The sequence below is a fragment of the Eubalaena glacialis genome, chromosome 2, assembly GCF_028564815.1.
Source record: "Eubalaena glacialis isolate mEubGla1 chromosome 2, mEubGla1.1.hap2.+ XY, whole genome shotgun sequence".
In the NCBI taxonomy this organism is placed as follows: domain Eukaryota; kingdom Metazoa; phylum Chordata; class Mammalia; order Artiodactyla; family Balaenidae; genus Eubalaena; species Eubalaena glacialis.
This window is the reverse complement of record NC_083717.1, coordinates 148,484,188-148,556,276: the sequence shown is the minus strand read 5'-3', so window position 1 is coordinate 148,556,276 and position 72,089 is coordinate 148,484,188. Positions and strand designations below refer to the sequence as shown.

Below are 72,089 nucleotides of genomic sequence, written 5' to 3'. Positions count from 1 at the left end.
CCCATATCTCCTCCCTCTTGCATCTCCCTCACACCATCCCTATCCCACCCCTCTAGGTGGACACAAAGCCCCGAGCTGATCTCCCTGTGCTATGCCGCTGTTTCTGTGGGCTTAAAGTTTTTAACCAAATTTTTAAATGGCCATTATTTCTTCAAACTTTTTTTCTGTCCCCTACTCCCTCATCTTTATTCTCCTTCTAGAAGTCCAGTTACATATGTTAGACCATTTATACAGGTCACAGGATAGGACATTAATTTTTCTCTCTTCATTTTGAATAATTTCTATTCCTTTGTCTTTAGGTTCACTGATCTTTAATTCTTTGGTGTATATTGTGATACAAATCCCACTGAATATATTTTTTTCATTGTAGATAATGTAAATTATTTTCTCTAGAGGCTGCATTTACATCTTTAAAAATTATTCTTTATATTTCTCCTTATCATTTCATGTTTTCCTTTATATCCTCAAAAACATTTATAAAATTTTTTATAGTTGGTTTATGGTCTTTCATTAATAATTCCATAGTCTCTGTTATTTGGGGGTTTGTTTATACTGATGGACTTTTCTTCTGATTATGAATCATATTTCCCTATTTTTTCCCACACCTTTGATTGGATGCTGATCATTTTGAATTTCATGTTATTGAGTGCTGAATTTTATTTTATTTCTTTAAAGAGTGTTGGATTTGTTCTGGTGTACAGTTAAGTTACTCATGAGTCAGTTTGATTCCTTTAAGGCTTGTTTTCATGCTTTTCTATGACAGGTCTAGGCTAGCCTTCATTCTAGAAATAATTTTGCCCCACAATTAATGCATGACACTTGTGACAACTGTATCCATGTCTGCATTTTATGAGGAGGTCCCTCCACTCTACCTGGTAGAATCATATACTATGTTCACTCCTTGATGAGCTCTGAGAATTGTTTGGCCTATTACTTTATACTGACTCCCAAGCCTTAGGTAGTTTCACCCATGGATGTGGAGGTAAGTACTCAGCCATATAGACTCAACTGGACTACTCTGCAGCTCCCCTCAATTTGATGACACTCCTAGGCTCTATGTCAGTTTATTCTCCTTGCTCTTTAGCCTGGGAACTGCCCCAAGAAATAAGCAAGGTTATCATATAACTTACCTCATTTATTCCTCTTCTCTCAGGGATCATCATCCTGTGCCACCTGCTGTCCAATGTCTGAAATCTTTTATTTCATGTACTGTGTCTGATTTCTAATTATTTATACTGTGAGGGCAATTCCTATGGCAGTTAATCCTATAAGGGAAGAAGCTGATGTCCTAGCTTGTTTTTGTTGTTATTTTTGCATGACAATTTATTTATCATAGGTTAGTGTAGTTTTTTCAACTATCTTTGATTCTCATATTGTGTTCTTCCTCTTTTTTGTTGTTAAAATATATTATCTTTTATGAAACAACTTTGACAGTTGTATACAGATACTTTTTAATTCCTTTACCTGGTAAAATGTTAAAAACTGGAAACACCATATCAGTTCCTCAATATTTTACCTATTTATTTTGCTGGGCCATGAAATTGAAAAATGTTTTGCTTCACTATCTTAGATCACAATTATACCTATACAGGGACTGATGAAAAGGATAAAACAAAGGAGATTGGTGATATCTACAAGTCTGGTCAGATGGGCATCACAGGGTCTTAGTTCTACCCCTCTAGCGATATGAAAGTGACATTAGAGTAGTTAATATAAACAGGCCTCTGCCAACTAATGATGTTATAGACAGGCTGTTTGTGTCAGTTCAGGTTCTTCAGGGAGGAGACACCGAGATAGAGCTAAGAGTGCAAGAGATTGGGAGGGGGGTGGTAAAACCATGAATTATAAGGGGAGTGACAGCAGGATTAAGCAAGGAGAGCCTTCAGACTCTTCTCACCCCTAGGAATGAATGTGGTAGGGAAGGAGTACGGTGTAGGAAGAGGCTCAGGTTGTGCTGGAGCTCTGAGAGAGTCTCAGTGGGGAGCTCCAATGCAAAGACTGTTCAGAGAAGAACCCTGCACTGGGCAGAAATGGCCAGGTCTTATTAATTCTGCCATACTCTGTTATTGGCCAGGGTTTCCCAAGTGGAGGGTGGCCTCAGTTCAAATGCTGCAGCAGATCTTGAAGGCACTGCTGCTGGTAGATATCACCTAACTGCACTCACAGAGACAGGTTTGTTCTTGAAGGAAGACTAAAGCAGAGCTTTTCCATGGCTGTCACCCTATTCTAATGCACTAAGGCTGCAAGCACGGTGGTCCTGAGAAGCAACAGGCCCAGATCATAGAAATGCATCTGTCTTAGTCTGTTTGGGCTGCTATAATAAAATACCACAGACTGGGAAGCTTATAAACAGCAGAAATCTGTTGCTCACAGTTCTGGAGGCTGGAAGTCCAAGATCAGGGTGCCAACATGGTTGAGTGGGGACCCTATCTCTTTTATAAAGGCACTAATCCCATTCACGAGGACTCTACCCTTATGACATAATGACCTCCCAAAGGCCCCACCTCCTAGTACCATCACTGCTGGGAATTAGGGTTTCAACATATACATTTTGGGGGGACACAAAAGATTAATGATGTCATCCTCCTATTTCTCAGCATATATCCTAGTCTTCTAGAATAAGCACAGGTCTGGCACTGGAACAATAATTGCTACTTCTGTTTCCCCAGCTGATGTCTTGAATTTGAGCTCATTTTATACCACTGGGTCCTAATTTCCTTACCCATAAAATGGAAATTACAACAATATGCCCTTCTAGGCCAAACATAAATTCAAATAACATATTGGGGGGAAAGGGAGCATGTGGAGAGAAAAGGAAGATATAATCAGCATCTTTTTTTTTTTTTTTTTTTTTTTTTTTTACTTTTTTTTTTTGGGTTTATTTATTTTATTTTTATTTATGGCTGTGTTGGGTCTTCGTTTCTGTGCGAGGGCTTTCTCTAGTTGGGGCAAGCGGGGGCCACTCTTCATCGCGGTGCGCGGGCCTCTCATTATCGCGGCCTCTCTTGTTGCGGAGCACAGGCTCCAGACGCGCAGGCTCAGCAATTGTGGCTCACGGGCCTAGTTGCTCCGCGGCATATGGGATCTTCCCAGACCAGGGCTCGAACCCGTGTCCCCTGCATTGGCAGGCAGATTCTCAACCACTGCTCCACCAGGGAAGCCCAATCAGCATCTCTTTTAAGCCAAGATATTTTATAGAAAATCTGTGTCTTCGTCAGTTAGCATGGTCTCCCCTTCCCCACCACATTCCGGTTTCTAAATGGATATTGAGATTTCAGTTTTTTTCCAAAGTAAAAAAGTATAGAACTACCTCTCTTTAAGTTATTAGAAACATCCATGAAGAGTCTTTTACTTTTAAAAAAAAATTTATTTGGAAGCACAAGTTAATTCTTACATTACATTATGATAGAATTACTTGGGTTGCTTGTGCCACACTATTGCAGCATCACTGAACTTCTTATTTATTATTAGTTCTCAATTAAAAATTTGTATTATAAATCATTAGCTTCTTTAGCATTTATAGCTTGCTTCCCTTCAAGTAAAAAATAGTTTCATCATATTTTCTGAAAGGTCATGATTCATTGTTTGTTCAGACCCAGTGTTCTAAATTTTAAAAGTCAGAGCATACAGTTCTGTAGGAGGGGGAAAGACGAATACACTAAAATGCTGACTCATAATATAGCACAACTCTGATTAAATCTACAACCAATCCAAATTATGATCTTGTTCAAAATGAACTTTCACCATAGAGAGTGAAGTTATTGAGAAAGCAAAAATATAAGCTGCATGCCACTGCCATCGACAGTGGTTTGAACTGGTTGCAGGGTGCCTTGGACTAAAATTCAGCTTCAACCTAAAACCCAATCAAAACCATTTTAGATTCCTCTACAGTGGTTTGAGGAATGCCTCCTCAATTCCCTGACTTACAATCTTCCAGTCTCACTAGGATTTGTGGTTTAAGAGAATGGTAAAAATGTCATGATGTGTCAGGAGGAATGACTAAAACAGTGGAAGCACATCTAGGAAAGGGAGCACATCAAGAGATGTGAACGTGAGGACAAACATTTCCAGGGAAATAATACAATACTCTTTGCTGACCCGTGGGGGCAGAACCACTAGGAAGGAAGGTTGATGCTCAGACTTTACCTACTTTCATTGCATCACTGCTTGCTCTTGCTTATCCAAAGGCTTCTATTTCTCAAGGAAATAAACTGAGGGTAAGGCTGGGAAGGTGGCTGCACCCTGACCTGCTCCTTTCATCAGTATTGTCCCTGGGAATACAGGCAAGAGATGATTTCTTTTTGTGGAAGTCAGAAGCAATAGAAAGCTGGCAAAAGCTCCAGTGTGTATCTAACACTGTTTAAGAACTGGGGCAATTCAAAGAAGGCTTAGCCTTTGCCCTCAAATAGCTTATCTTCCAACAAGAAGATAAGGAAACCCATTTGAAACAAGAGTGAACAAAATAAAGTTACACATAATTTACTGCTAAATCACTGCTCCATTAATCACATTTCATTTCATTTAATTCTCACATCTTCCCTTACTTAAATACTTCTCTAGGGTTCGAAATTCTCTTCATTCCTCTTACTGATTGAATGGTTGCTACTTGAAGAGAGAGGTCCGTGTCCTTCACTTGCTTTTACCTTTATGCACTGGACTAGGTATAGATATAGATATATAGTAAAGTGGTTAAGACTAATAAAAGAAAGATGTTAATAGAGATGAGGTAGTAAAAAGTTCCATTGAAAAATCTTAATCTTAGAACTCTAGGATTTAGCACATAGGAGGCCCTCAATATATATGTTATGAATGAATGAGTAGTTTGAAGAGATAAATAAAGTATTCCAGGAGAAGAAAACAACATCCGCAAAGAGACATGAGAATGACATATTAATGGAAGTGAGAGAGATTAGCCAAACTAGAGCTGAAGTTAGGTAGCAGGAAGTAAGGATCACCAGGATACAAAATTATGGGTCTTTTCTGGAAAACCCAGAAAAGAAGCTTAGGTTTGATGTCCTAGGAAATGGGAAGTCTTTGAAAGTTTGGGACCAATGAACTGTGGAACAAGAGTGTCTGAAGAAGATGAATAGCCTTGGCATATAGGATGAGTTAGGAAGAAGAGGAGGCCTCACCTAGTCCAGCTCTGAGCCCATGCCAGCTATCCAGGTGTGAAGTGATGGCTGGGGGCGGGGGAGGTGATGGAAGGGAAAGGGTATGGATAAGAGGCATTTCAAAGGAAGACTCAGCAGGATTTAATAAACACTTTTCAGTAGATCAAAATCACGGGGCTTACTGAGTCTGCAACAGAAGAGATAAGAACAGACTACAGACTAACAGTGTAGAAGGAGCAAAAGATAGAAGGCCTAAGAAATAGAAACCAGGCCTGGGAGTCAGAACCCATGACCTTGCCCAATGTACTTGTTAATTCATTCCTGAAAATCAGGAGGCAGCCTTACCATTACAGGCACTTGTTAGCCTCTTGCATGCTGCCTTAATGTTTAAGATGCAAAGAGAAAAGATACCCCACTTCTTGTCATCAGCAGCCTTTTTGTAACTTTCTGGAACTGCCACTTCACAAAGCAGGATTCTTCTGATCTTGCCAAGCTCTCCTTACCTGGGTATGTCTCCTCTGAGGCTAAGAACACCCTGAGACAACACCCAGGAATGCCTTCACTTGCTGGAAGATTTGGGTCTATGAACAACATTAGCAGGTGACAACAGATCTCAGTTTCTTATTTCAGCATTTAAAATAGTCAGTGTGATGTGTAGGAAGAGTTAACTCACCCAGTTGTAGAAATACACCCCAGCACACATACAAAAGAAAGTGCGATAGAGTTAAAGCAGAAAGTGGAACTACGAAAGCATCATTCGTTACGCGTTTTCTTTACGTTTTCTCTTTGTGAGAATTTCTGTTAGGTGGGGATGTTTCATTTGCTGTGGATTCTGCCATCTGAGGGTCTCATTAATGATCCCAGTATTCCTATATCTGTTCAGGAGGAAAGAAGGACTTCCATGAAGGGATAAATTGTGGTATAGCCATGATGTAGAGTGGAAATGATGAAGTAGAACAATGCGCATGATAAAACTTTATCCATTACAAAAAAATAAATGATAATTATGCGATGTGATAGAGGTGTCAGCTAATACTACAGTGGTAATTATATATTTTGATACATATAAATGTATCAAACCAACCAACATGTTGTACACCTTAAATGTATACAATGTTATATCTCAACTATATCTCAATAAAAATAAATTTTAAAAATATATGAAAACTTTATCCACATGCATAAAACTCAAAAATAAAATAGGCAGGTTGCAAAAGAATATATATATACACATATATATTTATCAAGATTTTATTTATGTAGTCTAAAATGTGAAAAGAACACTGTGTTTAGTTTAGGAACACATCAATGTATGAGAAAATCTAAAGACTTGTACCTGGAAAGGAGAGGAAGGCTGAGGTATAGGAAAATACAATGGGGTGTACAAAGGGGCTTCAACTATGTCTATAATGAGTCATTTCTTTAGCTGGGTAGTGTGTACGTGTGTGTTCATTACATAATTCCTTACACCTTTCTGTAGCTATGAAATATTTAACAATACATTTTCATTAAGTCTTCAGCTCTTTCCTGGGAAGAAGGGTGGAAGCTCACACTTCACAACATAGAGGTAGACTTACTTTCCTCCTGCCCTCAGTGTAGAGGAGTCCCATTTCCAGGTAGGGAGACAAAAAAAGATGAGAGGGGACCCCTGCACGAGGGGTTATTAAAGGGACAAATAATCTTTCATTCAACCTTCGCTAGTAAGCTTTAAAAAGTCTGTATATTTTTATTTTTGCTGCACAGAAGTTCCCTTCCAAGAGGAGGAGGAGCGTCATGTCTTGGCATTCCTCAGCAGGGGAAAGGGCTTCCTCCTATGACAGTGCTTAAAAAGGCAAATATATGAGAGTCACCCAAAATACTCCCAAAATGCCGGCGCCTCGCTGGCCCACAGAAAGGGGATTAGTAAAGCACCATTAACCCCACAATGAAAACACATCAGTTTAGGGTTTTCTTTCATCCTAAACCCAGTTTATAAACACAGCCTTATCACAGGGAGAATGTTTATCTTCATGCGTTATAAGTAGATTTCCAAAAAGCAACAGTAGCTAATGAAATTAAATATGATGTTGGAAAATCTATTTTCTCCTTCCAGCAAAAATGTCACAGAAGACAGTTAAGCCAGAATGTGGTTCAGTTTAAGCATCTTCTACTCTGATTAATTTAGAGGTTTTATTAATAAGTTTAAGAAAGCCAGAGATTTGAACCTAAGCATCTCCTACTTTTCCAATTACTTACACCAAATTTCTAAAACAAGTCAAGAGATAGAGCTTTTTGTGGCTTTGCAGTGCTGAGAGTTAAGACACATTCTAGTAATTTATGATCGTTTATCTGAGAAATGGTTGATGACAAAGGAAACTTAATTACAGCTTTCCTCTCCTCCCCCTTCCAACCACCCAAGAGGTCCTTGAGCTTCCGTCTTTGTTTTTATTTATATGGAAACTTCCAGAAGCTAATTTGTCTGAAGACTGTAACTAACCTTGACTTTTCTAAAAGCTTCCCTCAAGGGTTAATAATATGTTTCTACCCCTATCATCATTTTTTCACTTGAGGATCACATTTGTTATGCATAATTACTAATGAAATGATGAAACAAATGGAGGAACAGTGCAAGCTGTCACTCCCAAAGGGCCCATGTGCAAATTTAAATGTGTCTCAGCTCTCCAACATTGAAGTATATAAATCGGTACAACATGTTCCATACAAAATTTCTGACAATGAAACTAGAGTCTTTAAAGCAAAATGTAACTTACCACCTACTCTTTTCCCTGGTGTCTGGATGGGGCAGTGGGGGGCAAGTCAATAATGGAACTCAGGATGTAGTACTTTCTAAACCAAAACATGGAGCTGATGGCACTGCAGAGCTGATGCAATCATAAAAAACAAGACTATTTGAAGTTAGGGCTTTCCTAGAATGTTTGGGGTATGTGATTTCCATGGACAGCTGACGGTAGAAGCAGGGACACCCAATTCTACACATTAGGGCTCATATGTGGAGAAAGATAACTTTTCTTTTCTATGACCGACAACTTTTCGTCTCCTCTGTCTTCCTAGGACAGACAGCTTATCCTATTCCTTTCAGGTACATGTAGTCTGATCTAATAATTTGCAGCCAAATCTGAGTATTATTATCGCAGCCACTAACTAATTGCCAAATCTGGTTTATAGGTCAGTCACCCAGGGCTTCTGCCCCTTTCTTTTCTTCTGTCTCTTTCCTTGCAGGTAATCTAATTTTCCGACTGACTTTCACATTGTCCTGGCACTGAGAAGGAATGTCTAGCCCTGAGTGGTCCCTGGTCTGGGTTTCTCATCTCACCTGGCATCCAATCATCGGCCTCTCTCCTTGCCTTGCCCATTGTAGTGTGGCTTCTACCTGGCCTTTGGAGTGTCTGGCTGGAATCCATAGATTTCTCTATTACCTCTGGCCTGTCATGGTGCTCTTGCCTCCTATCATGATCCAGACCCTTTCTAAGCCACTAGTTTCCTTGTCGTTCTATATCCCTGCCTTCCTTATGGGCCTGAGAATTCTCAGCGGCTTTCTCTGTACCACTGTATAGTGTGTGGGGTCTGGGAGGCTACCCAGACCTACCTCCAGGGCATCTCCCTGAGAACTTTCTATTTTACTTTTCCAATCCCATGGATTGGATTTCTCTGAGTGATTTATGGGCTTACAAAAAAAAACCTAGCATGTGTCCTGATGTTTTCAGGTTCCTTCCAAACCTATCTGGGAATTATCTTTCTGCCCCTAGCCCAGGGTGTTGATCTATGAAAGGATGGAGAAAATTAGGTAATAGATTAAGGATAATAGTTGAGTTTGGAGAAAGATTATCCAGAATAGAGGATAATGAAAAAGGTTTTATTCATTCATTTATCTATTTATCCATTCATTTATAAATATTGACTATACTAAATACTGTGCTGATTATATAAGTATAAGCAAGACATGGTCCATGACTTTAAGGAATTCCCAGTCTGGTAGAGAGGAAGCATATTAGTAAGTATTTCCAGGGCACTCTAGGGACATGCAGAATGTAAATGGATATCTCTACAGAATGGCATGATTGCATGGGGATTCAGAAAAGTTTTCTTAGAAAAGCTGATGCTTCCATTAAGTATTGGAGGATGATTAGGCTGTCATCAACAGCAGAACAGAGTTTTTTTGGCAATAGGAACAATGGGAGGAAAAAGATGGGGGCATGAAACAGCATTAGAGAGCTACAAATACGGTATGATTTAGTATAGTTGGAGCAAAGAAAGTGAGGTGGGGAATAGGAAGAAGTAAGAAGAGGGTCAGGAGAGAGATCATGGAATCAAGAACTGGAAAACTATTGAGTCTTTGAATAAAGCGAGAGATATGACCATATTTACTCTGTAGAGAGACCGTTCTTGCCATAGTGTAGGGGGTGGACTTAAGTAGGTCAAGACTGGAAGTAGGGAGGCTAGACAGGAAATGATGTGAATGTGAATTAAGGGAGAAACAGTGAAAAAAAGGAGAGAATAGCTGTGAGAAATACTTAGTATGTAACACTGAGAAGACTTGATTACTTACTAGTGTTGGTGATAGGAGAGAGGAAGAATTTGGTGATGACTGAGAGTCTGATGGGTGCACAATGGTATAATTTGCTGAGATGAGGAGTATAATGCAGGGAATAACTTTTATCAGGCAGGTTATTTAGTTCACTTTTGAACATACTAAGTTTAGGGAGTTTTTGAGATATCCAGATGGAACAATTTAATAGGTAATTGAACAAGTCAGGAACTAAGTATCAAAGTCTGGGCTAATTACATAGATTTGGAAGCCATAAGCATACAGATTACATTAATGCCTGTGGCTGTCTTTGCATGCTTGAATACAACCTTATTTTGCACCAGTAATTTGGTTGGGCATAGGATTCTAAATAGAAATTATTTTCTTTTATGAGTTTTAAGTATTGATTCACACTCTAGTATACAGGCTTGTTGATGAGGCACCCAATTCCCACTTGAAACTTGGTAACACCAGCATTTTAGGAGTTTAGAAAAAGAATCTTATAAAACAGTCTGAGGAAAAGAAGTCAAAGGATCAAGAAAGTGTTAAGTATTTGAAGGGAAAGGTTGAGAGGTTTCCAAGAAGGAAAATGATCAACAATGTTAAATTCCAGAAAGATCGAGTAAAATAAGCCAAGAATCAGCCAGTTAGATTTGGCAATCCGTAGGGCGAAGGTACATTTTACCAGAATATTTCTAGTGGAGTATTGGGTTGGGAACTGAATGAGGGACTCCCAATTCAAAATGGCAGACTGAGGACACAGTCTACCTCCCTTGTCAATCTACTGAGATAACTAGAAGAATTACAAGAGTCTAACTCCATAACAGTACTGAAAATAGGGAGGAGAAGTCATCAAAAATTTTGACAAACTTTGGAAAACAAAGTAAACAGGCTTTTTACTTTGTGACTAATCAGAGCCAAGTAAGCTAAAACCCAACACATACACAGAAGGGAGAAGGGAGCTGCTCTTCCTCTGGGACCTGGTAGGGTTCTGAGACTGGAGGCAGAAGGGCAATTACAACTCAAATCCAGAGAGAGATCTGAAAGATATTGCTCATGCATGTAGACAAAAATGTAGAAATGTATGAGGGAATCACTTTTGAGGTGTTGGACCAAGGATGGTAAAATGTAAGTTTCAAATGGGCTGAATGTATAGATATGGAGATTCTGATCAGAGATGCAATGGGCTGGTTAGAACAACTTGGTGTGGTGTAATTGTCTGCATGGTTGGAGGACTGAAACCTGGACTCAGCTATGACCCATGATACAAGAGGCTAAAATGCCACTAATACCTCACAATAATGTAGAGAAAGGAGTCTAAAGACTTAGGGACAGGGCTTCCCTGGTGGCACAGTGGTTAAGAATCCGCCTGCCAATGCAGGGGACACGGGTTCGAGCCCTGGTCCAGGAAGATCCCACATGCCGCGGAGCAACTAAGCCTGTGTGCCACAACTACTGAGCCTGCGCTCTAGAGCCCATGAGCCACAACTGCTGAGCCTGCGTGCCACAACTACTGAAGCCCGTGCGCCTAGACCCCGTGCTCCGCAACAAGAGAAGCCACCGCAATTAGAAGCCCGCACACCGCAACGTAGAGTAGCCCCCGCTCTCTGCAACTAGAGAAAGACCGTGAGCAGTAACGAATACCCAATGCAGCCAAAAATAAATTAATTAATTAAATAAAAAAAAAAAGACTTAGGGACGGGACTTACTATGAACTTCTTACTCACCCTCTTTTAAATATGTCCTCTGAGATAGCTTAGGAGATAACTCTTTCACCAAGACATTGAGAAATATATTGGTAGAGAAAGTGCCAGCATCTTTGAAAAGTGTCATTGTGGCTTATAGGCCGAAAAGGCTGGTGGGAGATATTGCAATAAAAATGGGTTCCTGATTTCAATAGGTGTCAAGAACTCTGCATGGTCTGAGATTTTATCCTACTTACAAGTTAGCTTGCTAAAATTTCATGGATGATGGCAGAAGACATGAGACTTCTGAGTTAAAGACAAGGGACTTTTTTAATTCACAGTACAGCAAGCAGCATGAGCATATTTGCAGCAGTTCCCCCTGCCCCCAGGTTCCTCAGGGGTGATGCAGATGGGCCCAGATGGATATGTGCACATGCAGTGGGTTGCATTATAAGAGAAGAATGCTGAGATGAGAGAACCCAAATCTTTAATGATGAGCAGTAAGCATGCCTGCCCTTTGATCGGGAGACACTATCGCTAGCTTCCAAGGCTGTTTGCTGCACAAACAGATGAGACAATATGGAGCAAAGGCAGTCAGTGCCTCGCTCACAAGACACGCAGAAATGCAAGCGACCCATGGAGTATTATCACCCAACGACACCCACCTGCAGTTTCTACACTGTCTTAGCTTCTGGTAAATTTTCCCATTAATATGCCACTCTATTGGCCACTCTGATTAATCTGAATGACAGGGGCTGGAACCAAATCCATTCAATTTGCCTCATACAGCATTTAATTTGAGGCTACTATCAACAGGACTCCAAGCAGCAGGATGAGGCCAACCCACCGTATTGATGTCAACCCTGCTCTCCAGGATCCCAGACCCAACCTGCTGAACAAATCCCATCAAGCATCAGAGTTCACCTTAGAAAGCCAGGTGGCTTTCTCCTTATGTTTCTGTATTGACCTTTCTGCTAGGCTTGAGGAATTGATCCAGGTACAGCAGGATGTATTAGCAACGGTATAGACTTTGTCTCGGTAGCCCACAAACAGGAAATCTAGGACAATTCTATCATCCAAAACAACCCTGGCCAGGGAGTTGGTGCTGCCCTGAATGCCTTCCATAGCCAACTGTGTCACTGATCGTTTCAGCTAAAGCCAGGAACCAATTTTGTGTCACCTTTTATAATTGGATGATTCTTTTCATAGGGATACCTGCCCACAACATGTGCACAAATAAGTTATCCTTCTGGGAAGCTCCCCTTGATGAACAAGGGTAGCCTCATCTTGCAGAGATTTTTACACTTATCTAAGGTCTGCATGGTGGTATTTCCTTAAATGCTTGAAGGTCTCTCAAAATACCTCAAAGACAGAGTCGTTTTGTTTTGGAGAAGGAGGCAAAGCAACGCCTGACTTTTACACAAGTATACTACCAGGACACATGTGGTGCTTCCAGAAAGAAAGTTTTGTGTTCAGTGTGGAGTCCCTTGCAAATGGGACCTATATCAATTTAGGGTACAGGTTGACTTCCTTTGTGATGAGGACTCCCAGTGATTCTGACAGAATCATTAACATCCATCCTTCTCCTATACCTAGCAGGTGCTTCTTTCCCAGGTGCCATGATTGTTGCTCTCCCTTCACTGCCACAAAATTGTGTCTCTTTTCAGTAGCTATGATAACAACATTTTTCCATTATCACCTATTTGCGCCCAGGCTCTCCCACTAGAAGCGTGAGATTCAGATAAACAAGAACATGTTTATTAAGCTTATAGACCCCTACATAGACCACCTTAGGGTTATTCAGCTAACACTGTACTCAACCAAGTGGTCATTATGATATAAGACCAAATTAGTCCAATAAGGGAATGCAGGTGGCCAAATCAGAAGTAAGCTTAAATTCTCCAGACTACCTTTTAATTGGCCACCACCGGGAGAATATACCAACTAGCCAGGCTTAGAGTTGTCCCTGAGAGACAGAAAGAGGTAACATTCCAGCAAAGGTCAGTGTGAAAACTCCAAAATTCCTTCCAGAGAGGTTGATATAATCTCCCCCACCCTTTGTCACAATCACTACTTAGGAAGCAACTGGGAGAAAATGATTTCTTTCTGTTAAAGGCTGCATTCAATGATTAAATTGTCTTACTAAAGTATGTGGACAAGGAGAAGGTGAGAGAGACAGAATCAGAAATCTTTTCAAAGTAGATTTTTAAAGAGGCTGTTTTAACGTTGTCAGTATCAGATACCTGCAGATGGTAGGATGCATGGGAAGGCCCATTAAATATCTTGACCAGAAACACATTGATGAGTGGCTTCTTCAACAAAAGGTGCACCATTGTCAGGCCGCAAACGTGACACAGACTGGTTTCGAGAGCCACAATGGTATGTTGGGAATTGGCTGATCACATCAGACAGCAATACTGTACCCTGAAAACTTGTCAGGAGGGGTAAGGCACCACCAATAACACCAAAGAATAGGTCAAAGGTTCAAGGTAGTCAATCTGCCAGGAGTAGGCATGGGACAACTGGATAGATGTGTGTCATAATTCTGACAATCTAGAGTCCTTTAGTTTTTCTTAGCCTAGGGCAATAGATGAGTTGCTACATCCAGTGTGATGGTGGATTTCCAATGGTGGGAATATGGGTAGTACAGGCTCAATCAGCTGTCTCCTCAGAGAACAGGTCCTTACCATGGGCATCTACATAAGTGACACAGACAGTCTGATCAGAAGTTGTGATTTTTTCCCCCACAGTTTGCAATACCAAAGAAGGGAGTCTTTAATATGCCATTCTGTAGTTTTTCAAATGGTAGACCAAACAGCTAGATCATTGACAACAACCCAAGAGTCAGTAAAAACATAAAAAAGTTCATCAAGGAGGATATTGGCCAAAGGTATGAATATGGCCTTGAATTTTCCCCTCTGAGCAGAGTGGCCACATCTATTTTCAGTTCTGTAAAGCTGAAACAGGTTGAACAGCTACAGCAACCCAGAGAACACCATCAGGTTACGACTTAACCAAACTGTCAGTTGATCAGGCCAAGGCATTTAGGGATAACTCTGTGAATCTAGGCTCCAACAGATCCAGCCTCCCATTAGCTGAATTTGGGTGCCCCTGACCCTATAGAACAAGGTAGAATAGAGATTTGGAGTGTCTGCATCCAAGTTTGAGGATCTCCCCTTCCCTAAGTTTTCCAGCATACTCAGATAGATATGTATAGCTTTTGATGTCCCTTGGGGACAGGGGAACTTCGGCCCTATCCCTAACCATCTATTTCCTTAAAGCAGCTGAGGTTAGGGTAGAGGATGCTGGAGGAATCAGGGGACATGAAGATTAAAAGTGGCTCTGTACCAGTAAGCAAGGATTAGTATTCACTTTGTGTTTGAAATGAACTGTTGTTAAGTGTTTTATTTCCACATGGAAATGGCCCCAAAAGACAATGGAGAAAAAAAATCATCCCAAAGAAGCAAGTTTTTTAGCTATGTACCTTGTTCTCTTTGCTTGGGAAGAGACATAGCCTAATGTTGGGCTCTAAGCTTATTTATGGAGCCTAGTCAGATGGCAGGCATTAGAAGGAATTAATTTGGGGATTAATGACAAGAAAGTTGAGGGATGAATCTTTTAGAATGGTCCCAGAGTCTGTCAATATTTGTGTTCCATATGAATAATCAGTAAAAGTTCCCACTGTAAAAGAATCTTTTTAATAACCAGTTGGACAAAATGACCCATCCAGTGGATTTATTTTAGCCCTTCTTTTTAGTCACCCTAATATTTGCTCAGTGGGATCATATATAAAACACCCATGGTGATAGGAATAAAAGCAACACTTAGGTTCAACAGTACAGACTTCTCGCCATGGGTAACTGCACTCCAGCTGGATGCCCAGCTTACTAGCAGCAGCAGCAAAAAAAAAAATCAAACCTGAGACTTTTACAGAATTCCATAATCTGGGATGGTCCAAATATCTTCTCAGGGCAAGTTAATTACATCGAATCTTTTCCATTTGGGGGAAATACAAATCTGTCCTCACTTGAGTAATTACTAAATTTTTATTTGATTTTTCTGGTCCCCTCTGAGAGGACCACCATTCCAAGATTCACTGAATGCTCTATCCTCAGTCACTTTAACCTGCACAACACTGCTTCTGACCAAGGACCTCATCTTACAGTGAACGTTTTAAAGCAGAGTGTCTTAACAGCAGCATCGTTGACATTTTGGGCAAGATAATTCTTTGTTGCAGAAAGCTGTCCCATGCATAGTAGAATGCTTGGCATCATCTCTGTCCTCTACTCACTAGATACCAGTCAGTAATACTCCCCCACCCCACAAGTCCTGACAATAAAAAATGTCTCCAGACATTACCAAATGTTCCCTACAGGGCAAATCACCCCACTTGAGAACAAATGATTTAAGATGATGTCCTATAAACCTCACACAAAGAAGAGCTGACTTTACAGAACAGTTGAATGGTCTATTTTAGAGTCAGTTACAGCATCAGCTGGGACACAATACACAACCTTGTTGGGCTGGAGTGGTGTTTTTTATGATGTGGTTTATTCTCTGAATCTATAGCCAGTAAGGATGATGATTCTCCCATAGCCAGAATACATTGGTCTGGGAACCAAAGTATGAAAGATGGGTATCATCTATCATTATTATATGTAATAATTTATGTACAAATTTTTGCTCTACCATCCCCACAACAATGGACTCTGCTGTGTTAGAGATTTGGTACCAAAGGAAGGAATTATTCCACAAGGACACAAAACAGTTGTTTCATTGGGTTAGAAACCAAGGTCACCACCTGGTTATTTGTGCTCCATTTTTTAAAGGGAAAAACATTCTAAAGAAAAGGTAGAGTTTGAGTCTTAGCGGAGGTAATTGAGCCTGCCTAGTGAAGACTGTCGCCACATAACAGTGGCAAGGGAGTGTAGAAGGAAAGCATCTGGATTATCTCTTAGTATTGTCATGCCCAGGAAAGTTAATGAGAGAATTCCATGTCTAGTTACGGAGCCTATCTTATAGAAGATTAATCCCCCCACTGGCCATTAGAAAAGCTTGAACATTTTTAAAGTGGTTTTAAGGCATCAGAGAGCTACCAAAGCAGCTAAGATGTGGGGGAAGGGAAACCTATTGAGGTGAGTCAAGGAATTCTGTGTTCTTTTTCTCTTAATGCATTTGCTGAAGGATAAGCAATGGGCTGGAGAGGTTAAGAAACTGAGTAAAAAGTAGCTGTGAAGAGTCAGAGAACTGAGTAGACCTTCAGTTGTCTCACAGGGATGGGAAGTCAGATACTGGAGATCAAGACTACTACGGCACATTACAGGAAAGGAAAACACATTAAAGGGAGTGAGGCATTCTTCTGCTTTTTTCCTGGAGGCATTCATAAGTAGCACAAGCCTAGAGATGGAGATTACAAGCAGTAAGTGGAGGCTAAGAGGCTGAGACATTAACCAGAACTATCAGTAGTTTCATAAAACTGAGGAGATTGAAGTTGGAGTTCAGGACCCACAAGATAGAGCTCTCTGATAAACACCAAAAGCTTTGGGATCTCCCAAAGAACTACACCCTAGAAATAAGGAAACACTAGAAATAAATCAAACCTTACAATGACTGAAAGGCAGCCTTGAATAAGATCAGTCCCTGATTGGATTAAGTGATTTGCTCCTATTGTAACTGCCTGCCAAAAAGCTAAAGAAAAGCCTCTTTAAAGAATGATAACATCATACAGATCTTCTATAATATATTTTACACACTATCCCAACATTCGACAAAAATTATCAAGAAACAGAATCAAGCAGGAAAAAAATAGAAGTAGATGCACAGCAGATCCAGGTATTAAAGTTAGGAGACATAGACACTAAATAAACCATGATTAATATAGTCTATAAGATTAAAGGCAAAATACAAACTTTTACCGGAAAACTGTATCTATTTAAAAAGAAGAATCAAATGGAATTAACAGATATAACAAGTGAAATTAAGAATACAATAGATGGGTATAAAAGCAGATTAAATACAGGAAAAGGAAAAGCAGTTATTTGGTAGATAGATCAGTAAAAATTATCCATATTAAAACAGAGTAGGAGAAAGAATGGGCAATATGGGATAGGGTAAAATGATCTAACACTTGTGCAATTGGAGTCATGGGAGAAGAAAGAGAAAATGTAGCAGAAGAAATATTTAATTAGATAGAGGTAGAGAATTTTCTAAAATGGACAAAAGCTACAGATTCAAGAATGCCTCAAAATTGAAGTAGGATAAATACAAAGAAAACCACACCCAGGTAAATCATAGCAAAATTGCTAAAAACAGCTAAACACAAATACAAGAAAATCTTCAAAGCAGTCAAGGGGGGCTGTAGTACTTTCAAAGAACCAAAAGTAACAAAAAGGAGAGAAACCAGAAGACCAAAGAACGACTTTTTTTTAAGTGTTGAAGTAATAACCACCATCCAAGAATCCTACACATAATGAAAATGTCCCTCGAAATTGAAAGTAAATGAGCCAAATACCTTAACAGACACCTCTCCAAAGGAGAAATACAGATGGCAAATAAACATATGAAAAGATGCTCCACATTATCTGTCATTGGGTAAATGCAAATTAAAATAACAATGAGATACTACTACAAACCTATTAGAAGGGCCAAAATCCAGAACATTGACAACACCAAATGCTGACAATGTTGTGGAGTGACAGCAACTCTCATTCATTGCTGGTGGGAATATGAAATGGTACAGCCATTTTGGAAGACAGTTTGGCAGTTTCTTATAAAACCAAACATAGTCTTACCATACAATCCAGCAATCATGCTCCTTGGTATTTGCCCAAAGAAGCAGAAAACTTATGTCCATACACACAAAAACTGCACACTGCTGCTTATAGAAACTTTATTCATAATTGCCAAAACTTGGAAGCAACAAAGATGACCTTCATTGGGTGAATGGACAAATAAATTGTGGTGAATTCACACATGGATTATTTAGCACTAAAAAGAAATGAGCTATCAAGCCATGAAAAGATATGGAGGAACCTTAAATGCAGATTGCTAAGTGAAAGAAGCCAATCTGAAAAGGCAATATGTGGTGTAATCCAACTAGATGACATTCTGGAAAAGGCAAATTTATGGAGATCTTTTGACTGAAAGATCAATGGTTGCCAGAGGTTGGGAGGGAGGAGAAGGAATGAACAAGCAGAGCACAGAGGATCTTTAGGACAGTGAAAATACTCTGGATGATAACATAGGATGGATACATGTCATTATACATTGTCCAAACCTATAGAATGTACACCGAGAATGAATCATAATGTAAGCTGTAGACTTCGGGTGATTTTGATGTGTCAGTGTAGGTTTATCAATTGTAACAAATGGTGGGAATGTTGATAACGGGGGAGGCTATGCATGTGTGGGGACAGGGGTATATGAGAAATCTCTGTACCCTTTCCTCAATTATGCTGAGAACCTAAAACTACTCTAAAAAAAATAAAGTCTTAAAAAATAAAATTAATTAAATTTAAATTTTTTAAAATATTGAAGGTGAAATAAAGGCAATTCCAGAAAACAGAAGCTGTGAGAATTCATCACCAGCAGACTTGCAGTCAAAAAAATAATAAAATGAATTTTTAAGCAAAAGAAAGTTAATATCAGAAAAAAAGCATGGAAATGTAAGAAAAAACAAAGGTCAAGGAATGGAGTAATTATGTTGTCAAATCTAATTGAATATTGACTCTTTCAAACCATAAACAATAAACTAATAGACAGAAAAATAAAATAGTAAAAAATGCTTCATTAATCAAAAAAACTGCAAGAAGGCAGGAAAAAGATTATAGAATAGATAGAACAAATAGAAAAAAAATAGTAAAATAGTTATAAACCCAAATATGTGAGTAATTATATTAAATTTAAAATAACTCAATAATCCAATTAAAATACAAAGATTTTAAAACTGAATTAAAACAACAAAACCCAAGTACACATTACTTAAAAAAGACATCTTAAACATAAGGAAAGTTAAACATCGAAAGTGAAAGAATGAGAAAATACAGATACAATGTTGACATTATCCAAAAGAAAGCTGCTGTTGCTATAATATTTACAAAGTAGAATTGGCCAAGAAACATGACTAAAGATAAAAGGGACAAAGAGGGAAAACTCATATATAGAAAAGGATTCATCCACAAGGCAGTTACGACAATTCTAAATTTGTTTGTAACTAAGAGCATAGCTTCAAGACATATAAAGCAAAATTTCATAAGATTAAAAAGAGAAATAGACACAGAATCCAGAATCACAGTGTGATACCTCCCTCAGTAACTGAAAGAATAGAGAGGAAAAATTAGTAAAGATATAGAAGGTCTGAAAGAAATTTGACCTTGTTGATATATATATAGAACACTACATCCAACAGATGCAGAATACAAATTCTTTTCAAAAGCACACAGAACATTTACTAAAATGTTCATTTTGGTCCATTCTGGACCATGAAACAAGTCTTAATACATTTTGAAAGATTGAAATCAACAGAACATATTCTCTGGCCATATTGGAATTAAGTTAGAAATCGGTAACAACTGAATAACTAGAAATATGTAAATGTTTGGAAATTAAGCAATACACTTACAAATAATCTATGGATGAGAGAATTCTTAGTGGAAATTAGAAAATATTTTGAACTAAATGATAATAAAAATACAACATATCAAAACTTGTGGTATCATAACAACTAAATGCAATTTGTGATCCTCATATTGGCCCATCCTCTACATCCTACAACGTTAAAAAATACAACAATGTTAGTATTCTGAATAAGCACACAATTTCCAAGAAAAAAGTTACCAAAATAAACTCAAGAATAATAACAACAACAAAAAAATCTGAATGGCTCTATATGTATTCAATAAACGAATCTGTAATGTAAAACTTTCCAGAAAGAAAACTCCAGGCCCAGATGTCATCCCTAGTGAATTCTTCTAACATTTAGAGAAGAAATAGCATCAGTTTCCAAAGATTAGAAAACTTAATGGAAGATTATAGTAACTCTGAATAAGCAAGACCATCAAGGTCTCAGAACTTTCAGGTATGAAGATATAATTTCATCCACTTAAGAGAAAACTGCCTGAAAGCAAAGAGAATATGAAATAGGCAAATCATAAACACTAACTATAGTTTTTAACCAACTGCAGATATGTGGACCTGTATTTTTTCCATATATATATAATTTCTATTTTAAAAATAATTTTTCTCTTCCTCTCTTTCCCCCCTTTTAGTTTATATAGAGTGTACTGGTGGTAGTTAACCTAGCAGTTTACAGGTTATGGGATATATAACCAGGATCATAATAGAACAGGAGGAAAGACATGATCAAGAAATTTTAGACTTGTTGCTGAATATAGGAGCTGAGGACCCATGGTGAAGGATAGGTGGGTAGCAAGTGGATACTGGCCCAAGCACTGGCTTTCTTACTGTCAGGCTTAGGTGAAGGACCTATAGGGCTTATAAATTAACCTCTCCCAAGGACTCATGGGGCAGCTGGAGGCTTGGAAGCCCAACATGGTGGTCATCATGAGTGTAATGAAGGGCTTTCAAAAAATAAGAGTTGCAGGTGGTCTATGTAGTCATGAAAGAATGAAGCACAGAGAGAGCTCCCTGAGGCCACTGAGGATCACACCCAGAGGCAACATATCTGAGTAATTCCTTCTGAACAACATAGCTCAGTGCTATTCTTGGATCTAGGCCTACTAAATATGTTGGGGTTTGCTAGTGATCAAGATTACACAGCAACAGATAGTTGAATGAACAAACGGATTAACATCATACTTTAAGTATGAGCCCAAGAATGTGTTTGAAAGCAGCTGCTATGGGAAGTACTGGAACAGAGTCATGATAACAGACCAGCAAAATCTGGCGCCCAGGACTGAGAGTCGGCCGTTTGATGAACTTAATAAAAGGGTTATGTTTTCTAATACCACTGCTCCAGCGAGCTCAAATCCCCCAAGAGCAGACAGAGAAGCTAAAGAATGAGATTCTAGTCGAGCCCTCATTAAATCAAATGAGAAGTCCAAGCCTAGGAAAGACAGGCCAAGTATCGACTCAGAGACATGGGTGGTTCTCCCATGCTGCTTAGAGTTCCATTATATTTTGGCTCAGTTTTAAAAGTAGTACTCTGGTCACCTGTCATAAGCAGGAGATTTTTATCTTAACAAGAGATAATTTTCATGTACTTGGAAAATTCCCATCTCGTGACAAAATATTATGAAATAACAATAGATAGCACATTTTCTTTCTTCCTAGGAAGCTAAAGTACTTTGACATACATCTTTTTTAATCTTAAAACAACCCTTTGGAACTATGGGAAAGAGGGGATTAAATATATTTTGCATATGGAATACCCAAAGCTTGCACAAAGAGTTAGTGTCAGAAATGGTCAAGAAGAGAATGCAGTGTTTCTAGCTCCCAGCCCAGTGGTCTTTCTCAGCCTTAGCTCTTCTTTGGTGACTTTCTGGACCCACTTCTGTTCACAGGAAATTCACTTCACAATGAATTCTATTCCATCAACAAAGACTTGTTGACATTGCTATGTGCAATTTACTGTCTAGGTGTCAGGAGGGTATGGTGGACACTGGGTTTGATAGGCAACATCCATCCCATCCCTCCCCTCATGGATGGTATCAAAGCAGTTTGTGGAATTTCCAGTAGCTCAAAGTGTATATCTAACTGGTCTAGAGAGTTATCCTATCCCCCATGACAGTGACTGGTTTAGGAATGGGCATGTGACCAAAGAGAGATTTTCTGGAGGCCACCGAGGAAGTGCTTTCTCACTCTTAAGAGAGAGCAACGGGAAAGCAGACGCTCCCCTGATGATTGCTACTGGCAGCCATCCCACAGCCCCAAGAGGAACTGCCTTAGGATTAAACTGACACTGTGGACAGCAATGTGGAAGATGAAAAGACGCTGAGTCCTTGATGACATCATTGAACTTCTTGATCTACTAAAGCTGAAGCCCACCCCTACTTCTGATTTTCCTTACATATTTGAGCTGAAGAATAGCCTCATTGTATAAGCTAGTTTCAGTTGGCGTTCCTATTGCTTACAGCTGAAAACATTCTAATGCAAAAGGACTCAGAAAGAACTAAGTTCACATGCAAAAGGAACCTACTTCTGCATTCCAGAACCTCCTTTCCAGTCTTCATTCCACCCAACCAGGACCTGCTATTCACTACCCCAGCAGCCCAGGATGCAGACTCTTCATTGCCAACCCCACGCTCTCCTCAGCAGCCTTCTCCTTGTACCATCCAACAGTCATGGTTCAAGCCACTAAATATACAAATTTCTGAAGGGATCCATGCTCATTTATACAATCTTCTATGTGAGGTTGGCCCAGGCACTTCCAGGGTCAGGGTTATGTTGGGGGTAGTTGACCTGTTACGTGCTTTCTAAATTTTAGCCCTGGCTATATCCCTCTTGTTGCATGTTAAGGCTTCCTCCAGGTATTTTGTCTTTAGGGGGAAGGGAGAGGAAGGCACTGTCTTTCCTGTGGTCACTTTCCAATCCTGCATAGTGATTTTCACTGACCTTGAGCTTTCCAGTCTCCAGAGTACACACACCTACTCCCTAAGCTTCCCTGTGTCCACGTGTCCCTGATTTGATGGTTTCCCAAGACCAACCCAAAAGAGGCAACAGGTGTCCAGAGCTGAGCTCCCAAAGGGAGACTCCTCACAATACAAGGGATCCGGTGTGACCGAAACTACGTGCTAAGCAGCGGCGTGAGTGTTATACTGAGCCCCACAGAGCTGAGGGTCTGGAACTGGGAGTCAGCAGAAGGACAGGAAAGAGCAAACTTTTGGTGATTTCAAGAAGCCCATGCAGGGCTTCCCTGGTGGCGCAGTGGTTGAGAATCCGCCTGCCAATGCAGGGGACACGGGTTCAAGCCCTGGTCTGGGAAGATCCCACATGCCGCGGAGCAACTGGGCCCGTGAGCCACAACTACTGAGCCTGCGCGTCTGGAGCCTATGCTCCACAACGAGAGGCCGCGATAGTGAGAGGCCCGCGCACCGCAATGAAGAGTGGCCCCCGCTCGCCGCAACTAGAGAAAGCCCTCGCACAGAAATGAAGACCCAACACAGCCAAAAATAAATAAATAAATAAATTAAATTAAAAAAAAAAAGCCCATGCAGGAACTGGCTCTGGGGGGTGGAATCCTGGGTGGCTTCACCATGGGGGTGAGGAGCATTGATTCTGAAGTCGAACTGACCGAATTCACTTGTCACCTCCCAAATTTGCTAGCTTTGTTGCTTTTGACAAGATCCTTAACTTCTCTGAGCTTTGTGTAGAATGGAGCAATGATTGCTGCCTTTTGGGGTTGTTTTGAAGAAAACAGTGACAAAGCACCTGGCGCACACCTTCTTTTGCCTCTCCTTTGTGAACCCTTGGCCCTCTTTTTCTTTGCGTGAAACCTGAAAGCACTCAGGGGAGTGCTCACACAGGGAGGAAGCGAGGCTTGGTGCTAGGGTACCATCTGATTTGAGGGCACGTTCCCCAAGGGAAAAAACACAGGTGAGGAATCTAACAATTAAGTTCAAGACCCAGCTCTGTAAGCTGGATGAAACAGCACCCCACTCATCCTCTCTGTGGGCAGCCTCCTTCTCTGTAACTGACAGTGTCTAATGAAATAACCTCTAAGGTCCCTTCTGGGTCTCAGGATTTAGGAGGAAAAATTGAGAACTCTGGGCATGGCTGGCAAGGATCACAGGTGGATGTGATTTCATCCACACTCAGCTCCTCTGTTGGCCCCTTTGAGTACTTCCTACAGGTTCTGGGTCCTCGGCCACCGGCCCCACAATGTCCTGCACTCTCTGCCACCCTCCTATTTCACACTCCTTCAAGAGGCACATGGTAGTGCCTCGACCATCCCTTTTAAATTGACCAAGTATCGTGTTCAATCATATACTTCCACAATTCTTTAAGGGCTGAGTGTTTACCTAATTATTTCTTCTCTTTCATTCTATTAGTTCTAAATTAGGGGTCTCTTCTTGCTTTAGGACTTTGTGCCTTGGGATTCTAGGTCGGAATTTAAAAATCTAGTAAGAACCCTTTCTACTCTCTCCCTATAACATTCTCCCAATGTCTGACCTTCACGATCTTCATGGAAACTCCTCTTCTGTGTTCATCTAAATGCAAGTACCTTTCTTAGTTTCAACTTGAGCAGTTCCAATGGTTTCTTAATAACCCTGTCATGGTCTTCACACTCTTTCATTTCAAGAAGATATTTTTCTCACTGGTCACCCAGGTTGAGGTCCCATTTTTTTGTCTCTCCTTTCCTTCTAGATTCCAAAACAGGGCTCTCTCCAACAGAGCTGCATGCTTGGAAGTTGAGAGAGAATGTGGAACTCAGGCCATGTGTGCTGAGAAATCCCAGGTGATGTGTGCTGAAAATGCAGATTTCTGACCTCAGGCATGGTGCCAAAAAGAAGTTTTAATGTCCAAGTGTTTTATGCTTCAAAGATAGGCCCTTGTGGTTGTTAGTTTAAACCGGCATTCACAGGAAGCAATCTGATATCCCACAGACTGGAATCCATAAGGTAATTCAAAATTGCTTAGATTGAGGCCAACAACTTTGCAGAAGATTTGATACTCTCCAGAGATTATTGCCCAAAATAGGTGAGTAAAGTAACAAGTTGCTCCACCAGTCATGCATTTTAGCATATTTCACACGTTACAGGCCAAATTTAAGAATTTAAGTATTAGGATAAACAAAGAATTTAAGTATTAGGATAACAAGGAATTAAGTATTAGGATTAGTTTTATACTTTGTATTTTCTAGCATTCCGTAGCTTTTCAAAAATTTCTGAACCCTCAATTCAAAAAGTTGATTATAGACCTCTTATTTGTTAACTGCAAAGCAAATAGATTTCTCCAGCGGAAGGGGTACTCTCCTGTCCTGATCAAATAATGGTATAGTACTGCATTTATGATCCCCTTTCTAGGAGATACTTCAATTGCACATGGGGAGAAAGTTGTCCAACCCAATTAAGATACTCTTCTCAAATATCATTTAATTCCGTAAATATTTATTGAAAACCCTTATGTGCCAAGCACTAAAGACAATACCAAGATGAATAAGACATTATTTCTCCTCTCTGGACTTACAGGTTAAAAGACATGTATATAGGCAAATAGCTACATAAAAAAAGCATAGAGTGAAAAGTCATCAAGGAGGAAATGAATGACCCCAGGAGAATCTGGCAAAGCCTTATAGAAGTGAAGTCTGAGCTGAGCCCTGACTAATGGGGAGCGCTCCTACCATTAGACGTGATGGGGGAGTTTCACCTGAAGAGCACCCCTGAGCCCTGGTTAAGGGAGAAGGGGAATGTGGACACAGGTGAGAGACGGAGCGTGGTCTGCACAGTGTACCGGGAAACACGGTGCTAGTGGAGACTCCGAGGACATGTGGGAGAACTTGGAATGCCCGTCTAAGAAAGGGGCAGTTTTTTCTGTCCTAGATGATCTCTCTGGTGTTGCTCAAGGGAATCATTCACTAACATTGTATAAATAACCCCAGAAAAATACTAGCTCAAATTGCCCAGGAGAGAAGCAACTCCATGGAAAATCAATACCTATTCCAAATCAGCATCTGCAATCCAGAAGACCTGTCCTTAAACGTTCAATCTGGGCTCAGACTGAAAGCCATTCTTTGTTTTCTTTGTCCATGGCTGATGTTGTTAGCTTTGCCTCTTCCATGCAGGAGCCACGTGGGTTGGTTCAGCTGCAGGGTCCAGCTGCTCTGACGGTTAACGACCTATACCATTGAGATGCCCTCCTGAGTGCCTCTGGGGGAAATTTGTGTAGTCCACGTAACTCTACATTTTAAATCATACCATCCTAAACACATTCTCCACATTTAATGAAAATCCTTCCAACTGTTTTTTTGTGATGCAGGAAGACTCAGACAACAGACAATTTTATTTATCTAAGTTAGTAAAAAGTATCAGCGAGACTGGTGGCACGCTTTAAAAGGCACACTCTAGTGGCAGCGGGGTTTATGGATAATAGAATGGGTCGGGCTGTTAGGAGGATTTTACAATGCTCCAGGCAAGAGGTAACAAGACCTGAATTAAAGCAGTGAGACTTAAAAGAAAGGGCAGATACGGGAGACGTTTTGGAGATAGGATCAAAAGGGTATGGCAACTGATTGAAGGTGCAGGGAGAGGATGGCAGAAATGCTCAAGTGGTTTCCAAAGGCATGAGGCTGAGTTAATAGGACGATGATAATACCATTACACCAGGAAGGGGAACCCAGGAAGAGCAGTAATTCTGGCACTAAAGGGGGGTAACTTATTTAGAAAATAACAAGAATATGCTTGGCTTCTATTCACTGAATTAGGTATAATTTGGGTGACTATAGCATTTTATGATCCAAACTGGGACACTGTTGAGAAGGAAAGGGGATGCTTTCATAACTGCACCAGGACAATACGTCTAAACCCAGATTATTCCAAGTACATCCAGATGTTTGTTCTCCCCACTTGTAATGCCTTTTAGTGTTTGCTCAGTTAATAAACTTCTGTTAATAAAGCTGGCTCACAGTTGATCGAATTTAGGGTCTCAGGGTTAGAGGGTACCCTAGAAATCATATAAAGTAGCCTCCTGGTGCTCCTAGAAAGTCCTGTATATTCCATTCCCCAAGTCCAGCCTCTGTTGGAACAGTTCCCAGGGACAGGGGACTCACTATGACATTAAGAAGCCCATTCTATTTTTGGACAGTGCTAAGTGTTCTTCGAAAGCTAAGAGTGGCTTTCCTGTAAGCTCCACACATTTTTTCTAATATACAGTTGACCCTTAAACAACACGGGGGTTAGGGGTGCTGACCCTCTGCACAGTTGAAAATTCACATATAATTTTTGACTTCCCAGATGAATTGGGAGATTGGGATTGACATATATACACTAATATGTATAAAATAGATAACTAATGAGAACCTGCTGTATAGCACAGGGAACTCTACCTCACTTCGCTGTACAGTAGAAACTAACACAACATTGTGAGACAACTATACCCCAATAAAAAAAACATTTTTTTGATTAACTTCCAAACAGTATTGTGAAGCCTATGATTTCTATATTATCACCTTACTAGCTAATTTAAAAAGTGAGCATTTAGCCTAGGTTATATTAGATAAAGGTGTCAAACTAAATATTTAAAACTTTGCTAAGATGTTCCACTGGGGGAAGTTGGGGGCGGGTGGTGTGCATAGAAAAAAAATTTTAAAAGAGAAAAAAAATTTTTTTGACTCCCTAGAAACTTAACTACTAACAGCCTACTGTTGACCAGGAGTCTTACAATACCATAAACAGTCGATTAACACATATTTTGTATATTTTATGTATTATATATGTATTCTTACAATAAAATAAGCTAGAGAAAAGGAAATGTTATTAGGAAAATCATAAGGAGGAGAAAATACATTTATAGTACTTATCTATTTATTGAAAAAAAATCTGTGCATAAGTAGACTCATGCAATTCAAACCTGTGTTGTTTAAGGATCAGCTGTAAATCTAATAATAATGACATCACCAATACTAGGATAGCCAACATTTATTGAGCACCTACAAAGGGCCAGGTTTTACGTGTATTATTTCTTTTTAAAAGATTTTATTTATTTATTTATTTTTGACTGTGTTGGGTCTTCGTTGCCATGTGCGGTCTTCTCATTGCGGTGGCCTGTCTTATCACAGAGCATGGGCTCTAGGGGGCTTCAGTAGTTGTGGCACATGGGCTCAGTAGTTGTGGCTCACAGGCTTAGTTGCTCCACGGCATGTGGGATCTTCCTGGACCAGGGCTCGAACCCACGTCCCCTGCATTGGCAGGCAGATTCCCAACCACTGTACCACCAGGGAAGTCCCCTACATGTATTATTTCTGACGCTCTCCAACAACTCTTCTTACATTGAAGCATCCCCATTTTACAGATGAGACAGCAGACACTGGGAGGGAATGTTACCTGCCAAAGACACACAGCATAACATACAGCAAACAAGTCATGGCCAAGCCCATGACCAAGGGAAGAGGAGTATATTTTGCCTACCATGAGACCATGGTAGGGAGGTAGATGTATAAAACAGCTACAAGAGAGTGAAGAATTATGACCAAGAAATAACTCAATATACCACAATGATATAGTCAAGGCCAATGAAATTCAATTCCTGGACTTTCATTTGAGCTCTACAAGAAGCAAACCCCATTTCCGGTGGTGCTATGGTGAAATGAGCCTACCGTTTGGGACTACCACTCAGAGCGAGAATTGAGCTCCCCCAGAGAAAGGAGAACCTATAGATGGAGGCTAGTGACAGAAGTTGAGCCCTAAATCAAGCTGCACCTGAAGTCAGAGCCAACTATTGAATATTTTTCAATTATATGAGCCAATATAGTGCCTGTTTTGCTTCAACCAATTGAGTTGGGCTTACTGTCACTTGTAAACGAAGAAGTTCTAACAGCTACAGTGAGTGAATGAAATTATCTTCACAACTGAGTGACAACACATGATTATTAGGCCTGTAACTACCCTGGACAGAGTTTTTATAGCTCAGCCTTCCAGCCCATACCTCACTGTTGCAATCCCTCCTAGGTGGAGTGATGGCATGCAGTGCATGAAACCTTTGTTGTGTCTCAAAATCTTTTGAAACCATGTCTGATCATTAGTAGTCTAGACTGACTTTTAATGGTATTTTACCCCCATTAGAAAGCCCTTTTCACCTTACTTCAATTCAAATATTTCTCCATGTAAAAATATAGGGGAAATGCAAGTGAATTTAGAGTTTAGAATTCCAGTTCAAGAGAAAACAGAGTTAGTATTTTTCAGGCCAAAAAAAGAAAAGAAAAGTTTTGTAATTTCATTGTTTCCTTGGCCTGTGGGATTGAGTTTTTTGCTCTATGGAATGGTTGGGTAGAAGGGGTACTTAACTTCAGAAGCCCACAGCTTTGTCCAGGCACATCACATTATAGTCTCTCTGAGTCTCAGTTTCCCCATCTGCTACGAAGAGGATGGTTTCTGTCTCACGTGATTTACAAGGTTGTTATAATAGTCATTTGAGAAATGAATAAGAATGGGATATTTTAAATTATTTTCCTTATAATAAAACCATTTCCTAAATGTAACAAGTTTAGAGAAAAATTACTTAGTTTGAGCTAATAGAATGTAGCTTACTGTGCTTTATACCATATGGCTAGATGATTTCTAGTATTACAACCTCAACAATGGAAGAAAAGGAGGCCATGTCTTCCAGTGCTTTCTCAGGAGCAAGAATGCCTTTCCCAGAAGCTCCCAATCAAGCCTCCTTTCATGATTCTTGGCCAGAGGTGGCTTCCATGTGCAATTCTTAAACCATACACTGGCAAGGGGAATGGAACAGTTGAAGACTGGCTTAGAGCAGCCCCACTTTCACCCAGTGCTATGTGCAAGAGAGGGCATACCTGAACAAGATCAAGGTTTATCGCACAAAGAGGGGGAATGACACTGGGATTAGAAGCCATTAGTTTCCAATTCCATATTTACCAAACTTTTGTAAATCGTCAGTTTATGTGTCTGACCTCCCATTACTTTCCAACCTCTGGAGCAACAAGGGCAAGGTCTTGCTGTATATCCCCAGCACCCAGTACAATTTCTGAGACCCAGTGGGAACCAAGTTAGCATTTATTGAATTTTATTATCATATTTTAAATCCATTTCAGCTCTAAGGCTCTATGAACATGTTTCAGCAGGAAGCTGACAATAGTCTCTGCACTTTTCTTGGTGCTGGGCAGAGACCTAGCACAGAGGAAGAAGCACTCCATGATATGTATAAAACTCCTGTTGGCCTTCTGTGACTCTTTGATTTCTAGAATGATTTCATTTCCCTTCCCCCTTTACATTATTATCTAAAGCCTTTAGAACTAATTAGAAGTGAGAGGATCAAAGATGGTATATTTTAAATTTGCTTCCCGCCTCACCCACTTAAAGTAAAGAATCCTGCATAGCCCATTAAGCTGGAGGTACTTGCTGACAGGAAGGAAACCATCTGGTGAACAACTTCTGTTAATTATGTTGGAACATACTAACGAGAATAAAGAACAGCCCTTAATGACCTTCCCCTTGGTGGCAGAATCCACTGCAGAGTAGACAGTCATGGCTCAGAGCCAAAAGTTAATGGTTAGTATTGGCACCAAACACTCAGGCTCACTAGTACTTAATAATCTCCCCTCCGTGGAGAAAGTATTTCAGGCATTCACAGCATAAATCCTCCTAGCACCTGCATGTAACTGAGCTCCAAATAGTCATTTAGGGCATTATTTGGAATCCCTTAGTAAATGTGAATCTGGGCGTTACCTTCTCTGTATGGTTCTTTGCATTTGGACATATTGGATCAGGCCAGACAAAGACTTGCATTTTGTTTCAACCAATAACAATGTTTCAATATTACTTGGCAAAGCACTGATGCAATTATTCCATATCCCAGAGGGATAAAGATACACAAAAATAATTATCCTCATTATGACCTGGATGAGTTCATCATTTATAATAATATTCTTTCTAATTCCACTTTGCCCTTGGAAATCTAGGCAACCATGTGCCATCCATGCAAAAAGGCAGTTAAAGCTTTGGCATTTGTATCATGAGTTAGCTCTAGGTATCAAAACAGCTGTATTTTTTATTTCATTCATTGCTGTGCTATTCAGTTTGAGAAAGCTTTTTTAAGTGGCTTATATCCTGTGATAAGGTTAAGTAAAATTTAAAAGAAAACTATTTGAAATTATAAGATTTAATATTAACAAAATTTTAAAGAAAATTTAAAAAGAAAACAGGAGTAGGAAAATAAATTCAAACCGGGAGTGAAACTAGTATAGAAACATGCCTGACATGAAATCCTATACATTATTGGGGGTGGGCCACAAACATGGTTCTAAGCCTCCTAGTATCCAACTAGAAGAAGCAAACAAATACTTTGGTGGGGAGTTGGGGGGCTCAGGAAAAGGTTTTCACAACATCTCAGGCATAAGAGTTTCCTAGTATCAAAAGTACTTCAGTCTGACTGTATCATCTAGGGCATTCACAATATGTATGCATAAAAAAAGAAACAATCCCAGAAATTGCTGCTTCAAATCAGGTGGGAGATGTTATTTTGATAGAAATCTTAAATAAAAGTTCTGTAACTAGGAACTGTCAACATTTAGCTCCTAAATTATAACAAATCTGTAAGGAATATGGATCTGTAATATATTAAAGTTTAATAACCCTAGATATTAGCCAAGAAACTGCTCTCTATATAATTTCTTGATGTATATTTAAGGCTTTTCATATGTACATCAAGAATATAATTTTTATAAAGGCAGGTATGTCCAAGAGTTTGCACAGAAGTAACAAAATAAAAGTTGTTTGTGCCTAAATCATCCCATCTGTGCCTCTTGGACAACATTCAATACGCTTCGCAACCACATGCATCAAGCAATTGGCTAAATATCCTTGTAGACAGGATGTCTCCTATTTGCATTTGAAGTACTCTTCTGTTTAAAATATAAATGCAATTAATTTACATTATTTATTTAATCTGTCTTTGCATACTAATGTCACAAAAACTGAAAATAAATGTCAGGTCATTATCAACATACCTCAAAATATCTTTGTGTTCAGTGAATTTAAGTTTTTATTTTTTTAAACTAACCTCAACTTTCTTTGAAGCTTTAATGCTTCCCCACCTCCTACTATCGGCTGCGCTGCCCACCACTATCTTTGAAGTTGGCTCATCTGGTAACAGACTTACTCCAAGCTGTAGTGCACACCTACCATTCAAAGAGTTAGATGTTGTCCATGTGACAGACTTAATCAGTCCCTTGGTCTCTCAGACATGCAGCTGTTGGTGAATTCTTTTTTGCTAGTGTAATATATTTAAGTGTCTTAAGTTAGAATTAAAGCTTCCATTAAATGTTCATCTTGTTCTTCAAGAAGACTGTTTGCTGGAAGTAGCATGTGTATACATTTTTAAGTGGCAGTGCCAAAGAGATATTTTATACTACATCAAATCTTTAGTGTTCAGAAAAAATGGCCCCATTTAATAGAAAAGTCAGTAAATAATCTAAGTTGTTGGATCTGGGCAAAAGCAGGTCGCCTAGAATTATTGGTAAAAAATAAAAATATGACCCTCTTTGGCAGTTTTACGCCACAGATGCTGCATTTAAGATGACAGCATTGAAATACGGAAAAACATGTGGGATTTATAGAAAGTCTCTCCGTGTCCAGATTGCCTGGCCCCTACAAGTCAAAATATCACTTCTGAAACACATCATTTACCAGTCCTTCAGCAAAACAAACAACCTTTAGAAAAGTCCCCCATGGAACCAATGAGGTAAATAGTAACAGAGTTGGAATGTCATCATGATCAGAAGAGAATGGAACTTCAGATGTTGCCAACATTTTATAGAGAAGTCAAAAAAGCAAAGGGAACTAAAATTGAATATTGAACAGAAAAAAGCCTTTGAAACAACAAAATGAATTTTTGACAACTACTAAGTATGTGTCCTGGGGGAGATGCTTGGTATGATCAGGGAGACAGAAAGTAGCAGTGTATACTTACTTACTTCAGTCTGTGAAGAAAAATGAGAACTCCAGGGATTGGAGAAACTTTATCTAAAGACTAATGTTTTGCTATAGTTGTTTCCTACGAATTCTGTATCTGAGCCTATAGCAGGATCCACCTACAAATTTCCACTGCCATTTTGGTCAGGTAAAGAAGTATGTCAAATGTTTAATCTCATTTTAATGAAAGCTAAAGCACAGAAAAAGACATGTATTAAACTTCTATTATTCTTTCGGAGGGAGTTCTAATGATCTGATGTTTTTGCTTGCAATCTGATATTCAGAATAGTCGGGTTTTAGGATCAGACAATCTTGGGAGATTCTAGGCTTTAGCACTTGTTAGCTATGCTATCGTGACTGAGCAAGTTTTCTAACCTATTGAAGCTTCAGACTTCTCATCTGTCAAATGCAGACAGAACCTTCTTCACAGTGTTTACAGAATAATGTGAATTATGTTGAGCCTTTAGCAAAGTGTGTGTCACGTGATAAGTGCTTAATAAAGTATAGCTGGTATTATTAGAGAAAACACACTAGAACTCTACATCCTAATAAGCGGTATGAAATTATTCTCATCTAAAGCCCCAAGTACTGTGTTAGGTGCATCCTACAAGACATAGATCTAAATATAGGACAGATTTAGAAAATAGTGAGTATTCCAAGTAATAACAAACTTCATTCCTTCTTTGTAAAGATTGTGATGCAGCTACAAATTGGTTAAGCAACAAAACACTACAGTCCTCCAAGTCCATCCATGTTGCTGCAGATGGCAAAATTTCATTCTTTGTTATGGCTGAGCAGTATTCCATTGTGTAATTGTGTATATATACCACATATTCTTTATCCATTCATCTGTTGATGTAAATAATGCTGCTATGAACGCTGCATGTCTTTTCGAATTAGTGTTTTGGTTTTTTGGGGGGATATATACCCAGGTGTGGTATTGCTGGGTCATATGGGAATTCTATTTTTAGTTTTTTGAGAGTATAACCTTTAAAAATTGTGAATCACTATATTGTACACCTGTAATATATAATATTGTACATCAACTGAATTTCAATAAAAATAAAATAAATAATCCTAAATAAAAGCTCACTGCAGTCCTGAGGTTCTGTTAACCAATGAGGAAACAAATTCACACATGGTAAATATGGGACTCTCCCTTTTTGAAAAATGTATCATCATATTTTTATTTTGGATGATCTCTAGATTCTTGGGTAACTTGGAAGCAAAAAGCCATGATTCAATTTTGCACAATCATTTTAAAAGGAAGAGTAAAGGCTTTTATCTTGGTTTAGCAATTACCGTGTTTGTCTCAGAGGGTGGAAATTTGACTCCCATATCTACTAACTCACCTTGTTATGGGCAAATTGCTTAATAATCTTATTAATCATCTTCCTCATCCATAAAATAGCACAATAACATTTACCTTCCTCATAGGGTATTATGAGTCTTTATTGATTAACATTTGGAAGATTACGATCCTTAAATGAAAGGAACTGTCAAGTATAATTATCGTTTATTTTTGCATGATATGTTATGGAACAAGACTTTAAGATGCTATTCCTGTGAGCAAGACCAATAAAGATATGCAGATCTATGCATCTCATTGCCAAGAAACACCCTATAAAGTGATTCCCTTTGGAGATGATATGAGGGGTTTTATCAGATTCCAATTTTAGAATGTTTTCTTTTTAAGGAAATGTTTCCTTTCCTTCTCCAACTGCATGATATAGCCAGCGATGAAGGAAGAGAATTAAAATTTCCCTCCATCATCAGAGCATCCTACCTTCAGTCTTCACCTCAATCATAAACACTCCTGAGACATTCAGAGTTCATTCTTTTCAAGGTCAGGTTAAAGGGAAGGGTCTCTAAGGATAAGAAATTAGTATTGAGAATAGGAACATGAATAAGGCATTTCTCCGTGTTCACTTTTTCCTCCTTTCATACATTTTTTGCATCAACAATTCTTTTTTCCTCTTCAGGGAAAATGCCTCAAACCTTACCACTGAATGTGAATTTTAGTACCCAGAAACACACTGACTAGAAAATACCCAATTACAGTGGTTGCTTCCCCCTTTCCTCTTCACTGGGGAGGGCAGTTTTGAAAGATGATCGCTGGGTTGGATGATGCTTAGACTTCTGATGGAAGCAGACCAAAGCTCTTCTACCAAGTTATCCACCCTACAGACTTACTTACTATAACACACATCTCATCACATGCCTGGCTTGCTCAAAACCACCTTCCCAGAGATAAAGGTCATGATTTAGGGGCTCTTTACAAACTAGCACCAATTTTCATTACAGCCTATTGCCTACCGCCCTCCTCACCCCAAACCCTCAGCCCAAAACGCTTTTTCCCAACCTCAAATTAATCCTTCAAGACTCAGCTCAAAAGTTCTCTCTCCCACCATCCCCGAAAGTCAAGTTACACCATCTTCTGTATTCTTATAGTATTCAAAAATTTGTGCATTAACAATTGTTGCATTCATGTACATATATATATACGCACATACATATATAGCACATATAAAAATGATATACAATGTATTTAAATGATTTTAATATATTATTTAAATTTATTTACATTATATTACATTTTTTATAGCTTTATTTTTATTTAAACATTACTTATTTCTCTGATTTATATTTTGTCCATATATAGTTATTGTATCAATATTTTAATTAGATATATTAAATTTTATTTAAATATATCTATATGGTCATCTAAATATGCATATATTCATAATGTATATATTTTATTTAGCATTTTATTTATTATTTATATTTAGAGTATGTTCAATTAATATTAAATTTGAAATAAATATAATTATTTAATAGCCTGTCTGCCTCAAGCACCAGGCTCGTGTGAATTCCCCTAGGATAACAATGCAGAATGAGATTCAGACTCAACTAACCATGATAATCATATCCACTTTTACTGAGCACTTGCTCCATGCCAGACACTGAGGTAAGTGACTAGTATACATTATCTCATTTAATCTATACAACCATCCAATGAGATTGATGTTATTATTGTCTGCATATATAGCTGAAGAAATAGAAACACACATAAAGGAGGTAACTTGTCCCCACTATTAAGTGCTTAGTTGGATTTCAGCCAAGTTTTGGTCTTGACTCCAAAAATCTGGCCCTTGACCACTTGGGTGGGGGACACATGGTGAGTACTGCCAGGGTGGGGGACACATGGTGAGTACTGCACATCACAGTAGTTAAGAGAAGGGGCTTGGGTGTCAGATGAGCCAGGTGTGAACTCCTGTTCCATTATCTCTTAGGGGTATAGTTCTAGACTACTTTGCTGCCTTTCATGGTCATATTGTGAGCTGAGAGGGAAAGAAAGCATGTCAGCAGTTAGTAACAGAAAGAATAGACTTTGTAAATAATTGACATCTTTACTTCCCTGGGATAAAACTAGAAAGAGCACTGGCTACACATTAAACTTGAATTTCCTCTGTACGTAGACAGTTTCCATCCTTTAGATCCTTGCTACTCAAGAACAGGTACTATCAGCCTCACCTGGGAACTTGTGAGAAATGGAGACTCTCAAGGCCCACTCCAGACTCCAGAATCAAAATCTGCACTTAGACAAGACCCTAGGGTGATCTCAATGTACTGTATATCTTTGGAAGCACTGGTCTAGACCATTCTCACTTCCTGTCCAATTTGTTAAAACATGGTTCTAAATAGGGCTTGTCTGATCCTCCATTGTTGTTCTAACAACTTATTTCTAAAAGAGATGAGAGGACCATGAGAGAAATGAGGGGAGTGAGGTAGCAGGTAAACTGAGAGTCAGATTCAAGTACCAGGTTTGCTGTAAGTAAGTGGTGTGAGCTCGGGGAAATTACTGTCTCTGTAACTTAAATTGTACCTCTAACAACAAGTGTTTTTGGAAGAAGGAGATAGGAAAGACGGAAATTAGCATAGATTATTTTAAAGGTGACTTTTAAAATTCAAGTATTCATTAAATTAAAATTAAGTAAAGTAAAACACAGATCTGACTAAAAATTGTGAAGATTGTGACTCTGTCTTAACCACTGTTGTATTTTTAGCACATAGTAGTTGCTCAATAAATATATGAACCAAGAATGAATGGATGGTCACTCTTACATTCTCAGAAGTCTTCCCGAAAGCTAGCAGCACCTTCTTCTGTACTCCTATCATAATTTTCACGTATATTAATTGGCATCTAAGACAATGTAACAAAAATTTTCCAAGACACTTATATATTATTCATTACCCTGCCAACGAATAACATTTCTACACAATTTCTTCCACAGGCATGCATCTTGCACATAGCTAACATCATAGCGTACATAGATTTGAAATCTGCATATTCCTTTATTGCACCAGAGTAGAGATACATGGTAGGCATTCATTCAACATTTGTGAATAATTGCTTTCATAATTATAGATGTCATAATTATTTTAGGACTGCATAATAGTCCTTCAAGTGAATGTGTCTCAACTTTCAAAACAAGATCCATAATGTTGAACATCTTGGTGGTCTCTCATTATTTTACTTTTACCAAAAAAAAAAAAAAAAATTACTAGAGTGAACATCTTTGATAATGTATATTTGTGGGTCTGTTAAGTGACATTTCTTTGCAGTTCCTTGGAGTGTATTGACTGGAACAAAGGGTATGAGCATCTTTATGGTCCTTGTTACATGTTGCTGATTTTTCTTCCTAGTTCCAAAATTCTGGGATTCTTAGGGAATCTCACATTCTCGAGTAGCTGCAGCAAAGACTAGAAGCAGCCAGCTACTGGTACCACCACAGTCCTTGAAAATGGCAAGACAAACATTTCCACATTCTTTTCTTTCATGGATGATTATAACAAAATGGAAACCTTGTGCTAGAAATTGGCTTAGAGCATCCAATGGATGAATATCATGTTACACAAATGACCAGAGACTAGTTGGATAAACAAGATAAACTCAGAGTTGCATTCTTTCCCAGAATCTGAGAGTAGTGCTTTAGAGCATGGATTCACAATTCTGTTTCTAGCCTATTTTTAAAATATCAAAGAGAAGGACCAGATGTCACAATGAATTAATATCCTAGACTTCCAAATCTGGAGACATAGGTTCCAATTCTTCCTGGTTGAAAGTAAATATGAGTATTCTGTCTTCTTGGAGATCCCTCGTGGATATTTCATTCACCCCCAAATTTGACAGTTTGACAGGATGATCCCAGCATCTTCTTTTTCATCATGACCTGAAGGCTGAGTGCTCAGATGAGGTGAGGCAGGTGCCATATACAACCGAGCCGAGGGAAGAATCAGCCTGGTCTCCCACTCCCCTCACCACACATTCCTCTTGGGATTCCTATCTACTTTTCAACATTTCCCCTTTAAGAGCACTGAGTTACACAGCTGTTGTTTAAGAGAGGCAGGAAATAAATAAGGAGGAGCTCTGGCTCGTTGACTGACTTAGTGATGGAGAAGTCGAAAGCCATCAAAGTGCAGCTGCGAAATCCATCGGCTCGGCCAGGGTAGTGTTGCAATCAATCCAAGTGGACCTAATAGAGGTACTCCCCGGCAAATGTCCTTCAGTGACACACAGGTCTATTCTCTACTCAAGTCAGTTTCTGAGGCCTCATCACAGAGACTCTGCAATATCATTAGCATCCTTATCCCCAATCTCCATCTCTTCTAGGACGTCTTCTTGCTACATCAGGGTTACACATCCATTTTTTTGTGCTCTCATGATATCCTTCTCCCCATCATAGCATGGCTGTCACTGTTAAGCACCTGCACTTGTTTGTTTCCCCCACTGGACTCCATGGGAACAGTGAATGCATCTACCCAAGTCACTGGCATATCCCCCAGCGCGTAGCCGAGAACATGCCCATTTCTAGACCCATCGTTTGACTTTGTCTTTTTAAGCATCTCAGTAAGATCTTCTGGATCACCCTGGAAATCATCTGAGACATCTCTGTGAAAAGAAGAGTGGTGTGGAAGAGGCTCTCCTGATCGGTCCTGCGATGAGGGAGTTGTCTCAGCTCCCTGCCAGCCAGGCACCTCAGCCCAAGTGAACTAGATTTGCACCAAAAACTCCATGCAGGTCCTCACGTGAGAAGTGTGAGTGATGTGATGATCGAAAGTGACAAGTGATCTTTCCCAAAGAGACAAGGGGATGGAAGGAAGCAAATGGAGCAGACTTTACTCCAGCAATGTCCGTATGCAACCCAGAATAATACCACTGAGGGAAACCTGGACTGAGGAATTTTTAATCAAAAGAACCAACTACATGTACAACCTTACTTTATATCTGCTTTTCTTTCTAGTTAAGTTGGGTCTCCCACTTAAAGTGTTTTTAAATAGACTTTTAACAAGGCAGAAGGAGCTCATTCTTTCCCGTGTCTCCCTCCAAACAGTTTTCCCATGGGATCCAAGTGAAGAAAACCTGGCTGATCCTCGACTTTCTAAATAGGTAGGCTATACACTTATCTCTGACATAGATGCCCTGCCTTTATTTGAGTTCAGGTGTATCAAACTGTGAGCATATGTTTAAAAAAGATGTCCTTTAAGGCATACTAGAGACTGTTGAAGCATTTCTTCTTTCTTGTAGAAACCCAGAGATGAATTCCTCACCATTGAGGAAAAGTCCAAAAGAGAAAAGGAGCCAGCCAGGGGGAAAAGAGAACCCTGAGGTGGTCGAGGCAGATCTGGAAAGACCAGCTCCCCAGCCTCTAATCTGCAGTCATGGGAAATCCCAGAGAACCTGTCTCTTTCTCTTCCATTTTTCCTGAAAAAATGTTATGCAGAGCTTCTCCCCTGAGCTTCCCTGCACCCCAGTATTTGGGATAATTGCATCCCACCTCTCTTAGGCTTGGGTGCTAAAATCTCACAGAGTTGGGTTTTTAAAGAAAGCAGGTTTAAAACTGTCAGCAAGAGAAGAGAGAAGGCCAAATTGCTCTCGTGCTTGAGCCCGTGGGCCAATTTGTTTGTAATTGAATTGGTATGCAGCGAAGATAGAGCTGTCTGGGGGAAATGCTCCATGACCCCTCTCTTCAGGGAACGTTCCTTCGGACGCTGCTGCTAGCCCAGCACCAGCCCCCATGGGGGAAAGGCAGAGAGACCTTGAGCCCAGAGAAGGGCCAATCCTATGTGTTCATAAGACAGAAGGACAGCAGGGAATGCCCCCAAATAAACCCAGAAGTCAGAGCACACATTGCCAGGGCTGTGTCCAAAGTCAGAGACTACGGGCCAAGGAGGAAGCTGGAATGAGGGGAGGGGAGAGGAGGAGAGAGGCCCCCAACATGAGACTAACAGCAGCCTCAGACCAGGAACCAAAGGAACTCTTTAAGAAAATGGAATTGCTACCACTTCTACTGCCCCCTCAGTTGGGCCCAGAGGGTCCAACTGTCAGGCAATCACATAAATTCCATCCCAAGGCCAGCAGCAGCTGCAGAGGCTGAAAAATGTAGGCTTGGGAAGAAACAGATCTGGGTTCTAATCTTGGTTTTGCTACTTCCTATTTATGAGATTTTAGGCAAGATATTTAACCCAACTGAACCCCAGTTTTCTGATCTGTAAAATAAAAATAATAATTCCTACAAGAAGGCTGACTTGAAAGGATTTTAAAAGTTTGAAGAGCCATATTGGGTACCATTCATTGTCAGTTAGCGTTTTCCCCAACCCCTGCCTATATCTCAGGTGCTTGATGCCTGGGAACTACATATCCCAGACTTCCTCTCCACCAAGGTTCTGGATATGACATGTTTGACAATAAAATTCATTTGGGAATTTATTTGTAAGGTGGGAGAGAGCAAGGGCCCCTCTTCCTCTGTCAGCAGCGGTGTGGGTAACTGAGCGTGACTGTCAGTAAGTGTGGCCAGTGAGGCAGCTGGCTGGTCTCCTTCACTGCCAGGCCCCCGCTTCAGGGCTGTGAGTCAGTTGTAATTTCCTGCAGCTCCTGATCTTGGGTGGCAGCCTGTGGGGATATAACCTGAAAGCTGGGAGTAGCCCACCTTGCTTTCCTGACTCCAGGTTTTTCCACAATCTGGTAAGCACTGCATTTGTCTTCTATCACGGTGTAGCAAGCTATTGCAAACTTAGCAGCCTGAAGTAACCCCCATTTATTACCTCACAGCTCTATAGGTCAGAAGTTCAGGCTCAGCTGGCTTCTATGCCCACGGTCTCACAAGGCTGAAACCAAGGTGTCAGACAGATTGGGATCTTACCTGGAGGCTCTGGAAAGAATCTCCTCCCAGGTTCATTCAGGATGTTGGCAGAATTCATCTCTTTATGGTTTTAGGACTGAGGTCCCCAATTCCTTGCTTGCTGTCAGCCAGAGGCCTCTCCAGCTCCTAAAAGCCACCCACATTCCCCCCCACATGGCCTCCTCTACCTTCAAACTAGCAACGGCACATGAAGTCTTTCTTAGAACATCGTGTCCGGCAACAAGACCCTCAGGTCAAATGCCCTCACACTTCTGCTCTGACTTTTCTGTTCTCAGCTGAGAACATGCCCTGCTTTTAAGGGCTCTTGTGATTAGATCAGGCCACCCAAGTAATCTCTTTCTTAAGGTAAACTATGCCATATAACACAACATAATCACAGGAATGATATATGAGCACATTCAGAGCTTCTGGGATTAGTGGGGGAACTTCTTTAGGGGATCATTTTAGAAACTCTGCCTGCTATAGCACCTAATTCCCTCTATTAAATCATATTCTGCTTGAAAACCTAGAGGAGTTTCTGTTTTCCTATACTGAACCGTAAGTGACCTGAGATCACTGACTGCAAACAAACTCCTCTGAAGTAGAGAAAACAACCCTTCAGATTATAATGGTCTTACCCTTAGAGGATTCTGGACCCTTAACCAACAAACGTCAGTTCAACAATTATTTAGCAACTGTCATGTATCAGTGTGTGCCATATTTCAGGGAATCAAAAGAGAATAAGAAACCTTACCAATGTGGTCTACTGGGCAAAATAGACACATGAAGAGAGAATTTCAATGTATCATCACAGGTGATAAGAGAGATTAGTTCAAAAGTGAGTATCACTCATTTACTCAAGAAATATTGATTGATCTGACATCTACTCAAGATCAGGCATTGGCTTAGATTCAAGTGATTTAAAGACCAATGAGGCCAATTACTGCCCTAGAAAATCTCAACGCTTGTGGAGGAGTGATATGCAATCATAATAAGATGCTGTGTTATAATAATGTAACATTTTTTGACTTTTTTACGAGTTACCCCACACTATGCTAAATACTTTCCACACATTATCCTATTTAAACTTCACCTTAAGCCCGAGAGTTAGATACAATTATTTTCTAAATCTTACAGAGGAGGAAACTGAGACTGAAAACAATTGTCACAATTCTCTAGGAAAAGATATATCTGGGTTTGCAACCAGATAGACTCAATTCTAATACCCCTCGTAGTGGATAATGTCGAATGTCTAATGGCTTCACTTCCCACAGCCAGAACCTGCCCTCTGTCTTGGAGAACTATCCTTTGAGTCTCCTTGGCACACGCAGATGGAGAGACCAAAGTGCCTGGGAGTGCACACACAGCCCCTGGGTGGTCCTTAACTAGTTACTGATGGATGTGAGAGTCTGAAAGCTCTAGTTTCTTTGCCTTCATTCAGGACAACTCTAAGGCTTGATTTATAGAGTTAATAAGTTTGTCTGCAGATCGGGCAAAAACCACCCTCTGTGTGACTTTGTGATTGCACACTTACTTGGCTTCCTCCCCTCCCCGCCCTCTGCCCCCACCCACTACTTTCCTAGTTTCCCTTGGGAATTTCCTTACAAATATTTGCTCACAGATCTGAGAATCTGCCCTAAGACACCCCGGCTCTGATATTTATACTACGCCACTATGGGAACCCAAAGAAGAGGGTGATTAACTCAGTCTGAGGCAGTCGGCAAAAATTTTACAAAGAAAGTCATATTTCCGGTCTTGAAAGATAAGCAGAGATCTGCCGAGGTGGACGAGTGGGAAGAAGAGTATTCCAGGCCAAGGAAATTGCACATACAAAAACAGAGTGACAGGAAAATGAGGGTAAGTCAAAGGATGGATTAAAAAATTGTATATGCTGGAGCAGAAGGTAGATGGAGTTGAGGGCCTGCCAGGACTTAAGAGCTCTCTGGCCGGGAGAAGCACCAAAGACTATTAAGGGAGGATGCAGCATGATCAGATTTATGTTCTCATGCAAAAAATATTTATTGAGTGTTTACAACGAAGGTAGGAAACCAACCCAGGTACTGGGCATATCACAATCAAGACCAACCTGGTCTATGTCCTCACTGAGTTACAGAATAATCCTTGTTGGTTCAATACAGTAACCACTAAATACATGTGTCTATTTACACTTAAGTTAACTAAGATTGACATTTAGTTCCTCAGTCATATTAGCCGCCTTTCAAGTACTCAGTAGCCACATGTGGCTAGTGGCTATCTCACTGGACAGCACGGGTATAGGACACTTTCATCATTGTAGACAGTTCTATTGGATGGTACTAGTCTAATCACATGAGAGGATAGCTCTGAGTTTTCCATCTAATTGTTAGTTTGTATGTGGCTATCTCCTGTTTAGTCTTTTTTTAAAATATTTTATTTATTTATTTATTTGGCTGCACCGGTCTTAGTTGCGGCATGTGGGATCTTTAGTTGCGGCATGTGGGATCTTTAGTTGCGGCATGTGGGATCGAGTTCCCTGACCAGGGATCGAACCCAGGCGCCCTGCATTGGGAGTGCAGAGTCTTAGCCACTGGACCACCAGGGAAGTCCCCTATTAAGTCTTTTTTAGAAGTCACTTCTTGTGCTTTTCTTTTTTGCATGGAGGACTCTGAGGATTCTTTTGATTGCACGACCACCTGCATTTGGCAATCAAATCGTAGTGGTGGTTGTCAAAAGACCAGAATTGCAGAAATTCCTTTGAAAATGCACGTGGTCCTTTTATGTATTGGATGAGGGAGATATGCTCACACCTGCCTAGAGAACCCAAGTAGTGGGATCTGCCTGCCTCAGTCTGTTTACCTTGTTCACTCTGAATGTTTGTAGCTCAAAGTACATCCTCTAAAAGCAAAATAATATTCATGAAAGAGGCACAAATTGAATTCCTCACTTGGAGTTCTGTCATTTCCAGGGCTACAAAAATGAAAGTAAAACAGCCACTAGCAACAGTAATCTCTGAAATCTGTATGGCAATGAAAACTGATTTTTAAAAAAATTTTTACATAAGCTGATAGGAACTGGAGTTTGCTTTGAAGAGTCATTTCCCTTTATTTCTTCATCTTCCATTTTCTTAAAAAACCAGTGAACAACAAAGTTTTTACTGATATACTAGAATAAACCTATCATAAACATAAAAACTGAGCTATGTAATCAAATATTTCCATCGAAGTGTCACTACAGGGAAATTTATACCTAACAATTCTGAAGTATGCAATACAGAACTTAACGACTATGGCATTCAAGAACTAAATTCACCCTAAAGAGACAATTTAATACTCAGTTCAGAAAAGATTATGTTTCCCTATTCTTGGTATGTACAGCTTTCAGGCTCCAAGCAAATATTGCTGATCTTATGGAAGGCCCCCTCTTTATTATAATAATAGGAGGAGTTAGTTATGCATAAGAGAAAATTATGTATTTTAAAATAATAATATCAAGTTTTCTTGACTGTGATGCCTGTGTGAGAACCTTAACTCAGCTTTGTAGGATTTTTAGTAGTCTTGATTTAAAATCAGCTGGTACACACTAGTAGACCAGTTCCTCAAGGCCTGGCGCAGCTGCGGGAACCAGCAGCCAAGTAGCAAAGATTGTATTATTTCCAGGGGAGAGAAGATGTCATCGCAATCAATAGGATTGCTTTTTACAGATAGTTGGCTTCGCTTGGTTTGGGTTTTTTGTTTTTGTTTTTGTGTAGCCCTTGGTTAATTCTGTTGCCCCGGCACCTGCAGGCCAAAGGGTACAGGATCTTCCCTCTCTCCTCTTTGTCTCATCCCGCAAGCCTACGGGGGCAATAATGACCAAACTCTTGGAGTTTTCCCGTTGATTATAGAGAGGTGCATTGTATCCACAGTATATTCTTGCAGCCCTGCCACCAGATGAAAGGAAGGGCATGAAAGCGCCAGCAGAGCCGGGACTCTGCTTTTCCAGCTCTAACATGCCATCAAACACGGACGGGGCGCTCGACTGACAGAGGCATTCTGTTGTTCATGTGCACCGAGTTCAGCTGCGAGCGGCGGAGCGGCTGAGATCAACAGGTGGCCTCGCTAATGGAACAGATTCACTCATTGTTTATGTGTTTAATGAATCACTGAGTTACCGATCAGCAGTGAGCAATGGAAGCTGTTCAAACAGAAAGGCAGCCCAGCCGTGAGGTGGGGCAGCCGCCATGTGCCTTTGAAGCCCTGCTAGCCCCATGGGGAGGGCGGGAGGCTTGGGGGTTACTCCCTGTGGTTCCCAGAGAAACTGGGAGCGAGAAGAGGGTGTTGTTTCTAGTTGGATGATGAAAGTCAGCTCAGGGGACAGACCAAAGGGCCAAATATAGAAGGGAAGGGAAGGAAAGCATCTGAATCAAAGGTTGAGGTAAAACCGAGAGACAGGTGTTCGCGGTGAACCGTGCAATAACCCTCATCTTGGGCTCCCACTCCGCAGGAAGGAACCAAGTGGGGAAGGTCCGAAAGAAGTGAGAAAAAGCAAGGCTGAGGATTCGGAGGCCGATTTTCTTACAAAGGGTTCATGGTACAGTGGAGATGCTCTGTCGTATCAAGAGGCAAGGCTGACCCTTCTTTGTGGGATTCCCACGTGTTGCACCAGGCCTTTCCTGTGAGCAGAATTTGACTGGATTCTATACCAGAATTGGTTTTAAGGGGCTGTGCTTTTCTTTTTTTCCCCCCACAAATAAGACTTGTATTTGTCACCGTTAAAAGTCTGAATTTTAGGTAGAGAATGGACTTGAGGACACGGGGAGGGGGAAGGGCAGGCTGGGACGAAGTGAGAGAGTGGCATGGACATATATACACTACCAAATGTAAAATAGATAGCTAGTGGGAAGCAGCCGCATAGCACAGGGAGATCAGCTCGGTGCTTTGTGACCACCTAGAGGGGTGGGATAGGGAGGAAGGGAGGGAGATGCAAGAGGGAGAAGATATGGGGATGTATGTATATGTACAGCTGATTCACTTTGTTGTACAGCAGAAACTAACACACCATTGTAAGCAATTATACTCCAATAAAGATGTTAAAAAAAAACAAAAGTCTGAATTTGGGGCAGATTTGTGGACTGGTGGCCCATCTCCATCAGCTCGCTCAACCTTATCACCAGTCTCATCCCCGGGAGCTTTTCCAGAACCATTGCCTTCACTATGAAGCGCCATGAGTTTCCCAATTCAAACTTGGGCTTCTTCAGCGCTTTTACTTTTCTAATGAACACATCATAAAGCGGTGTTTCTAGATTGACAAGCCTTTTCTATGTCTCTCCCAGTGCAATCTGAAATCAATTTATAGAGCCCTTCTTTCAAATCACTTGTCTGTACCTCTTGGGTCATGATTTCCATCATCTTTTTCTAGATTTGGCAGACCTATAGGTAGGGGCTGAGTGTAAGAGTTCTTCCAAATCTGGTTGTTTCTTTTTCTGTTTTTTTAATAAAACCAACACAACAGACAAAGCAAATGGCCATCAGTAGTCTTGACATCAACCTGAGCTTCAGTCATGGTCTGCCATTCTTTTGACCATGGAGCACATTTTTTCATGGGTAAGATCCATGCCATGGAAGTTGGTCAGACAGTTTTTGCCCTGAATATCCTCGGTAGTTAGCTTGGATTTTCTAAGTGCAACTTCATCTTTCCGTAGATCAACAAGGCTCACTTTAAAAATATGACACTTGAGCCCATCAGATACAATTTTGGTTCCTTGAGTCCTTGAGAGTATTGTTTCTCGTACTTCTGATATTGAACATAGCTGATGCTGAAACCTTGCATAATGATTAGTCAAATCCATTTCACCTGCCTTCACTAATCAAGGTCATTTTAAGACCTGAATGTCCTCCAAGCAACATGCAGCCTAAACAATAAGATGTTTGGGGGAGTTTTTTCCAGGAACTTGGAGTCTCAGCTGTAACTAGTTGAAGCTGAGCTGGTTAAAGACTGGATAGGACCGCCGACCCTCCAACTGGGCATGTGCGAGTGTCCTCTTGGTGACCTTTTGATGGCAGAGGACTGAAAACTCCACCCCCAGATCGTGCTAAGTGCCTCCACTTTTGAACTACAGAGGCCTGTACTTAGTTACACCTGCGCAGAACCACGATTACCGCGCCTTTTCCCCATGCCCCCCACGCCCCCCACATGCCCCATGCCTCAGACGCCTTGCTTCCATATTCGTTATCCCATAAACACACCCAGCCCCTTGCCTATGGGGAGGCGGAATTGAGTCTTGTCTCCCATCTCCTCATTTGGTCCACCTTGCAAATAAGCCTTCTCTTTGCTGCAGGCCTGGGTGTCTCAGCGTTTTGGCTTGCTGAGCGCCAGGCAAAACAAAGTTGGTTCAGTAACAAAGCTTTCTTACCAATCTTTCTTAGAAAAGGGACTAACAACTTTCTTCTTGGCTCCCTTTTAGCCACTTTTGTGGGCTGTGGGGTTTTTTATCCCCCTAAGGTAAGAAACCTATGAGAGACATGGCAGAGTGTGGTTTGGTGAGGAGAGCACTGTGCTTTGGTTTAAGAAATGTGTTTCGGGCTTCCCTGGTGGCGCAGTGGTTGAGAATCCGCCTGCCAATGCAGGGCACACGGGTTCGAGCCCTGGTCTGGGAAGATCCCACATGCCGTGGAGCAACTAGGCCCGTGAGCCACAACTACTGAGCCTGCGCTCTAGAGCCCGTGAGCCACAACTACTGAGCCTGTGCGACTGGAGCCTGTGCTCCGCAACAACAGAGGCTGCGATAGTGAGAGGCCCACGCACCGCGATGAAGAGTGGTCCCCGCTCGCCGCAACTAGAGAAAGCCCTCGCACGAAACGAAGACCCAACACAGCCAAAAGTAAATAAAATAAATAAATAAATAAAGTAGCTATTAATTAAAAAAAAAAGAAATGTGTTTCAACTCTGCCACTGTCCTTGGAGCACCATTGGCCACATACTCTCTATGGTAGAGACTGACTGGCTATTCACCAAATCAGTATCCTTTCCTCCTGGACACACAAGCTAAACCCAGTTCCCAGTCTTCCTTACAGTCAGATGTGTCTATATGACAAGTACTGGCCAATGAAATTTGAACCAGGGTCAGGCAATGGACAATCAGGCCTGGATCATAATCCTTCTAGATGGCCCTCCATCGTCTCTTTTTCCTCACCTTCGGCTTTTGATATGTAGGGTTGGCTTTGAAGATTGCAGATCTCTTGAAGATCCCCTCAGCCCTCAGGGTGGCCAAGCAGGGCAGCGGGTGTGCCCAGCTTGGCACCTCAGCTATAAGCAATCTCCTCCCTTTACCTTAGTTCACTGTGCAAGCATTAACTCCTCCTACCATGTGTCTAAAAATCCCAAAGTAAGGAAGTATTCCAGTGGACTCTGCAGTTCCTTCCAGGCCTATCATTTTGGATCTGAAGCTGTCCCCTCATTTATACTTTCATCCCTAGACAAAGACAAGAAGGACACTCTTCTGTCCATTCAAGATCTCCTAGAGGAAGCAGTAGGACTCTTCTCCATTACCTTCTCCTTCAAAGATGGAGAGAAAAGGGGAGACTATAGAAGAGAGAGAAAACAAAAAGTCTGTCAGGGCCTATCAGTTAGTTAATGGAAAGGAAGCATAAGGGGCGGTAGCATGAAATCTGGGGGACTCCAGGCCAGAGAATGAGGGCGTCATTTGCCATTGTACCTGGCTGGCAGCAGATCTTGGGCTTATAAATCCTGAATGAATGAGGGGCTAGAGCAGTGACAACAAGCTTCTATTCCACTAGCACATCTCTTGCTGTGGGCCTGTGCTTAATCAAGCCAGCCTCAAATCCTTTTAGAACTGAAGATCTCAGCTAGTCCCAAATAAATCTCCATTTATATTCCCTCTTCAATAAAGCCTTCTTCCCAACCCAGAGGAGGATGTGAAAGCCACTGCTCCTTTAGGCAAAGTCACTGCTATTTGAAAAACCAAGACATGTATATGCACATATGTCCTGTGTAAAGGTAACTTACAATGAAATTTTCTGATTCTGAATTTATGTACAGTAGAATGATAACTCCTCTTAGACATAGAAGCAACACCGTATGTCCCTGTAGTAGGAATACATCCCAATTCTAGAATGATGGAGTTGCATTTGGTGTGTGACACTAAAGTCAAACTGTGACATTAAAGTCAAACTAAGTCAAACTCACTATTGAAACAATGCATAACTGGTCTACAAAGATGTTTATAAGCCCCCGTCCCTTTTTTTACAAGGTGGTTGAAGGATAATTCCATACTTTTCATGTCCCTTTTTAAATCTTTGAAACATTTATATAGTGTTTGTTATGTAACAAGCATTATGCAACAAATATTGTTCTACCTGTTTTTTACAGATATTAATTTGTTTAATTCCCTATGAGGAGGATACTATTATGACTCCCTTTTATAGGTAAGAAAATGAGGAATCGGAGATTAGATTATTTGCCCAAATTCACACAGCCGGTTAGTGACAGAGCTGGGATTCAGACCCATCTAGTCTAGAGCCACAGTCTATGTGCTCGGTAACTATGCCATACTGCCAGATTTTTGTTGTTGTTGTTGTTTTGTTTTTGGCTGCATTGGGTCTTCGTTGTTGTGTGTGGGCTTTCTCTAGTTGCGGCGAGCGGGAGCTACTCTTCATTGCGGTGTGCAGGCTTCTCATTGCGGTGGCTTCTCTTGTTGTGGAGCACAGGCTCTAGGGCACGCAGGCTTCAGTAGTTGCAGCACGTGGGCTCAGTAGTTGTGGCTCGCAGGCTCTAGAGCGCAGGCTCAGTAGTTGTGGCGCATGGGCTTAGTTGCTCCGTGGCATGTGGGATCTTCCCAGACCAGGGATCAAACCTGTGTCCCCTGCATTGGTAGGCAGATTTTTAACCACTGAGCCACCAGGGAAGTCCCCTGATTTTTTAAAAATAATTGACCAGCCCTTACCCATGTTTGTCTCATACCCACACATACTCCCCTGCCCTCCCCCCATGCTCATCCAGGTTATACCCAAGCCTACCAAGAAGTCTGAAGTGTGATCCTGGCTATGAAAATTCTTCATGGCAAGCATGGCAGCTGAACATAGGCTCTTGGTGAAAACAATCGTTTTTTTCTTATAAAATTTCATTCTTAATGAGAAATGAGAATCAAATATTCAAACTATCCCTCTCTATGGAAAATAGAAATCTACTCTACAATATTGACTTTGCCTCTGTGATTTTCTCATTGTCGAATATGAGTCAAGAAGACAGTACAATTGTGGCATATTTTAAAGACGAGGTGTTTAAGTGCTCAAAGATTCTCAAGAGTCCCACCTTTTTAGTATTCAGGAAGAGTTTAATGATAAGTGACAAAGACTGTGGGTCGAAGATCTTGTTTCCAGTTGTAGCATAACCAAGGTTGGCTGGTGGAGATGGAGTGACAAAATCTCATCTCTTCAGGCTCTGTTTGCTCATTTTTGAAGTAAGAAGGGCAAACTAGATGCATGCTAGGGTCTAATCCAATTCTAGGACCATTCTGGATTCGCTCTTCCCCCGGCCCACAAGATCCCTCATGATCTGGCTCCTGACAAACTTTCCAACCTCATCATGTATCCCAACCTCACTCAGCTCCAGCCACATGGGTCTCTCTTCTGTTTGTTCCAAAACACTAAGCTCCTTCCCAGCTTAGGGCCTTTCCACTAGCAGTTCCCTCCGCAGGGAAGCCCTTTCCCTCCATCATCACCCAGTTGGCTCTTTTTTGTCATTCAAGTCACTGATTAATGTCTTTAGTTAGTCTGTCCCCAACATCTCAAGCTAAGTTATTCCCACACCCCAGCATTAACTCTCCATCAATCACCCTGATTTACTATCACCTATCACCATCTGATATTTTCTTGTCTATTTATTTGCTTATTTGTTCATAGTCTGTCTCCTCTCACTCGGTATAAAACCCCATGAGAGTGAGACATTGTCTTATCGTCTTATCTCCAGTGCCTACATAAGAGCATAGCGGCCACTGGGCTCAGCACATCTAGTGCTGACCATAGGGACAAAAACAGTGCCTTGGATCTAGACACAGTAGGATTCCTTTCTGAGAGCCACATCATGGAGTAAAGAGCTCGATTAATGCTACATTTCCCCGTTTTTACTCAACTTAGTGGTTTCAGAGTAAACATCAGGGTGACTATGCACAGACCCCCATCACAAGAGGTAAGTTTGTACATCCTTTCTTTCCTGCTGACCTACTTCTCAATGACAAACCATGAATCTTCAGTGACATCTTCTCCAGTTATATTGCCTTCCTAACAAGTAGAAAATAGCATATCCACCTAAGGAGACCAGCCCCTCGGTGCTGTGGACAGCTGTGTAGTTCTGGTTCTGCAGATCCTGGGCTTCAGGATCTGAGTGAGGGAGGTTCAAGTCTAGTGGTCAGAGGGCCTAGAGAGTCTGGATGTGGAGCTCTACCTGGTGTTCTGTGATGGCAAGAAAGGTTTCAGGGGTCCTGCTACATCAGTTAATTGAACATTAACTGAAGATGATTCAATGCTGGATGCTGCCCTGATGCAAGGGCATTCCTTCTCTCCTAATGGAAGAACAGGGTACCAAACAAGACCACAGTAAACATCTGTCTTGGGTCTCTGACCAGACAGAGAAAGCCTCTGGGGCTTAAGGAAGCTTTGTGGAGTTTCTGGGAGGGACAGCTACAGAAGCTGCTCTTCCTAGCTCAAAAGGGAGAAGTGATGCTCAACTCACAGCTGAAGGCAGGGCCTCCACCCAGGTTAATCACCTGGGATTAGAGTAGAATGAAGAGGAATAATTGGTGAAGTCACAGGACAATGTCAGAGTGTCACCATCTGGATTTCAGCAGTGGAGGCTCCCCGATCCTGCCCCATGTCAGGAATCATCTCAACACATCCACGACCCAGGGATAGAGATCGTGTTATTGTTTTTAATGGTTAATTGACTTTGACTTTTCCTTCTCCCCTCCAACCAGTTTCAGAACTTCCAGATCTGTCAAGAGACAACTTCACACTCTCTCAGATTCCTCCACTCACCCCTCAGGACCTCCAAGATCAAATACGACGTATAATGACAACTCAGGACTGGTGATCTTCTGTCCTATCATAAAAAGATTACAGGGGCAGACATTTCAGCACTTCCTTGCCCCAGTATTTGGTCAAAAAGTTCTTCCTTAAGCATTACTAACATATCTTTTGCTGCAGTGTCAGCTCATTTCTTCTTTATAATCTACTGTGGAGAAGCCAAATGAGTATCTATATTATTTATGATACTTGAAAACCGTGAAATCAACCCTTAGCTTTCTCTCTCTCTCCACTAAATTCCATAAGAGGCCATGCTCCCACCACTCTAATCTATCTGGTAATACTTTTCTGGACTTTAATTCTTTGCATCTTTTAAAATTGTAGAAGTCAGAACTGCATACTGCTCTCATAAGGTCCTTTGGCAAGTCTTGGAGCAATCAGAGTTTTCTTTCAAATTTGTGAAGTCAAATTCCTGTCACTTTAGATCTGGAAATGAACTGCTGACTCACATTCAACATGCATTTGGATCTCAGCTCTCTTCTTCTCATATGTACTCACCCACTTCTTACCTTAACAGCATTGACTGCTTTCATTTTTTGTTCCTGGGTGTACTGGTCTTGTCCCAATCTTATCCTCTTTCAGATAGTTGGCTTCCAAGTTTTCCGAGTTTACTTACGTCTATTGTTCCTTCATTGGAGGTTTCAGAAAACTCAGCCAGCTGAGAAGATATATCTGCACATCATCTGATAAAAATAGGGGAAATCCTGAACCCAAGAAGGTACGGCAATGATGTCCGCACCTGATATTAGATCAATCTGGGCCTCACTTCCCAAATGTTTTTTGAAATCCATTCTCAGCTTCCTTTGTTCCCCTGACTTATTCTCACCCTCACACAAACTACCATATTGTTCTGTGTGTCTAGATACTTTTTTGCCTCTTTCTGTCATACGTACTTGCCCGATTCTTTTCTAAACATTATTAACTGCATTTGATTTTTGTTCTAGGTATAATGCTCTTACCCCAACTTTATTCTCCCTCAGATAATTGACTTCCCACATTAACACAGTTTACTTACATTTTTCTTCCCCTTTCCTCAGAGATTTTGGCAGACTCAGCCAGTAAAGACTGCCTGGGAGAGTATCAGTTTGTAGTTGCAGTTTCATCATGATGATTACAGAATTTCCTTTCACACTCAAAAATATCTTAGTTTGGATGGTAAATTATACGGTCACTCTACAGACAGGGCAGACTGACTCTCAGCTATCCTTTCAGACCAACTCTGAACCACCCCACATACCTGAGGGCACCTTAGCTTCTTCCAGAACTTCACTTCAAGGCTACACATCATCCTCCCTCCAGGACTAGTTTTGGTGGTCTTAGAAAATAAGTATTTGGGCCCTGTCAGGGCACTGTGGCACTTCCTAGGATTTTAGGCTGATCTCTCTAGCTATTAGAGCCATGAGGGTTAGATGATGATTGCTCTATGTATACATCAGGAAGATGCAATGTAGTGTAGCAATTAAAAACTGGAATTTTGGAGCTGAACTGCTTAAGTTCAAACCCTGGCTCTGTCACTTTCACTTATATTTAATTGGAGTATATGAACCCATATACATGTTATTTATCAAGAGATGCTCTGAAACAGAGTATATATGCACAGACCCAGCACTTACTAAGTTGCGTTTGTTATCCAACAGCTGTGGATTTCCCATGCCACAAGATCTAAGCATATGGATATGTCATGGGGGACTCAGCTTTAGGCCAGCTTGCTCATTCCACTCTAATTCATGGGATGGTAAGCTTGGCAAAATCTCTCTGGCACTAGAACTTCCCCTCCACAAGACAGACCCAACAACTCTTCCGCTCTGGATGCTCTGTAAAGGTTGAATTATGTCATTCATTTACTCATTCACAAAACACAGAGCTAAGGGCTGTAGGGGATCTAAAGAAAGTAATGTCCGTGCCTAACCTCAAGGAGTTTATTATTGATCTGGGGATAGTAGAAGTATGCACACAAAAATTAAATGACAGGCAAGACACTGGACCTAGAAATGTTACAAAGAAATAGCATAACGATTGAATGTTAAATGAGTGGGGCCTCTCATAAGATCTACAGGAGTTGAGAAAAAAGACAGATCACCTAGGAATAAAGACACCAAGGGAATCAAGACCTAGAATAAGAGGGAAGTAATGGATTTGGGAAGGAAAAAGATAAATGTTAAATATGCACTAAACTTCAGGATTCAGGTTCAATCTTGTATTTGGCATCACCTTCAGCATCAGGTTCTAGAAGACCAAGTAGCTGAATGTCTACTTCAATATTATTTTTTACTATCCTGGAACTTGTAAATGATCAGTGACCCTGTGACTGTGTTTTACAATCATATCCATTGAGCATAACAGCACTAGTAAGATGACCAAAACGTGACATTTGGATTACTTTTTTTAATAGAGGTGCCAACTTTTTAATTTGCTAAGTAAGTATGTTGGAAAGGACAACACTATCATTTCATAAAATTCATTTCATATTTTGACACCAAAAGCAGATTAGACACAATTAGACAATTTTAATATCTCAATATTAACTTTCAAGTGTGGGTCAATGGGCTAAATATCATTAGAGGAAAAAAAATTACCTTATTTGCTTTATCTGCTAATATAATCTCTCTCAATTAAAATATGAAATATATTTATCATTGTAAAAGTAAAATGCCTTACTAATTATTCATGATTATAATAGCTAGTAATTTGTATAAAAAATTAATAACTTTCTAATAGGTAACTATAATAGAGTTTGACTACTAACACAAATATTAAGAGAAAGTGCATTTCCTAGATAACTTAGGAAGAATGTTATATTTTTTTCAAATGCACACAGGTTTATAAAAATTTAAATAATAATACAGGACAGAATAATGATGATTAGGTTTATTGTAATTATAACCTTTATATAATTGTTTGCTATACTACTGTAAAAACTTTTCCTTAAATTCTATTCTGCTCTTCACAAAAAGTTAGTGATGTTATTAAATGTGCTTCCTTCGTATCTCATATAGCAGATATTTAGATGAGCAGAAACTATAAGAAATCTTATTTTTTAAGGTTGGCAGCATTTAGGATTATAGATGAATTGAACTAGGTTTCTGCTTTACCTAGTTCCTGAAGGATTTCTGGATCTCAAACAATGATCATCACAGGGAATCTTACTGAAGAAATATTTATAGCATGGAAAAATCAGGAAAGAAAACTGTCATATAATTGTCATTGGCAGTGGAACAAACATGAAGATGCCATGAATGATTTAGAAAATACAAACATGTCTGGTTCACACCATTCATATGTGTGGTCAGAAAATAATTCTAGGACAGAATAATATAGCAGAATAAGCAGTGATCAGCCGAAAGATGGTGAATCACTCTGATCAGTCTTTTCTACCCAGACAGGAACTCCTTGATGCTTAAAAGATTTGAGAATTGCCAGGTACTTATGCATGGTATACAAACAAGATGGAATAGCAGCTAATACATGTACAAAAAAAAAAGGCCACTTGGCAAAGGATGTCTTAACCTTTTCCTGACAGCAGTGCCAACACAACAGGATTTACGGCCACCACGGTACCTACGGGATGGAGTCTGTGTGCTGAGACCTGCTGAAGAAGTAGGAACCACAGAGTTCCCTAGAGAGGACAACCGTTCCTGCACGGTACCTTCTCAAAAGATCCCCCAATAATGCCATGCCAGGTGTGCCTAAAATGAGAACAAGAATGCAAAAGGAAATTCTGAAATGGTTTTGTTATCTGGAGATCTACTTACTTTGTCCCACTGACACACTTCCACATCCAGATTTTAAGGACAGTTTTTTCTCAAGTGATTAAGGGAAGCAGCAAGAACATGCAAAATATTAGAAATAATTTAAATGAAAGTAAAAATCTTAAATTAGCTTTTGGAAGTAGTCAGAAAATAACTTCTTCAAGTGTCTTTTTCATCCAATAATCATTTACTGAGTACCTATGCAGCACTGAATCTGGAACCATACTGCTTGGGTTCCAATTCCAGCTCGGTCACTTGCTGGCTATACAACCTTGGATTAGTTATTTAAATGTCTCTAAGTTTTCTCATCTATAAAATGGAATTAATCATAATATCTACTTCATAAATGGGGTTAATCATAATACCCACTGGGTTTTTTGCTTTTTAAATTTTATTATTTAAAGAACAAAATAAAAGAGAATATATACATCCACCAAAGTGAAGTTCTCCATTAAATAGAAGAGAAATCAAACACTTTGTAATAAAGACCATCCAACTAAAAACAATATTAGATCAGTAAAACAACAATAGCAATTTGTGCTTTATTTCAATAGGTACTTCATTCATTATCTGCAGGACAGTGTAACCCACTTAAGATTCAGTGAGTTAATTTTTGTAAAGCACTGGGAATAATACCTAGCAGGTTACACACAGGATGTAGTGTTTGTTAAAATAAGATGTACCCGGCATAACCATGCCTGTTACACATTCACAAAGCAACTTTTGTGAGGTTATTTCAATGGTGATTGTCATCACCATCAACCAAATCTTCAAGTCCTGGAGGTGGAGAGGACATAATTCATTATTCCAAGTCAATTTGTTTTAGAGAAAGGAAAGCTTGATAATTTGGTGGCAATGCTGCTATCAACCATATGCCATATTGGCAGAATTAGCCAGAAAGTGTCTTGCTTCTTCAACCTCAGTTGAAATAAATGAATGGTGAATACATGTTGATTGAATTAAATTAGACTAAATAGAAGAGGAATCAATTAAGAAGACAGAACCATGATGTGCCATGGATGCTAATGGAAGAAAAAACATAGAAAAGGGGGCATGTGACAAGGTCATGCACTTCAGGAAAGTTATGAAGGACACATTTCTCTGGGGAAATATGAAAGCAAGGGGAAGGAAACATGGAGGATGATACCTGGAGAGGTTAGTGGGGTTAAAAAAAAAAGTTTTCACTATATGGGAAACACGTGATTACAAGGAGGCACTAGAGAAGGCGAGATTGAAAATGTATAGTAAGTAGAGGGTCTAATTGGTGAAGGAGAATTCAGAGGAAGATAAAGGGGGATAAGATTAACAACACTGGCAGAGCAATTGTGAGGTGGTGGAAAAAAGTGAATGTGAGGGAGCTCAGGTCAGATGTCCTTGATTTTCGTGGTAAAGAAATAAGAATGAGGGTATAGAAGTTTCTTTGGAGACTTCAGGAAAATGGAAAAATTTAGAAATGCTACTATGGGGAATATGATGTGGCATTAACTAGACATGAATAAAAGGATATCCAATTAACCCTGGACACCCAAGTGAGATGCAACAGTAGGGATTTGTGGTGAATCCAAGTACAGCCTCCAGTAATGACCTGCCTTCTGGAATGGTTAAAGATAGGGCATATGGAGATCACAGGCTTGGAAGAGCCAAGTCTGTAGAGGAGAGATTTTCGCATGAATGGATTTGTCCAGCCAACCCAGGCTGGAAACGAGGAAGTAAAAACAGAGGTGGGGAACAGGTGCAGATGGCGGAATTCCAGGGTGTAGTGAGGACATAGTGATGTGGTTGGCTTGGTGGGCACAAGGGGGAAAGACAGGGCATTATTATCAGACAGGTATCTGGGGAGTGTGAGATCCTGGAGGTGGCAAAAAAAAAAGGGCCAAGAATCAAGTCTTGAAAAAAATGTGCACAGGGGCAGAAAGAAGAGAAGCTAGAAGATAAGAGAGAATCATCAGAGAGGCAGCAAAACAAAAGAGGGTCATTTTACAGAGATCAAAGAGAGAGAGAATTTCAAGGAGAAAGAAGAGTTTACACAGCATATTTTTACATAATAATCCTAACAAATATACACTGCCGCAGAATAATGGTTATTGAATGGTAGTTACAAGCCAAGCACAGTGATAATGGTTTTAAAGGCATTGCCCTAGCAAAGTTTTCCAACACTCCAATGAGGCAAGTACTATTATCATTGATGCTTTACAGCTGAGGAGGATGAGCCATAGCTGTGTGAATAACTTATCCAAGGTCACACAGCATGAGGTCCTAACCTCGATCCTGAACCTTTTGTACCTTAATAACAACATTATGTCTGAAGCAGTTTCTATATTATTACCATCATTTTGCAAATGCTGTATCAAGCCCATGCATTATCTTCATTACCTTTCAGACAAGTAACGGAGAATTCAAGGACTGAGACCAAGAAATTGTTGGATTTGTGCACTAGGAGATGGTTAGAACTGATGACAGAGCAGAGAGGGGGGATGTACAGAGCACGTTACTGGGAGACAAGGACTGAGCGGGGGTGAGGTGAGGGGGGGGTGAAAGAGGCACATAGCTTAGTTAGGATCATGGGGATTGGAGTTTGACACAAATGAGTTCAAATCCAGCCTGAGTCACTCAGTTGCGTGATCTTGGACAAGTTTTTCCATGTTAACTAAATTTCCTTTTCTTTAGGTGTACAATGATCATACTTCATAGGGTAGTTCTGAGAATTAATCAACACAATTCCTATACAGATTTTTGCTGTTCTGGGCTCACAATACCCATTCAAAAATGTTTTTATTATGCATATTGCATATACACTATGGTTAACTGTACTGTAATCTCTTGATTTTCTTTTTAAGATTCTCTTCTACTTAGGTATTCATAATATAGCCATGTTTTGATGATTCTCTTACTACCTCTCTGCTCTCTGGTTTCTTGAATTAATGTAGCGCATGTTACATTTCTGAGAACTTTTGAATATATGTGTTTTTTTTCTCAGACAAAAGTTTGTGAGACAGGTACAGCAAATTCTGTTAGCTCCTCTAGGTAGGGAATGATGTATCCTGATTTTAAACAAATCTTCTGCTTTATACCATACACAGATAATCGTTTGTCAAATAATTAACATAGAACACATTTACTAAAATTGTGCTCCTTGTAATGTGAACACTGTTTAGTGATTCAAAAAGTCAGCTTAGGGACTGAGAAAATATTTGAAGAGATTATAGTTGAAAACTTCCCTAATATGGGAAAGGAAATAGTTAATCAAGTCCTGGAAGCACAGAGAGTCCCATACAGGATATATCCAAGGAGAAACACACCAAGACACATATTAATCAAACTATCAAAAATTAAATATAAAGAAAACATATTAAAAACAGCAAGGGAAAAACAACAAATAACACACAAGGGAATCCCCATAAGGTTAACAGCTGATCTTTCAGCAGAAACACTGCAAGCCAGAAGGGAGTGGCAGGATATACTTAAAGTGATGAAGGAGAAAAACCTACAACCAAGGTTACTCTACCCAGCAAGGATCTCATTCAGATTTGATGGAGAAATTAAAACCTTTACAGACAAGCAAAGCTGAGAGAGTTCAGCACCACCAAACCAGCTTTACAACAAATGCTAAAGGAACTTCTCTAGGCAAGAAACACAAGAGAAGGAAAACACCTACAATAACAAACCCAAAACATTTAAGAAAATGGGAATAGGAAAACACATATTGATAATTACCTTAAATGTAAATGGATTAAATGCTCCCACCAAAAGACACAGACTGGCTGAATGGATACAAAAACAAGACCCATATATATGCTATCTACAAGAGACCCACTTCAGACCTAGAGACACATACAGACTGAAAGTGAGGGGATGGAAAAAGATATTCCATGCAAATGGAAATCAAAAGAAAGCTGGAGTAGCAATTCTCATATCAGACAAAATAGACTTTAAAATAAAGACTATTACAAGAGACAAAGAAGGACACTATATAATGATCAAGGGATCGATCCAAGAGGAAGGTATAACAATTGTAAATATTTATGCACCCAACATAGGAGCACCTCAATACATAAGGCAAATACTAACAGCCATAAAAGGGGAAATCGACAGTAACACAATCATAGTAGGGGACTTTAACACCCCACTTTCACCAATGGACAGATCATCCAAAATGAAAATAAATAAGGAAACACAAGCGTTAAATGATACATTAAACAAGATGGACTTAATTGATATTTATAGGACATTCTACCCAAAAACAACAGAATACGCATTTTTCTAAAGTGCTCATGGAACATTCTCCAGGATAGATCATATCTTGGGTCACAAATCAAGCCTTGGTAAATTTAAGAAAATTGAAATCGTATCAAGTATCTTTTCTGACCACAACGCTATGAGACTAGATATCAATTACAGGAAAAGATCTGTAAAAAATACAATCACATGGAAGCTACACAATACACTACTTAATAACGAAGTGATCACTGAAGAAATCAAAGGGGAAATCAAAAAATACCTAGAAACAAATGACAATGGAGACACGACGACCCAAAACCTATGGGATGCAGCAAAAGCAGTTCTAAGAGGGAAGTTTATAGCAATACAAGCCTACATCAAGAAACAGGAAACATCTCGAATAAACAACCTAACCTTGCACCTAAAGCAATTAGAGAAAGAAGAGCAAAAAAACCCCAAAGCTAGCAGAAGGAAAGAAATCATAAAGATCAGATCAGAAATAAATGAAAAAGAAATGAAGGAAACAATAGCAAAAACCAATGAAACTAAAAGCTGGTTCTTCGAGAAGATAAACAAAATTGATAAACCATTAGCCAGACTCATCAAGAGAAAAAGGGAGAAGACTCAAATCAATAGAATTAGAAATGAAAAAGGAGAAGTAACCACTGACACTGCAGAAATACAAAGGATCATGAGAGATTACTACAAGCAACTCTATGCCAATAAAATGGACAACCTGGAAGAAATGGACAGATTCTTAGAAATGCACAACCTGCCGAGACTGAACCAGGAAGAAATAGAAAATATGAACAGACCAATCACAAGCACTGAAATTGAAACTGATTAAAAATCTTCCAAAACACAAAAGCCCAGGACCAGATGGCTTCACGGGCGAATTCTATCAAACATTTAGAGAAGAGCTAACACCTATCCTTCTCAAACTCTTCCAAAATATTGCAGAGGGAGGAACACTCCCCAACTCATTCTACGAGGCCACCATCACCCTGATACCAAAACCAGACAAAGATGTCACAAAGAAAGAAAACTACAGGCCAATATCACTGATGAACATAGATGCAAAAATCCTGAACAAAATACTAGCAAACAGAATCCAACAGCACATTAAAAGGATTATACACCATGATCAAGTGGGGTTTATTCCAGGAATGCAAGGATTCTTCAATATACGCAAATCAATCAACGTGATACATCATATTAACAAATTGAAGGAGAAAAACCATATGATCATCTCAATAGATGCAGAGAAAGCTTTCGACAAAATTCAACACCCATTTATGATAAAAGTCCTGCAGAAAGTAGGCATAGAGGGAACTTTCCTCAACATTATAAAGGCCGTATATGACAAACCCACAGCCAACATTGTCCTCAATGGTGAAAAACTGAAACCATTTCCACTAAGATCAGGAACAAGACAAGGTTGCCCACTCTCACCACTATTATTCAACATAGTTTTGGAAGTGTTAGCCACAGCAATCAGAGAAGAAAAAGAAATAAAAGGAATCCAAATCGGAAAAGAAGAAGTAAAGCTGTCACTGTTTGCAGATGACATGATACTATACATAGAGAATCCTAAAGATGCTACTAGAAAACTACTAGAGCTAATCAATGAATTTGGTAAAGTAGCAGGATACAAAATTAATGCACAGAAATCTCCTGCATTCTTATATACTAATGATGAAAAATCTGAAAGTGAAATTAAGAAAACACTCCCGTTTACCATTGCAACAAAAAGAATAAAATATCTAGGAATAAACCTACCTAAGGAGACAAAAGACCTGTATGCAGAAAATTATAGGACACTGATGAAAGAAATTAAAGATGATACAAATAGATGGAGAGATATACCATGTTCTTGGATTGGAAGAATCAACATTGTGAAAATGACTCTGCTACCCAAAGCAATCTACAGATTCAATGCAATCCCTATCAAACTACCAATGGCATTTTTCACAGAACTAGAACAAAAAATTTCACAATTTGTATGGAAACACAAAAGACCCCGAATAGCCAAAGCAATCTTGAGAACGAAAAACGGAGCTGGAGGAATCAGACTCCCTGACTTCAGACTATATTACAAAGCTACAGTAATCAAGACAGTTTGGTACTGGCACAAAAACAGAAATATAGATCAACGGAACAGGGTAGAAAGCCCAGAGATAAGCCCACGCACATATGGTCACCTTATCTTTGATAAAGGAGGCAAGCATATACAGTGGAGAAAAGACAGCCTCTTCAATAAGTGGTGCTGGGAAAACTGGACAGCTACATGTAAGAGTATGAAATTAGAACACTTCCTGACACCATACACAAAAATAAACTCAAAATAGATTAAAGACCTAAGTGTAAGGCCAGACACTATAAAACTCTTAGAGGAAAACATAGGCAGAACACTCTATGACATAAATCACAGCAAGATCCTTTTTGACCCAGGTCCTAGAGAAATGGAAATAAAAACACAAATAAACAAATGGGACCTAATGAAACTTAAAAGCTTTTGCACAGCAAAGGAAACCATAAACAAGACCAAAAGACAACCCTCAGAATGGGAGAAAATATTTGCAAATGAAGCAACTGACAAAGATTAATCTCCAAGATTTACAAGCAGCTCATGCAGCTCAATAACAAAAAAACAAACAACCCAATCCAAAAATGGGCAGAAGACCTAAATAGACATTTCTCCAAAGAAGATATACAGATTGCCAACAGACACATGAAAGAATGCTCAACATCATTAATCATTAGAGAAATGCAAATCAAAACTACAATGAGGTATCATCTCACACCGGTCAGAATGGCCATCATCAAAAAATCTACAAACAATAAATGCTGGAGAGGGTGTGGAGAAAAGGGAACACTCTTGCACTGTTGGTGGGAATGTAAATTGATACAGCCACTATGGAGAACAGTATGGAGGTTCCTTAAAAAACTAGAAATAGAACTACCATACGACCCAGCAATCCCACTACTGGGCATATACCCTGAGAAAACCATAATTCAGAAAGAGTCATGTACCAAAATATTCATTGCAGCTCTGTTTACAATAGCCAGGACATGGAAGCAACCTAGGTGTCCATCATCAGATGAATGGATAAAGAAGATGTGGCACATATATACAATGGAATATTACTCAGCCATAAAAAGAAATGAAATGGAGGTATTTGTAATGAGGTGGATGGAGTTAGAGTCTGTCATACAGAGTGAAGTAAGTCAGAAAGAGAAAAACAAATACAGTATGCTAACACATATATATGGAATCTAAGGAAAAAAAAAAAAAAGTCATGAAGAACCTAGTGGCAAGACGGGAATAAAGACACAGACCTACTAGAGAATGGACTTGAGGATATGGGGAGGGGGAGGGGTGAGGTGTGACAGGGTGAGAGAGTGTCATGGACATATATACACTACCAAATGTAAAATAGATAGCTAGTGGGAAGCAGCCGCATAGCACAGGGAGATCAGCTCGGTGCTTTGTGACCACCTAGAAGGGTGGGATAGGGAGGGTGGGAGGGAGGGAGATGCAAGAGGGAAGAGATATGGGAACATATGTATATGTATAACTGATTCACTTTGTTATAAAGCAGAAACTAACACACCATTGTAAAGCAATTATACTTCAATAAAGATGTTTTAAAAAAAAAAAATCTGCAGTGCTTTCACTACCTCTAACTACTACTCTATATGATATTTTTAAGTGCATAAGCTTTAAATTTGTTCTAATTCTTAATTTTTTTTAATAAACTCTACATAAGCTTTTGAAAAGAAAAAAAAAAGTCAACTTAGGATTTTTACTGTCTTCATATCTCTGTATCATCATTAAGAGAACTTATTTTCATCTCTCCTAGAGGTGCAGAACACCAGTTACACTCCTCATTACAGAGAGCATCTGACCTCTGTGAAGATAAATATGTACGATATACATTTACATATACATTGTGTTCAAAAAGGACAAGTCCCTAGAACACTAAAAATACAGTAGGGAGATCAATTATACACATATTCCGGGGCAATATTTGGGATTAAGGAAACACTCAGAGTCACCAGTAATTTTTGGAGCTCAGCATCAACCTTCTAGATTGTGCCTCCAGATCAGAGAAGCGTAAGTTTAGCTAGACATGGAGAAAACCAAAGATGACCTAGAAATTAAGCACATCTGTTATATTCATTGAGACATCAGAATTTAGCTTTTGGAACTAAAGGCTATGTTTTAGATAAACTCCATTTTTAAAGAAATCCTTATTAAGGACCTCTAAACACAAGACCAAATTCTGTCCTCAGATTCTTAAGCAAAACTGGGTCTGAAATCAATATAGGCACTGTTAGAAAGGATCTGAGGATTGAATCAGAGAATAGGATTTGGCTCCTAGGACACAAACCACACTACTAATCCCGGAGAAAGGATTTGCCTATTTAAAGGATTATAAATTTTTGAAAAGCATATTCTGTTGATAATACTTTTCGTTTCCTGCAAATCAAATTACTGAGGGATATTTTCATTGTGAATAGAATTGGACAATGTTTTCATTGTTGTTTTTCGAGTATAAAAGGGTACCAAATTTCAAAGTAATTAGATGTGAAGTTTCATGGTCCCAAATGGCTACACATCTGAAGATTCGAGCAAATACATTAGAAATAATGCCTACTAGCAAACCAAAAGACACTTAACATCTAAAAGAAAGTCTACTTGATTTGTGATACTGGCATTTATGAAAGTATGAAAGTATCTGCAGTTTTACATGACAGTGACAGCACAGAGAGATCTGGACGATGAAGGGCAAATCTAGCAGTCTTGCTTGGTGGGCTCTGTCACGTGCTGGCTACTTCCCACTCTGGATTCATTTTACTCTAGTGAAAGAAATGGCTGTAAATCATGTTGAAAGATAGTGTTTTAGTAATAGGAAAATTCAATGGTTCTTGAACTTCCTTAATGGAATGAGCCTTCCAGAGGCTATTTGTCAGGCGCAGAAGAAAAAGAGAGAGAGAAAGCAAGCAAGAGAAACATTTGAGGTCATATAACACTTTGGTCTCTAAAGTTCTCAATGCCTCCCTCTGTGCACAGACCTCACTTTGAAGTTATCACCAGCCATAGGCCTAGAAAATCCTCTCATTGGAGACCATGTCTAATGCTTTGTTCTAAAAGTCACCTAGAAGGTTTTCTCTAGAGTAGCAGTCATCGTCAGCATCAGCATCATATTTTACTTACACCATCCCCACAAAATAGCAATAAAGGTTTGGATCCTGTGGGCTTTTTCTTGTTCTGAATGTTCTGCTGTTGCTCAGACAATGGGCCAACCATTTCTGAGAAAGGAAAGGCAGGGTCGGGGTGGGGAAGGAGACTGCCAGAAGTCACAGCATAATGCTATTGGTCTGAACTCTCCCATGACGGAACCCTCACTGGGAAAGACAATTATATGGGAAAGGATGATAACCTCATGGGGCAATAACCTTCTGAGAGATCCTGTTCCACTGTGTACAGGTTATTAATTTGATTACCTTTCAGAGAAGTAGCCAAACTTCAGGAGCTCTCTCAGAACCTAGTCAATCCTTTCAAGGTTTGCCCATCTCTAATGAGTTGGGTCTTTTCAGCAATCATCTAACCACACAATTTCCTTAATTTTCAGCCGGTTGCATAACGACAAAGATAAATGTGGCTTTTCCCAGCCGCTTCTAAAATAAGTTCAAGACTGAATTAATACGAATGGAAATACTTTTTGTTTGTGTAAAGGGTAGGGGAAAGAAACCACATGTGTGGGGTTTGCCGACACCTGCTAAAATGTACCCTATGTGTCCCACACTTGGGACCCAAGAGTGGCAAAGACAGCATAATCAGCTCCTAGAACCCCAAACTCCTAAGATGGTGAAACCCCATCGAATTCATTCAGCAGGAGCTAGAAAACTCCAAAATTACCAAAATAGACTTAGTTGTAAAAGAAATCTTTTGGGGGATTCTTGAATCCCATCACTTGTCCAGTGAAATATGACAACTATGTTATTTCTAAAAACAAGGGTTGCCATGTGTTGAAATATCTCCAATCTGTCAATTTATGTTCTCGTCAAGCTCTCATTTGTATTAGGAATATAATAGGTGTTGGGAGAGCTTGGGAGTCTGAGAACAGCAAAGATTTAATGACTGTAGAGGGAAAATATCCTACTTGAAATTGCATAGAAAAATGGGAGCCTCATACTGAGTGAGAATCTTGACCTAACTGAAAAAAAAGCATTCCCTACTTGTTAAATTGACATTCTCACCATGTACCATTAACCCTTATTTGGACACATTTGTAGTGAATAGATGCCCTCCAATTAAATGACACCTGTGTGGGACACTATAAATTGAAAATTAAAAACAAACACACAAAAGACTTGTTTTGTCACAGGACCCCATAATCTAGTGGGGGGAAATAGCTCCCACAGACCAAAGAATACAGAAGGTCTTGAAGATGGACATACACAAACGAGGGGCAAAGTCCCCGAAGGCTAAGTGAAAATGGAAAAGAATGATGAGGTCAGTCAGGGATACTTTTTCCAGGGAAAGTTGAATTTTTAGGTAGATTTGAGAGGATAACATGGCTGGATGGATAGACGAGAGGATATTCTAGTGGAAATGGAGGAAGTTAAGACCCTGAAGCTCAATCCATTTTATCTCTTTTTTCTGTTCCCTCCATCTGAACTGCAAGTAGAGGAAGAGTAGATATGGCTTCTGTGGTTAAGTTATAAAGATCGTGTTGCTTGTTAGGTACTGCAAAGCATTTTTCTGTTACTAACAAGCAAATCAAATCAGATCAAACTGTTCAAACTCAGTTCACTCTCTCTTATGAGAAGATAGACATGGGTTTCGGGGGGAAGGTTATCATTTGCTTTCTTATTGTCTCATCTTTCTTTAAGCTCCATCACGTGGCTTTATTATACATCATGATGATTCCTTTCAATAAATTCTTTAATGCATCAAACTACCCCACGAGGCAAAAAATCCTCAGGTTGCTGATCCACCTTTAAGACAAATCCCTTTCGATTCCTTCTTAACCAGTTGCTTTAAATTCCCTTACTCTCCTCTCATCTGTGCTATGTAAATTCAGATTAAAATGCAGTCAATTAAATCCATAAATGCCCAAATAGTCAATTTGATGTTCCTGTTATTTATGTCTAAGACCAGAGTGTCTTAAGCATGAGTACCGTGTATCGGCACTTTCCGCATTCAGGCCCTGGCCTAAGCCCTTCACATTCATTCGTTTATTTAATCCTTATAGCAACACTAAACAATGTTTCCAAATTCCCAACAGATATTAAGCTTTAGTAAACAAGAAATCAGAATTCCCAGAAATTCTTGTGAATTCCTGAAATCATAAGTTATTCTTTATTTTAGTAGTATTTACCAAGGAAAAGTATTTTAGTAGTGGTTTTTATTTTATTTATTTTTAGTATTTTAGTAGTACATATTTATAAAGACCTATATGCTATACTGAATAATCAGAACCTGGAAAATGTGCCAGAAAAAATTAGTGGATAATGCTAGAAAAACCTAACATTTGGGTATCCTAGCAAGATCATCAACACTACACAGAATCATACGTCAAAATTGCTAATTTAGGGACTTATTTTGTTTCCAAATGTGTTATTTCTGAAAGTACAACTCATAAGATTTACATAAAGTAGACTATGCATACAAACATTGATACTGATAATATTTTGTTCACAAGAATGGCTCACCATGAGTCACAGAGAAGGCCACAAATAAGTTCTTGTAACATGGTTCTTTGAATTTCTATTGCTATGTAGCAAATTGCCACAAATTTAACAGCTTAAAACGGCTCACATTTATTAGCTCATAGTTCTTTAGGTCAGGTCCACTGGGCAGAAATCTAAGTGTCAGCTGAAGCCTCAGTTCTCTTGGAGGGGGGTGGGTGGCAGGGCTGGTTCAGGGTCCTCTCCAAGCTCACTGGTTGTTGGAAGAATTTATTTCCTTCTGGTTTTAGGACTGAAGTCCCCATTTTCTTGCTAGCTATTGGCTGAGGACCCCTCTCAGGTCCTCTCAGGTGTATATCATTGTAAGCTTGGAGTAGGCAATGGTTTCTTAGATATGACATTAAAAGCAAAGCAACCAAATTAAAAATAGATAAATTGGACTTCAACGACATCAAAAACTTGGGGGTTTCTAAGGACACTATCAAGAAGGTGAAATGCCAACCCATAAAATGGAAAAATACATGTTTGCAAATCACATTTCTGATAAGGGACTAACATTCAGAATATATAAGAACACTACAACTTGAAAATTTAAAAAAGACAAATAACTCAATTTTTTAAATGGACAAAAGATTTGAATAGACATTTCTTCAAAGAAGATATACAAATATCAATAAGCGCATGAAAAGATACTCTACATCATTAGCCACTAGGGAAATGGAAATCAAAACCACAAAGAGATATCACTGCACATGTACTAGGATGGCTATAATATTAAAAATATCCATTCATCAACTAGTGAATGGATAAACAAATGAGGTATAGCCATACAATGAAATTTTAGCTAATCACAGAAAGGAAAGAAATACTGATACATACTACAATATGGATGACACTTAAAAACACTATGCTAAGTGAAAGAAGCCAGACCCCAAACACTATATATTGTATGATTCCATTTATATGAAATGTCCAGAATAGATAATCCATAAAGACAGAAAGTAGATTAATGTTTGCAAGGGGCTGGGGGGTTGGAGAAATGAGAATCGTTAATGGATATGGGGTTTCCTTTTGGGGTTATTAACATATTCTGGAATTAAGTATTGGTGATTGTTGCACAACTTAGTGACTATGCCAAAAATATTAATTTTTCACTTTGGTGAATTTCATGGCATGTGAATTGTATCTCAATTAAAAAATAATAGAGACCATAGAAGAACTTGGCTTTTGTTCCAAGAGGAAGCAGATAGAAAAGGAAGTAGGAGTGGGAAGAGAAAGAAAGAGCTTTTGGGGCAACATGGCTGGAGACTGAGCCTTACTTGTTGAAAGGGACAAGGATAATTTTAAGATTAAGGATGTCCAATATTCCATGTTAAGATGTTGCAATATTAAACCCTCTCCATCTTACCAAAACCTCAGAGAAGTCTGATAAATACATAAAGACTTCATATAAATAGTTTGTTTGTTTGTTTGTTTGGGTCTTTCTTCGTGTGTAAGAGGTGGAATTAAGTAAAAGCTCAGAGTTCCAAGTGTAGGTCAACACACCATGGAATAGGAATATAATGTGAGGAATGACGTGACCAACCACAGACAGAACTAACATGGGAACTTGGAACCAGAGGTGCGCGTGGGAATGTGAGCCCTTGGAAATTTGCAGAAAACTTGGGAAAGGTACTCTAGCTCCACAAACAGGGAATGGAGTTTCTAGATAATATTATCTCAATCTTAAGTGTAAGGGTAACTCCTTACCCTTACTCACAGAGAACATGTGAGTAATCAGTAAAATTTAGTCTAAGAAAAATTTGTATTGCTTCTTTCATATGAGATTTAGACCAGGACTGCCCTCATGAGGGCTATGTGTATTTCAAATCTCTATCCTCAGTTTCCCAGTTTCTATAAAGTGAGAGGGTTGGTCTAGGTCCTTTTCCATCCTCAAATTCTTAAACCCTAAAAAGTTTTAAAAATGCAGCTGAGGTATTCAGTCCAAAGCTTTCTGGGTTAAATTTTTTTTCACTGACAATTTACCTTCAAATCAATAAAATTTCAAATCAGTCAGTTAGGAAAGTCACAAGGATGCCAGCAAGTACTTGCTAACAGATATAAAGCAAAGTTCTTTTTCAACTGGACACGTAAGGCAAGAGAGAACATCCTCCAGACCTACAGTTCTTAAAATCAGTTCTTAAAAACTCAAGGTCCAAGTCCATATCAATGTATTTAGAAACAGTTTTAAATTTAGAGTAACCTAATTTGCAAAATGGAGAAGGGTAACTTCTTCATAAGAAGTTTTCTTTCCTTCTTTGGCAACTTTTTTCTATCCGGAGAACAATATCCCATGAACAGCCTTGTTCCTGTAACTAAACACTCTCATATGAGCCAAATCCCAAAGAAATCAATATAAAGTTTTTATTCCTGTCCCTCTACACCTAAAAACCACCTAGAATGGGTACAGCAGTCAAGAACAGGCTCTCAGGAAAGAAGGGTCTTCTTCCATCTAGAATATAAACTCTGTGAGGGCAGGAGATGTCTTATTCATCATTATATCCCCAAAACCTAGAATAATGCCTGACACAAATCAATGGTTTAATAAGTGTTTATTAAATAAATGAATGGTTGAAATAGCCACTCTACCACCATGACTTAATTCACTGAACCTCCATTTCTTCATCTGCAGAATGGAGATAATTGCATTTCCGTCATAGAACTTTCTACAGTGTAGGGTATGCAATGAGCTTAGCACAGGGCTGGCACATAGCACTTGCTCAATCCATGGTGCCTCTTGTTGCTATTTTTATAGCAACCTGTCTTTGAAACATTTCCTGATACACATTATGAAAGAGTCTTTTAAAAGTCACACAAATCTGACTAGCAGAGCAGTATAGGGATAAAGAAATTTCAGTTTAAATCAAAAGCCAACACAAATAACAACAGAGAGAATAGTTTTAATGGGGGAGCCACTGTTCGCCCATCAAAGATCTAAGATTTCGAAGGGGCAAAAATGACATTTCCAATTCTGATCTCTCATAGCCCCCAGAAACACTTGAGGAGGAAAAATAGTACTGCCACGGCCTTAAAGCATCCACCAGACTGTTCCCAGCTTTACAACTTTAGAAACTTGGATAGAAATCAGGGGTATTGATGGGAAATCTATGAATGGAGTAATCCCACTGCTTTAATTCATACCACAGAATGTCTGATTGTTCAGTTTTGCAAATTAGCAAGTGAATGAACCAAGTTAAAGAAATAAGGACAATGCCACATAAAATACACTCCTCTTGTTTATCTTGACAAGGCATGGTTCCATTTTAATGATTTATGTTAATGTTTTATTGTACAGTGGTTATGCCCTGAAGTGCATTTTATAAGACTAATGAAGTCTTAGTAATCCCAGACGTCTTCTCCAGCATTCTCTTATTATGTCTTTGCTGAGAACTCGTGTGGGAGAGACCACCAACCATCGTTTGAGTAAAGAAGTTTGTGAATTAGTGAGATGAAAATCAGTCAAGTTCTACAGTAGTGAGGAGTCCAGAGGCCACTCGGATGGGATTCTGTGTTCTCACACAAAAAATTGTCTATTGGTCTTCATTACGAGAGATGAGCAAACTCTGCTGTATTTAGGGTTCATCAAACATCAAACCAATTTTTTTTCAAATGTTTTGGGTTTGTCAAAATCCAAAACACGTTTTGCCCTTAGCATTTTTCCCTTCATTTTCAAACCCCTGTGTGTTTTAAGGGAAATTTAATCCTTATGTTTCTGACTCATTTACACTTAACACGTGAACATGTTGTTTCATAAGATTTATTTGAAGTCTATGAAGCCTTGTAAGTCTTTTAAAGTCCTTTTTCCATAGTGGCAGGAAGCTGAGTGTTCCAAAGACATGAAAACGTGGACTCCCAATGAGTGGAATGGGTTTGAAACTCAAGATTTGTTAAGACCCAATGTTAGATTGAGTTAGACTTAGTAAAACCCATCTTCTCTCCCATAATTACCATCCTCTACTTTGGTGCATGGCTTTTAACAATGAAATTGCTGAGGCCACAAAACAGTCATTTTTGACATTCCTGTGATATATGCCATCAGCTGGATTTCCATACAAGAGAAACGAGTGGAGGTCATTTATTACCTGTGGCCAGTGGAGTATAGTTTAAGTTCTGTACTTTCTAACTTCTAGTCACAACCCTCCATGGATGCCGTTGTCTCCTGGCTGTTTAAGCTAAAAGTCCCTCCGCAGTCCTCATCCTTATCCTCTTCGACCTCCCC

At 39.7% G+C, this 72,089-nt stretch overlaps 1 pseudogene; it reads right to left on the bottom strand.

Moving 5' to 3' along the window:
• Positions 1 to 12,227: 12,227 nt before the first annotated feature.
• On the bottom strand, positions 12,228 to 53,451 carry LOC133084708 (small ribosomal subunit protein eS1-like; annotated as a pseudogene).
• Between the last annotated feature and the right edge of the window lie 18,638 nt (positions 53,452 to 72,089).